Raw genomic sequence first — 51,109 nt, 5'->3', positions numbered from 1 at the left:
CAAAATGTTCTGTGGACAGATGAAACCAAAGTTGAGTTGTTTGGAAGAAACACACAACTCTATGTGTGGAGAAAAATAGGCACAGCACACAAACATCAAAACCTCATCCCAACTGTGAAGTATGGTGGTGGGGGCATCATGGTTTGGGGCTGCTTTGCTGCGTCAGGGCCTGGACGGAATGCTATCATCAAAGGAAAAATTAATCCCCAAGTTTATCAAGACATTTTGCAGGAGAACTTAAAGGGAACCTGTCACCCGGATTTTGTGTATAGAGCTGAGGACATGGGTTGCTAGATGGCCGCTAGCACATCCGCAATACCCAGTCCCCATAGCTCTGTGTGCTTTTATTGTGTAAGAAAACCGATTTGATACATATGCAAATTAACCTGAGATGAGTCCTGTATGTGAGATGAGTCAGGGATAGGACTCATCTCAGGGTAATTTGCATATGTATCAAATCGGTTTTCTTACACAATAAAAGCACACAGAGCTATGGGGACTGGGTATTGCGGATGTGCTAGCGGCCATCTAGCAACCCATATCCTCAGCTCTATACCCAAAATCCAGGTGACAGGTTCCCTTTAAGGCCATCTGTCCACCAGCTGAAGCTCAACAGAAGATGGGTGTTGCAACAGGACAACGACCCAAAGCATTGAAGTAAATCAACAACATAATGGCTTAAACAGAAGAAAATGCGCCTTCTGGAGTGGCCTAGTCAGAGTCCTGACCTCAACCTGATGGAGATGCTGTGGCATGACCTCAAGAAAGCGATTCACACCAGACATCCCAAGAATATTGCTGAACTGAAACAGTTCTGTAAAGAGGAATGGTCAAGAATTACTCCTGACCGTTGTGCACGTCTGATCTGCAACTACAGGAAACGTTTGGTTGAAGTTATTGCCGCCAAAGGAGGTTCAACCAGTTATTAAATCCAAGGGTTCACATACTTTTCCCACCTGCACTGTGAATGTTTACATGGTGTGTTCAATAAATACATGGTGACATTTAATTCTTTGTGTTATTAGTTTAAGCCGACTGTGATTGTCTATTGTTGTGACTTAGATGAAGATCAGATCACATTTTATGACCAATTTGTGCAGAAATCCAGATCATTCCAAAGGGTTCACATACTTTTTCTTGCAACTGTAGATGAGATAGTGTGTAACAGAGAATGACTGTTCCTCATATCTCTGTATGTAACAATCCCTGTGCCTCACTCCTCTGTATGTAACAATCCCTGTGCCTCACTCCTCTGTATGTAACAGACATTCCCTGTGCCTCACTCCTCTGTATGTAACAATCTCTGTGCCTTACGCCTCTGTATGTAACAGACAATCCCTGTGCCTCATGTCTGTGTATGGTTAACCACCAAGTTCTGTGCCTTAGGCTCTGTGCCTCTTATCTGTGTGTAACCACCATGCTCTGTGCTTTATGTCTGTGTATGGGAAACCAAGAAACTCTGTGCTTCTTGTCTGTGTGTGTAACCACCAAGCTCTGTGCCTCTTATCTATGTGTGTAACTACCATGCTCTTTGCGTCACATCTGTGTATGGGGAACAAAGAAACTGTCCTTCATGTCTGTGTGTGTAACCACCAAGCTCCCTGTGCCTCGTGTCTGTGTGTGTGTAACCACAAAGCCCTGTGCCTCATGTCTGTGTAATGATAACCACCAAGCTCTGTGCCTCATGTCTGTGTAATGATAACCACCAAGCTCTGTGTCTCATGTCTGTGTAATGATAACCACCAAGCTCTGTGTCTCATGTCTGTGTAATGATAACCACCAAGCTCTGTGTCTCATGTCTGTGTATTGATAACCACCAAGCTCCGTGTCTCATGTCTGTGTAATGATAACCACCAAGCTCTGTGCCTCATGTCTGTGTATGGGTAACCACTAAGTTCTGTGCCTCACCTTTGTGCTTAATCAGCAAGCTCTGTGCCACAATACTGCTTATAACCATCAAGTTCATGTCCTCTGTGAGAGACCTAACCATATATTTGTTGCCTCAATGCTGCTCAGTTTAACCTTGCTGAGTCCATGTGAATCACCGTGTCTCGAGTGCGATAATGGTCATAGACCACATGCATAGTTTTCTGACCATCTTACATGTAGGCTCTTTTCACCATCTGGTTGTCATCTTCAGTGTCACCTAAAAAGGGCCACCAGGGCTCTTCTGAGCTCATCCCTGTTAGGCTGTACCTAAAAAAGTTCCAAGATTGTCATACTGATGACCTGTCCTCAGGACCTGTCAATCAGCTGTTAGAGCAGGCATTGGCGCTCCTGTGAGCACCACGGCCTTCTCTTTGCTCACCAAGCACAGCACCGTACATTGTATAGCGGCTGTGTGGTTATCGCTGTCAGCCTCATGTACTTCTATGGGGCTGAGCTTCTCCAAGGCCACGTGACCAATGAACGTGTTGTTACTGGACTAGTGAAAGCTGAGAGAAGGCCGCGGTGCTACTGTGAACGTTGGTGCCTTCTCAAACAGCTGATCGGTAGGGGTCCCAAGTGTCGGACCCCAACTTATCAGGTACGGATGACCTATCTTGAAGATAGATCATCAGCTCGAAAAAAAACCTTTAATGCTCTACTGCAGCTTACAGCAAGATGAAGATCCATACGAGCCACATACTTTAAAGTCTTTGACAACCTAATTGAAGTTTCAGGGTTCATGATCCATGATATTGCTTTCAGAGTCTGGAACTGTTAATTTCAAAAGTCCTGTGTAGAACCATGGAGGGTTAGTGGGCTCCATTTGGCAGTAAACCACACGTTTGACGTGTGTGGACAGAAGTTTGTGAACTTCTTAATGATACATGTAGATTGTCTTCTTGACACCCTTCCACTCTTGTAACACTTAATCATGAGAAGTGTGTCCTAGACATGAAAGTGTGGAGGGGAGGAGATCCTCACTGGTGGTTAGATGATGGTTGAAATTCTGCATGAGGTTGATCAATTTTCTTTTGATTAAAGAAAATGAAAGTGACTGCAGTAAAGATTATAAAATACAGAAAAAAAGGGCTGGCCTTAGATGTTCAGGCGCCCTGTGCGAGCTAATCTTGTGGTGACCCCCCCCCCCCCCCCCCCCCCCGGGTTCACCTAAACATACACAAAGAGGAAAACAATCTTTGTAACATTTTTTTTTTTTATTACAGATAATTTAAGTGCAAGTGCAAACAAGTACAATCATACCCAGTGTCACCCATAGCCAGTCCCCTGCCCCCTTAATCATGCCTGGTCACCTTTACCCAGTCCTCTGCCCTTCTTAATCATACCCAGTGTCACCCTTACCCAGTCCCCTGCCCCCTCAATTAGACCCTGCCCCCCTTAAATTAAAGGTGACAGACACTTGGTATGATTAAGGGGGCAGGGGACTAGATAAGGGTGACACTGGGTATGATTAAGGGGGGCAGGAGACTGGCTATGAGTGACACTGGGTATGATTAAGGGTCTTAATCATACCCAGTGTCATCCATGGCCAGTCTCCTGCCCCCCTTAATCATACCCAGTGTCAACCAAAGCCAGTCCCCTGCCCCTTAATCATATCCAGTGTCTGTCACCCTTATCCAGTCCACTGCCCCCTTAATCATACCCAGTGTTTGTCACCCTTATCCAGTCCCCTGCCCCCATTTAATAAAAAATATTTGGTAAAAAAAACAAAAAAAACCCCAATAAGAACAGGTACTCGCTATTTGAAGTCTTCTGCTCCCTCCCTGTCTGCAGAGCACCGGTCGCCGCCCTCACACATTGAGTGGATCCTCTGCGCCTGCGCCCCTAAGCTCCTCCTCCACACTCTGGAATCTGACCTGGCAGCTGCAGCGGCTCAGCTCGCTAAGCTCGCCTCACACAATCTCGGGCCGGCCTGCTGTAGGAGACCGACTGTGAGCTGTGTCGGCCGCTGGGCTCCCGCAGAGCTCGCACACCCTAAAGGCCGGCCCTGGCTACCATGTACGGTGACCGCTGGAGCATCGGTGCTACCGCCACGATCAAACATGCAGAAAAGATTATCCATCTTGTGAATGTATGTAGTCATATGAGTGTAGGTCCTTGTCTACTCTAGTCTTTTTGACTTTTATGATCTCCATCTGTGGTGAGATTGAAGAAGTCTAGATTGTCATCTCCATTTCCCCTGTAACTTTGTTTGGAATAATCTATGGTACAAGACCTTGTAACTCTCTGTTTACCCAGCATTCCTCCCCCATGTATATACCTCACATGGATACAGCTACACACACTTTTGGGCACACTCCTGAGCCACTGTTGTGTATACAGAGGACATTGCTTTACTGTGTATATAGTGACACAGAACATGGGGTGAACACAGCACTCATTGTGCTTATATGTTAAATGTTATGTAAATTTAAGACATCAAAGCTGTAAAAACCTTCACGAATATTAATTTGATCTCACACTTTGTCTACTCTTTTCTCATTGGGCAATAGTCGTCACCAACATGGAAGCCATCAGAGATTGTAACAGATCTTATAGGGGTTCTTGATATGGGACTCAATTATAGGGTTGTAAAAGTAAAAGTTGCATCTGGGCCCTGGTGCCTGAAGGTTGAGAAAAGAAGACACCAGTATTACAAATGATGCATGGTGTAGGGGCAGGGAGTATTACAGATTTTGTGTTTTAAGTCACAACGTTGTTTTTGGTGAATTTCGCAAAAGGAGAAAAGTTGCACGAAAACATCTCAACACAATGTTAATATATCCAACCTATGTCTCACATCTGCCCATTCTTGTACCACCATCATAGATCTCGTAGGTCTCTCATGAGAGTTGAAGAAATCTTACTCCTTATCATATGCACAAGTATACATCGACCTTCATCAAAGATCATACTGTTTTTTGGCAACATTAAGCCAACAGTCGTAGAAGAAATTTTGTTTGGTGGCAAACATCCACTGAGGGTCCAAGTGACCCATTCAGGAATCACCTTAGGACTTTATGAAGAATCCCATGATATATTTTTCATAAAATGATATGAACACAATAACACAAATAAGCAAACTTTAAGATTTAATAATAACCAAATGGGCCACTGACCAACACTAAGTCAACTCTTATCATAAAGCTCAGGCTGCACGTGTGGTGAGACCTGACAATTTACTTATTTCTGATCTATCACATAATTGTTTGGTGTGACTGGAGAAAAAGATCAGTGATTATAGTGAGTGTTGTGTTCATATTCCTTAAATACCTAGGAAAATAACCAACCAGATGGCCCAATTGTACCCTGACCCTAGGACATTGATGCCTCTAGCTGGTCTAGTAGTTGATTCCCTGAATAATGGCTAGCTGGTGTAGAATCAATCCCAAAGGGAGTAGTTGAAGATAGAATTGCTATGGAAAACAACTAAAACAAAAGATCCATTAAATGCACCAGAATATATCGCCCCGAGATAGAACAGGAGCAAGGTTAGGAAGTCCAGAAGTCAAGAATGGGTGTCAGATGGATACAGATTGATACCAGGGATGAGGTGTAAACTTAATCAGCAAAGCCATGGGTCGGGTAACAGTACTCAAGTATAATTGGGTATTTACTACTGTAGAGAGTAGTTTAGGAGAATAGACAAGCAAATACTTTAGTAACAGTGGTCAGTGCAGAGACTATTATGGTACAACAGGCGGCCATGATGAATCCAACAAGCTAGGTGAAATTTAGAGTCATAATGCATTTCACAATTAGCACCCAACTCTGTCCAGGGGATATGTACCTTTAACTATAGTCAAGGCCCGGGTGCAACCGTTACCCCTGCCCACCCTACAGTTATGTCTTTTAACCTAACATGTTGAAAGATATTTTTATCTATTCCAAAATAATATTTACAGTCAACAACTTTGCTTTTTCTTGGCTCTTCTTAATATTTCCCTCCATGCTCCACAGAGGTGAAGGACCCCCCTTAAAGGTAGACTTTAACTCCTTGAAAGGAACCTATGAGAAATTATTCCCCTCCCCCAAACCACAACCAGTCTCTGAGAGTTCTGCTGATCAAGTCTCCGAAAACGTTCTCATTAACTCAAAAAGTTTGCTTAATTATGATAAAAATAATAACTTCACAAACAGTATGTAAGTTGGGTCTTTGAATTCAAAGAAGTGGAAACAAAGTGAAGCTCTCCACTAACAAATCCTGCCCCTTATGGTTTGTTTGAAATCCGTGAGGACAGGGAACATCATTATAAGCCAGGATGACATGACCAACAGTGATGAATGAGATTGGATTTCAGCTGTTACTTGGCCTCCGAGACCTCAATCAAGCCTATAGAACTGGATTTTGGTATGCAGGCCTAGACTTCCAGATGTTTTTCAATATGACATCCATTTGTCCCTGTAGGACAATGACCACTAGAGACAAGTGAAGTCAACTGTCTCTAATGTTTCTTTTTCTGTAGACCAGTAAGTCCAACAATACAAGGGTAAAATGTGTCACCTCATCCTCAAGGCTTCTTCCTGTTTCTCCAGACCTCCCATTGCACAGGTGTCAGACAGAAGTGTGGCTCCATTAACACCTGGACACACTTCCTCGACACACTTCTCTCTCTTTTAATCTAATTTACAGAGCTATAGACACCCAGAGGGACATCAGATGTTTTCTAATGGGATTTTTACTTTCCTTCACACAGAGTTTTTTTTTTTTTTGCTTAAAACCATGTTTTTTTTTTTTGTATTTTGCTTGCAGTGTTTCTTAACAGCTTTTTTTATTGGAACAATTTAAACTTTTTTTATTTGCCATTTTCCACCTTCTATAGAGAAGCTCATGGGACATATTCTAGAACAGTACACTGGTGATCATTTATGCCGGTACTATGTTCCCTCCCCCACGCTGCCGGAAGAAGCGCCTAATTTATGACGAGCCGTGGTCCTTGTCATAAAAGACGCACCTCCGGCAGTTTATGCGTCCACGGTAAAAACTACTACATGGCTTGACTGGAGTAGTTTTTGCCTACATTTAAATCTTTGTAATTTTGCCGGGGCAGATATCCAGGCCCCAGTACGGCCTCCACCACTCCCTTGGCACAAAAATGCACGTGGGACAAAATATTGGGCATGATTTTTATTTATTTTTTTATAACAAAACTTCAGACCTTCAGACTTTTTTTTACACCAAAAAAGTAAATGATTTCTGCTATATCTACGGCATGGTGCATTTCTGAAAAATTGTCAAAAATAAAAAAGACCCCGCAAGGCAATGCAAAAAACAGCAGGAAAAAAAAGCTTTGTCTGTAGTGCATTTCACAAGGCAATATGGACTAACTGGACATCTGTCACCAGAGCGCGCTCTCTCCTTGCTGCAGGAAGAGAAAGTCTAGGAGTCTGTCTCGCTCCCATCTCGTGCAGTTAAGTGAGCGCTAGAGAACGGTAGGGCCCCTGGTCAGCACTCAGACCAGGGGCGTAACTACCATAGTGGCAGTACATGCGACTGCTATGGGGCCCAGGGAAAGAAGGGGCCCAGTTGGGATGATCTCCTCTTCTACAGGGGGTGAAAACTTGTTGAGGACTCCACCCTCTAAAGCAGGGATGGCCAACCTGGAACTCTCCAGCTGTTGTAAAACTACAACTCCCAACATGCCCTGCTGTAGACTGATAGCTGTAGGCAGTGGGGTCATGCTGGGAGTTGTAGTTTTGCAAGAGCTGGAGAGCCTCTTGGCCATCCCTGCTCTAAAGGAACAACTTTTAGCAAATGAGGCAGTGGAAAAAATGGCCCAAGGTTCAATGAAAGGGGTTTGATCCTTACTATAGGGCCCTTACTTCTCTATGTACTCCACTGACCCAGACCCCCCACGATCTAAACTTTTGATTAGTGAACATCTACTGAAGTTACAGAGCCACTTTAGGCCTCAACCAACAGTATCTAAATACGAATGAAGACCAAAGAAAAGGAATCTGTATAAGGACCTTTTACACCGGCCAATAATCAGGAACATTCGTAGGATTGCTCATTTGGCTGATGATCGTCCCGTCTAAACACCCCAATGATCAGATCTTTAATGAGAGCGTAAATATGGTCGCTCTTTAGCAGCACATGTCCTTGTGTAAACAAGGACATGTAAAGTGTACGGGGGATGAATGATCGTAACAACATTTATTCATCAAGCCTACAGTTTCACTCGGCCCTTGTAAAGGCTGCTTTTTCGTCATTTGGTGCTCATTATGACCTTGCAAAGGGCGATGTAAAAGGACTCTTAAAGCAGTATTACATTAAAAGATTTCACATTCGATTGTCGGGAGGGAAGCGTTCCTTCCCGGCAATCGCCTGCTCGCCAGAGGAGACCACTGCTATTACAGGCAGCGATCTCCTCTATAGTATGGAGAAGAGCGATCAATATGCCATTGCGCGTCCCCATACTGACTAGTTTGCTTTCTGCAGATCGTGATTAGACACCACAATCAGCCGCCGGCAACCAATGACGCAAGCAGTGGTGGCCGTGCTTGCGTAATATAGGAAAAAGCACCAGCCCATGTCTGCTCCCGCAGTCCCAGCCACCAGAGAGACCGGCGCATTTTTTCTATTGTAGGCAAGCACGACCACCACTGTTGGATTGCAGGGTGGTCGTAGGCTTGGAAACGAGCAGTGTATAATGTGGTGTAAAAAAATAAATAAATCCAGTAAAGGAGGCAACATGGACAATCACAATCTATTAGTAAGTGCCTTGTAGTCACTTCCTCTACATGATAAATGTCACTTACTGAAGTGAGAAGACTCCTTCAAGGCTAATAACTTTATCAATGTATCTATCTAGTTAGCAGCGGAGTCAGAGAGGCTGGTCCTCTGCTCTCCCGTCACTGCCATGGCACCCACTGCTCTATGCTTCCAGCTCTCATTGCTCAGGAAATGCTTCTACGACTGGGTTCAGATGAGATGAGACCCCACTGGATGCCAGAATAATCCCTAATTTGCCACAGGTTCCAGACTGTGCCTAGGAGACTGAAAGGAGTAGCTTTCTGGCATGTCCCCTGCTGCTTCATTCAAAGTCTAGGACTCAAAGATACCTCACTACCACTTCATTCAAGTTTCTCTTAGCCACACTTCTGTAATTGGAGGGAAATGGCTAACTGGAGGAGGCACTCTGCTGATTAGTGGAAGAGGCTAACCGGAGGAGGCACTCTGCTGATTGGTGGAAGAGGCTAACCGGAGGAGGCACTCTGCTGATTGGTGGAAGAGGCTAACCGGAGGAGGCACTCTGCTGATTAGTGGAAGAGGCTAACCGGAGGAGGCACTCTGCTGATTGGTGGAAGAGGCTAACCGGAGGAGGCACTCTGCTGATTGGTGGAAGAGGCTAACCGGAGGAGGCACTCTGCTGATTGGTGGAAGAGGCTAACCGGAGGAGGCACTCTGCTGATTGGTGGAAAAAGCTAACTGGAGGAGGCACTCTGCTAATTGGTGGAAGAAGCTAACCGGAGGAGGCACTCTGCTGATTACTGGAAGAGGCTAACCGGAGGAGGCACTCTGTTGATTGGTGGAAGAGGCTAACCGGAGGAGGCACTCTGCTGATTGGTGGAAGAGGCTAACCGGAGAAGGCACTCTGCTGATTGATGGAAGAGGCTAACCGGAGGAGGCACTCTGCTGATTGGTGGAAGAAATTCACAGAAAAAGTATTTTTTGGTCTTACAAAGCAGGAGATGTTCCAAACCCCATATGCTGTAGCACACTTCTATCCGGGGGAGCAAATCCTGCACATGTGATCCGTTGCTAACGGCAATCCCCAGCAAAAATGTATACAAAGGAGGTGGAATAAGCTAACTGGATGAGCCACTCTGCTGATTAGTGGAATAAGCTAACTAGAGGAGCCACTCTGCTGATTGGTGGAAGATAAGTGGCCTAAATGGGAGAAAAAGGTAAAAAAAAAAAAAAAACCCAAACACTGTGGCGTGTTTATAACTGGGGGAGCAATTCCTCCGCATGTGATCTTTTGCTAATGGCAATCCCCAGCAAAAATGCATGCAATGGAGGATGCCGGCAGCGGACCACATGCACCACAAAAACATTCTACACAAGATGGGATAATGTGTGGATGCAAATATAAAAATACATAAATAACTGCGAAAGGTGCACCACAATGATATGCAACTGACAACACTGGCCAATCCCTCAGGCTGATGTTAAGAGCTGAGACTTTAGCCAATGTATTCCTGTAAGGAACACATCGGAACCCTTTTGCACCACCGTCAAGGTATCTCAGTGTGGCATGACTACCACTAGACTAGACTACCTACGGAGGTGATAAAATACAACTTACAGCCAAGCTCCCACATACCTCCATAGTCTCAGTTCCTGACTGAGGAACCTGTCACCAGGATTTTGGGTATAGAGCTGAGGACATGGGTTGCTAGATGGCCATTAGCACATCCGCAATATCCAGTCCCCATAGCACTGTGTAAAAAAAAACAATTTGATACATATGCAAATTAACCTGAGATGAGTCCTGTCCCAGACTCATCTCAAAAAGTTGCCAAAAGGACAATGAACCTGTCACCGAGATTCATGTCATGTGTTGTGGTTGGGTCTCAGGTCCTCCTGGTTAGGAATAGATTTAAGATACAAAAATAATGAAGGACAGAGAGCGCAATTAGTTACTTGATATTGTTGTGTAGATTCCCAGGAAATCAACATTTCAATTCACGGCACAAGCCAGAGTTGCATTATAATGGTTCATCGTCAGCATTGCCCTTGGCCAGCATTGCCCTTGGCTAAGTGAATGGAACCTGATCCTGACCATTGTCTCTATAGTGAGTTATTTTGTTAATTTCATGTTTTACCTCAAACAGCCCAGACCGAAAAGCCTCTTGGGCAACAGATGTTTTTGCTCGGCCAAAAGCCGAATGAACACAAGATGCATTTTGAATATTTAAGTTTTGGAAACAAAATATTAGTCAATCCATCCAATGAGATGGACTGCCCTTAGAGAACATCTTACAGCACAATATATAGCCTGGCTATACCTGGCTATACTTAGAAGAACATATTCAGTGGCTTCAGTTAGACCTCTTGAAGACATGGTGACATCAAAGTCTCATGAAAAGTGAGAACAAAAGGGAGCAGGACTCTTGGAGGCCTACAAGTGTGTCTTTCCCAAGGACACACTTCACGCCACAATAAAGAGATGACACTATCTCCCTAATTTGCGGTTCCTTGTTTTTTTTAAAAAATTACTGTGGGAAATACACACCACTCCAACTCCAAGACACAGGGAGTTCTCATCGGAGATGACATGCACTTGAATGCTGCACACACCATGTCTGATATGAAAATGTAATATAAAGTGAGTAAGCTACATACCTTTTTCAACTTGGAATTGCAAAAATCTAGCGCTGACTAAAGTGAAGAGTGGAGTCTAAGGATTTCCCCTTCATTCACTAAGGATAGCTACGTTGGCTGGATACCCAAGTTACGCTTCTCAGTAGTCCTCAATTGGCAGCGGGACACTGCAGAACTGGTGGAACCGGAGAGTAGTCAGGTGGAGATGTGGGTGAGACCCAGGTCAATCAGAAATGACAAATTCAGAGGATGGAATAGAAGCAAAGTTGAGAATATAGAACAGAAATCTCCCAGAGAGGCTGTTAGGTGGCATCTGGTGCCCGCTGCTGTACCGCTCACCCCAATGAGCACGGCCGCCAGTATTCTTACCTGTTGATCAAGCCAGACCAGTTGGCCTCCCTCTCCTCCTTCCTGGTGAACCTGGCCGCCAGAGTAGCTATCTGGTTGTATAATGCAGTACTTAAAGCGCCTGGCTATCTTGGGGTACGTAAGGCACCTTCCCCTATGGGAAGGTACCTGAGCAATAGGTTCTTGTTTGCTAATGTTCTGCAAAGGTATGCTGTTTCTGACTACTGCTGTGTACTGACTACTGCTAGTTTCCCAGATTTGACCCTTTGCTGCCTGACCTGACCACCAATATGATCCTCAGATCATCTTCAAGATAAATAAATAAAAAAATTAGTCCTCTTCTAAACTTACCAACCATTGATTCTACCGCTGAACGAATAAAAATTAAGCTGCAATAGGTCTGCCTAGAGCAGGCTTCTGTATGAAATACATGGAAAAACCTCATGTTCTGGTGTCAGTGGGGTAGGTTCCTGCAGGTCCTGCAGTGATGGCATCATATAAATCCTTCACTTGACTGCTGCTGCCAATCACTGGCCTCAGTGGTCACGTGTCCATGAATGGCACACGACCGTTGAGACCTGTGGTTGGCAGTAGCATTCGCATAAATGCAGTGCTACCAGCTGGGACTGGAGTAGCTGGGTCCAGAAAATGGTGCTTGATCGGCGGGACATATGAAAGAAGATGAAAGAAGCCTACAGAGGTTTTTCTTTAATTTCTAAAGCAGTCCGCATCATAGAGTACAGAAACGTGAAGACAGAAGATTCCCTCATGAATTTCTGACCTGAGATTCCACTTATACGTTCATAGCATTCCCCAGGACCATTCAGAGCTCTGATCCACCCCCACCCTTTCAGTGGTGTACAAAACATCACAGGGAATTTATGCCAACGTGTCGCACTGAAGCTCCAAGTCATCGGCTCACATTCCACATCTGTACTTGCTGCGCAGTGAATAGGAGTACTATGCTCCTTACTGAGCCAGCATGTATAATACTGACATGTCCAATACTGTCTTCTCAGTGTTGGTGTATTGGAGTAAATCATGTGTAATACTATCTTAGAAAACCACAAAGCACTAAAAAATATATTACACTGCTATAAAAAATAAAATAACGCACCCAGATGGAAATATTGTTATATCTCTGGCGGACATCGGTCACCCCTAGTAGTAATACAAGGGTAACTAACAGCTCAGTGATATGTGCAGGACACGTGTGTTCCTCTCATGGCAGGGCTTCCAACTGGCATTTTCAGCAGGATAATGCTCGAGCACACACAGCAAGGGACATCTCCTCCAGAATGCAACACTTCCTTGGTTGCTCAGTTAAAAGAATTATCACGAAGCAAGACTAGCTGGGGTGCCAGTTTCGGCTACCTAGGAGTGTGCAGCATTTAGAGGCCCAGCTGTAACATCTATGGGAAAATTTGCTGCAGGATACCATACAGAACCTGTATGCCTCCATGTCCTACTGTATCTCATCCTTTATCCAAGCTACAGGCCATATCTCATCTTGTATCCCGGCTACAGGCCATATATCATCTTCTATCCAGGCTAGAGGCCATATCTCATCTTGTATCCAGGCTGGAAGCTGTATCTCATCTTGTATCCAGGCTACAGGCCATATATCATCTTCTATCCAGGCTAGAGGCAGTATCTCATCCTGTATCTTGGCTAGAGGCCGTATCTCATCCTGTATCTTGGCTAGAGGCCGTATCTCATCTTGTATCCAGGCTAGAGGCCGTATCTCATCCTGTATCCAGGCTGGAGGCCGTATCTCATCTTGTATCCAGGCTAGAGGCCGTATCTCATCTTGTATCCAGGCTATATGCCGTATCTCATCCTGTATTTTGTCTAGAGGCCGTATCTCATCTTGTATCCAAATAAATACCTATAAAGCAATACCAGACCGTTTGCAAATCAAATACAAAACTTTATTACAGAATTAAATACATGATTAAAAGACATCAGTACAGGGAAAGGCGACATCATCTGGAGGAAGACACAGCAGATACAAAGTTCAAAAATTGTCCATATTAAAGAGGACCTTTCACTACAATAAAAAAATCTAAACTAAGCATACAGACATGGGGAGCGGCGCCCAGGGATCTCCCTGCACTTACTATTATCCCTGGGTGCCGCTCCATTCTCCCAGGCTGTAGCGCTGGCCAATCGCAGCGCTCAGCTCATAGCCTGAGAGTTTTTTTTTCTCTCTCAGGCTATGAGCTGAGCGCCGCGATTGGCCAGCACTCCAGCCTGGGAGAAGGAGGCGCCGGCAGGCTCCTCCCAGTTGAGCCGAAAATCTGAAGATACCGGAGCCTATACCGGGAAAACGGAGCGGCACCCAGGGATAATAGTAAGTGCAGGGAGATCCCTGAGTCAAGACTATCATTGGTGGATAGGGTTGCTATCCAGTCTCTGGGGAGAAGGCTTTTTTTGGTGACTGAGAACGATTGGAGGAGCAGTACTTTCGGTGGGAATCCGGGCTATAAATGCTGGCACTCACCATTGTGGAGGTCCGTCAGGCCTGAGGATCCCAAGGAAGAAGATTGCGTTCCGCCCGCCCTTCCTAATGAGTTTGCTTGTTTTTTGTTGCAGTCTTTGTTAGAAGGGGGTTAGTCGCGCAGCTTTGCTGGTTGGACATGGTCAGAGATGATTCTGAGAATTCATTATTTATTATTGGTGATCAATATTTATTTGTTCTATTTGGTTAACCCCTTAATAAAGACCCGTAACGAGGAGCGGACTGGGAACTTAAAGTGGCCCTGGGGAAAACCCCCCCACTAAAAGTGGCCCCATTTTGTAGTCAGGTCCAAACTGACTACAGGGCCAACACAAGTAGATGGGGCCAGCAATACCATATTGTGGCACATAATCCCACCCTAGTAGAGCCAAATACCACAGTGCACCACACAATACTCCCCAGCTGCATAAAATACCTCGCCAACAACTGTGACTGGCTGGCCGTGAGGATGGCTCAGGCAACCCCCTGGGCATCAGCCCACCGGGAAGTTTCCCTGTAGAGTCTATGGCCAGTCCTCCCCTGCTCGCGGCCTATTTTATCCAAGCTAAGTGGTTATGTCTTTATTTCCCACTAAAGGTTATTGGTAAGGCTATTAGCTTAAGGTAAGAGTTGGTTAAAGTGTGAGTAGTGGCAAGTGTGGCACCATGGTAGGTACAACGCTGGCTTCTATGACTATGTGGTTCTAGGCCATTTGTAGTATAGTAGCCTTGCTTCGAGAATCCACCACCACAGAGGTAGACCTACTCTGAGGTTTTATTGACTTACTAGTATGGAAATTGATTTTTGATAGGCTTTCCTACAGGATGTTTATAGTGGCTTTGGGATTTCTGGCTGTCTATAGCGTGAACAAGTGCAACCAGGGATGTATTAAACTATGGAAAACTCTCCATTATAATTCCTCAAGAGTTAAATTAAGATATCTGTTGGGGGTTCCTTTGGATCTAAAATCTTCCCTGCCTTATTGTTTTGGTAGAAACAGACTCGATATAATGTTGTTCCCTTAGTGTTGGGCATTCTGGAGACCTTCTTGTAGGATATCTTATATCCACAAATTAGTCTGGGCTGGTCCTAGCATGTAGGTTTCTTTCAGGCCAATAGACAGAAATCCAAAACTTCCTTTTTGTTGACAAGTTTCCTGCTCTTCATATCTCTGTGTCCCATAAACATCTCAGCATCAGAAGGCTGGTCCTGTCAATGGTCATTCTCCTGACGTTGGAGATGTAAAAGGTACAGAGCTCATCTACATATCAATAGAATATTTATTGGATGTTTTGGGTACATGGACTGAGCAGGAAGGACCATTTAAGTCACATATTTAAGAAGGTGAGAACCTTATTGTAAGTGGATTGAAGCATAATTCACTTACAGGATTCCGTAGGTGATGGGTTCCGTGTAGACATGGGCAAATTTATACGAATGGATTCGGTCATCAAACAGACTTCTTAAGCAGTGGGGGGAAAGTGTAGCAGCAGCAGAGCTTCTGGACTATCCCCTCACTGCTCAATAAATTTGATAAATGAATTCATTTGCTCATCTCTAGTTCCTTGTTTTCCTAACATTGAGTCACCTAAGTTGTAAGTTATTGGCTCTTGAATCAGATCCAAATGGGATTGTCTCCTGCTGGACCTCTGGGGTTGATTATTGTTCTTAGACCCATTTGAGGAACCTCTAATCCTGGATCCTGGACTTCTGTCATACCTCATTCACAGGTACAATAATTAGGTTCAGGACATTAATGTGTAGATTGCCAGGGAATCAACATTTCAATTCCAAGTCTCAAGCAAGAGTTACATTAAAATGGCTCATCGTCAACATTTCTTGTTGCTCATTGAAAAGAACCCCCCCCCCACCAAAAAACAAAACAAAAAACCTCCCCCCTAAGGGAAATTGTCTCTAAAGATATTCAATTTATTCTGTTTTTGTTTTGCCTTAAGCTGTCCAGACGGAAGGGTGTATTAGATAAGCAGATAGTCTGCTGGATCATCGCTAACGAGTGTTCGTAGTAACGCTCGTTAGCGATGATCTGGCAGTGTAATACTGCCACTGATTACCTGATGAACGAGCAAATACTCTTTTATCGGGCAATCAAAATCTTTCAACAGGATTCTAAATTATTGTTTGCCAGCAGTGGATTGTGCCGTCTAATCGCAGTCTGCTGCCTGCAAACAACTAGTGAGTATGGGGACGAGCGATGGCACAATGATCGCTCCTCCCCATACTCTGGAGGAGATCGCTGCGTGTAATAGCAGTGGTCTCCTCCGCTATCGAGTAGGTGATTGTCGGTAAGTAAAGCTTTTTTTTGTAACTTTCGTAAGTGATCATCTGGCAGTGTAATACTGCCACTGATTACCCGACAAACGAGCAAACGCTTTTTTTCGATGGGAAATCCAAATCTTTCAACAGGATTAAAAATTATTGTTTGCCGGCGGCAGATAGTAATGTCTATTGCCAGGAAGTGAATGCTGTATTAGACAGGTAGATATTCTGCCAGATCATCGCTAAGTGTCTGTAGTAACACTCGGTAGCGTTCTCTGGCAGTGTAAGGGTCCATTCACACGTCCGTTGTTTCTTTCCTGATCTGTTCAGTTTTTTCAGGAACAGATCTGGACCAGATCTGGACCCATTCATTTTCAATGGGTCCTGAAAAAAATCTGACATTGTGCTGTCCGTTTTTTTTCAGGACCCATTGAAAATAAATGGGTCCAGATCTGGTCCAGATCTGTTCCTGAAAAAACGGAACAGATCAGGAAAGAAAAAACGGACGTGTGAATGGACCCTAATACTGCTGCCTATTGCCCGATAAACAAGCAAACGGTCGTTCATCGGGCAATGCCAGTCTTTCAACAGGTTTAAAGATCATTGTTTGCCAGCGGCAGATAGTGGTGCCTCATCACAATCTGCTGCCGGAAAACAATAATTCATAGGGACAAGCTGTGGCATTAGCGATCGGTTGTCCCCATACTGAGAGAAGGAGATCGCTGCATGTAATAGCATACTTAAGCATACTCAAAAATCAGGTCTTGCCGGAGGCAGATTGTGCTGTCTAATAGCGATCTGCCGCCGGCAAACTGCTAGACAGTATGGAAAAGAGAGATGGTATAGCGATCACTCCTTCCCATGCTGCGGAGGAGACCGCTGCTGTTAAATGCAGCGATTGCCGCGAGGGAACGCTTCCCTCCTGACAATCGCTTGATGATCTGCCTGTCTAATACTGGCTTGAGCGATCTCTATAGTTAATTGATCTTTTTGCTTGGCTGCCAAACTGGATGGACGTGAGACGCATTGAGGATATTCATTGTTTGTGTTACCCAGAAAGAAAAAAGGAATCAATGAGTTGAGAAGACATCCAATGAGATAGAATCACCACAAGCAACTTCAATTGCATGTCTATCCATGATATTTGAGTAGGACACATTGACTTCAGGTAGACCTTAGGAGCACATGGTGACATCAAAGTATCATCAGAGTGTTAAGAGATGCCAAAAGGGTGAATGACTCTTGGAGTTCAAGGCATGTGTCTTTCTCAAGGACACACTTCACATCTCAATAAAGAGGTGACACTATCTCTATAATTTGAGGTTCCTTGCTATTTTCACACAACACCGTGGGAAATCCTCAACTCTCCACTCCCAGGCACAGGGAGACTTCATCTGGGATGACATGAACTGTGGTCACAATAAATTACTACATTTTTTTATTTATTATTTTTGGTAATAATTCTTTGAAAGAAGAATGTGCTCTTTCTTACTGCTGTATTTGAAGTTTGGCTTGGCTGATGTACTGTATATGTTGTCCATCGTAATTAAAAACTCATTGGCTTTAATATTACATATAGACATGGAATCATGAGCCAGTCAATGGTTTTCTGCCATCAATGTGAGGTATATAACACATAAGATTGCTGTGTCATATATGTACGTATATCTATGGATGGACCTTCAAGTTACCTTCTACCCAAGATCAGAAACTAAGTAGCATTTTCTTGAACCATGACTCTCCTGCTGTCCCATCCAAGATGTTACCTCTCCTTTTGCCTTGGTCACACTTGGAGGATGGTATGGAAAGGTGTTAAAAGAATGGAGAGGCGACAACAGGACTTCACAGTTTACGGTTTCTGCCATTTGTCCCTACTACTGAACTGACACACTTCCTAGTTATGCAATAAAAGTCCTGGGACAAGGTTTTGTAGGCCTTTCTTCATGTTTTATTAGATTCTGGTGAACTTCTGACTTGCTTAAAGTCATAGTTTACATTGTGTTCACATCTTGTATGTGTTGTAGCTTTCACCTGTTGCGTATGGAATAGTGTTGATCGAGCACCAAAGCGCTCGGATGCTCGAGTAGAACACTTTAGGATGCTTGGGTGCTCTACCAAGCACAATTTAAAATCAGAGAATCCGAGAACCCGAGCATTAAACCAGGCACCCCCTGCTCTGAAAAGGGGAGGGTGCCTGGTTCATAGGGAAAGGTCAGAAATTGATGGAAACACTACTGAAATGGTTCGGGAACAGCACGGGGAGGATGTCTGGATGCATTTTAGACTCCCAGATTTCTGCTGGGAACAATGTTGTCCGAGTAGTACGCCACTACAGACTGACAATAATACCACCAAACTAAAGATAAAATCGATTTTAGAGGGAAAATTGTTAGGAAACATTCTTTCCTGTATATAAAGTGCAAGTGCTGCCAAAAATTCCAAGGAAGAGTCACTCCGATACAACCAGTATATCACATAAAGGAGGAACTCATTCACATTGTGGTACAATTGTTCAGGTGGTGGGACTCCTACACTCATAAAGCCTATGCACTAAGGGAAAGAGCTGCAAAAAATTATAAGAAACCGGCACTTCAATACACCCTTTATTACACATAGAGGAGGGCATTGTGGAAGACAGGGTAGTGCTTAACCGACTGGAAGCATTATCTTCTGCAATCCAACCGACCACCTGGTCGCACTGGTCTGACTCAGAAAGTGGTTTCCTGTGCCACCCTGCAAACTGGGACATGAAGCTAGGTATCGTGGATGTCACAGATGTTTAGGATGTGCAAATGTTATACAGGAGATGTAGCGCACCAGCGGCCAAACAATTGCATGCAATTTAGCCTACGTTGCGCTAATATATTTTGCAGGCAGATAAAACAATAGTCCTTAAAAGGACTGTTGGGTCTCTAACACCTTTCAACCAGGGGTCGAGTCCAGGGGGAACGCGTGGGAACGGCGTTCCTGCACTTTTTTCATGGCAGGAACGCCGTTCCCTTTCATCTGTGTGCGGCGGGGCAGGCAGTGTGCGGCGGCGGGGCAGGCACTGAGATGAGCGCTTCCATTGTGGAAGTGAAGCGCTCATCTCCATGGTGATCTGTTTCTGTTTATATCGCTGTCCTCAGGACAACAATACAAACAGAAGGGTAGTGTCTAAACTCCAGACACCAAACGGACGTTCTGACGTCACACTATCACGTGACATTTCTAGGTCACGTGGGTCGGCAGCCAGCGCGCGCTTCAAAAGTTCTATTACAGCAGGAAGGTCAGGCATGGCTGCTCTGCGCACCAGCGTCTTTAGCACTGACAGGGGAGAGTGTCTGCCTGAGAGGGACATGTGAAGCCTGTGGAGGGGGCTGACAATTCTGTGAGGTGTGCCATGTGGGATGGGGGGACTATGGTGTGGGATTGTATGGGGGGGGGGCGCTGCTGTGTGGGATTGTATGATGGGGGGGACTATGGTGTGGGATTGTATGATGGGGGGGACTATGGTGTGGGATTGTATGATGGGGGGACTATGGTGTGGGATTGTATGATGGGGGGGACTATGGTGTGGGATTGTATGATGGGGGACTATGGTGTGGGATTGTATGATGGGGGGGACTATGGTGTGGGATTGTATGATGGGGGGGACTATGGTGTGGGATTGTATGATGGGGGGGACTATGGTGTGGGATTGTATGATGGGGGGACTATGGTGTGGGATTGTATGGGGGGGGCGCTGCTGTGTGGGATTGTATGATGGGGGGACTATGGTGTGGGATTGTATGATGGGGGGGACTATGGTGTGGGATTGTATGATGGGGGGGACTATGGTGTGGGATTGTATGCGGGGGGGGGGGGGGGCGCTGCTGTGTGGGATTGTAGGGGGGAGCACTGCTGTGTGGGATTGTATGCGGGGGGGCGCTGCTGTGTGGGATTGTATGGGGGGGGCGCTGCTGTGTGGGATTGTAGGGGGGAGCACTGCTGTGTGGGATTGTATGCGGGGGGGCGCTGCTGTGTGGGATTGTATGGGGGGGGGCGCTGCTGTGTGGGATTGTATGCGGGGGGGCGCTGCTGTGTGGAATTGTATGGGGGGGCGCTGCTGTGTGGGATTGTATGCGGGGGGGGCGCTGCTGTGTGGGATTTAATGAGGGGGCGCTGCTGTGTGGGATTGTATGGGGGGGCGCTGCTGTGTGGGATTGTGTGGGGGGGCGCTGCTGTGTGGGATTGTATGGGGGGGCGCTGCTGTGTGGGATTGTATGGGGGGGGGGCGCTGCTGTGTGGGATTGTATGCGGGGGGGGCGCTGCTGTGTGGGATTGTAGGGGGGAGCACTGCTGTGTGGGATTGTATGCGGGGGAGGCGCTGCTGTGTGGGATTGTATGGGGGGGCGCTGCTGTGTGGGATTGTATGTGGGGGGTGCTGCTGTGTGGGATTGTATGGGGGGGCGCTGCTGTGTGGGATTGTATGGGGGGGCGCTGCGGTGTGGGATTGTATGGGGGGGCGCTGCTGTGTGGGATTGTATGGGGGGGCGCTGCTGTGTGGGATTGTATGGGGGGGCGCTGCTGTGTGGGATTGTATGCGGGGGGGGCATTGCATCTTGGGTGAGTTCCCACACTTTTTTTCCCAGGACTTGACCCCTGCTTTCAACACTCAAAACTCCCTAAAAAAAACCCACACAATTCCTCTCCCTGCACTATCTGTCCCTTCTGCTGCAGCTCTCCCTGACTAAGTCTGAGCCAAACCACGTGTCATCGGGTGCTATATAGCACCCGATGACGCGTTTCGGCCAGCCAATCACTGTAAAGCCAGTAACCAACATGGCTACAGCATTACAGTGAGTGGCAGTACTTTCCCGCACGTTTATTGGCTGCGTAGCAGCCAACAAATGTGCGGGGAGGAGACTTGAACATCGCGCTCGGGCACACGCGGTGTTTGGCTCGAGTGTAGAAGGTGTTCGGCCGAGCATGCTCGCCCAACACTAGTATGGAAGTTTGGACAAAGGGTATAGGTATCAAAATATATAATTGCCATGAATGGGTAAACACAGCCTCAGTATACTGCCATCAGCGTAACCATTTTCAACAATTAAGAAGAACCATTTCTAATCATACTCCTGATGGACAGGTAATAGTTAGGCCAGTTCCACGTGGTTCTGTTTCATTATTTATCCCATTATTAAGTCCATTTTACTGACTACCCAACTAGATATATATTATTTCCTCAGTTCTAGAAAGGTGACGGTGTCACCTCATGTCTATGTCTTCTCCCGGTGACTTCAGACTTCTGGCTTTGGAGACAGGAGTACGACTACGTAACGGCTTTGTCATCACCTGGATACTTCTCTTTCTTTTTGTCTTCTAGAGGGATATAAAAAGACTATTTCAATCGAAATATATTTAGTTTTTACTTTTATTATAAAAATTGTTATAAAACCAAAAAGGTGATGAGAAACTTAAAAATATTATGCTTTTTAAAAACAACTTTTGTTATCGAATCCACTGTTCCACTGATCGGTTCCACTGATTATCATGTGAAATCCAAATTAGTAGAAAGTTACCGAGCTCGGATCGGAGAATAATTTGAGACACGAGCAGTATGTGTCCAACAAGATCATTCCACTTTAAAGAAACGGTGTGTATGATTATATAATACAGATAAGGTGACGGATACATGCCAACCTTGTATAGAAGAGGGATGATCCCTTGTACTCCCCTTATGCTGATCTACGTTGTCTCCATATTCACTCTTTGTCTGCAAGCCCAGATCTGGCGCTCTTCCCAGAGAAATGACTAGATAGTCTGCAGACTATCTCAAGGCCAAAGAAAACAGATGAAAAAATTCTAGAAGGACACAACATATAATATAATGCACTTTTAACATTGTTACAATTATTTACTGCCCAATGCATCTGTAGACCTGACTTGTTGCATTTGTGTTCCCCATAGGCCTGACTTGTCCAGGTACCGTACAAATACAGCAGGGGACCCAAACAAGAATCAAGGAGAGGTTAGAAAAGGAAATTCCTCAAAACTACATTGCAGCACGGTCAACCCAACTAAACCAGACATACCATCTGACGGGGTTGATCCTGCTGAACAAAATGATACCTGTCTTGGGAAAGTTTGTTGCAGCGTTCCAGAGAAGAAGAAAAAACACTTAGGGACACATTTATTAAGACTGGTGTTTTAGACTTTTTTTTCACAAGATAGGTATCATCTTAATCAACAGAATCAACCCTACCAGGCAGGCAGTTTCCTTGGTCAAATACAGTTGATCCTGCTAACAGGCGTCATTTAAACAGAGCTCAGCTACAGTACCGGACGCAGCCTATTGACAACGGTGCACTTTCTGCCATAATAATAACCTAGGGAATTTTACTGAAGGAATGGAGGTTGGTTGAAATTAGCAGATAAAAGACCAGGACCAGGAGGACAGCTGACCCGGATGTATTATGAACATGCACCCTTTAGATTTAGACGTGCTACTTGATGTGTCATGAGGTCCTCCGCTTGTTTCTTTCATTGAGTAATTCCTTGTCCGATAGGTAAATGTTAAACAATTTCTATGTTGATGTGTCCATAGAAGAATGACTTATCTAGAGGATCATCTTCAGTTCCTCTTCATGTGTCTACTAGCCTCTGACCCCAAAACAATGATATAGAAGTTTGGCCTGCTCACTGTTGGATTGTCACCTGGACACACTTCCCCGACACACTTCTCTCCTCAGCAAAATCATTTGATCCTATCACTCAGAACTCTCTTTAACACATAGTCACACAGACTTTTGAATCCTACCTGACAAGTGGTCCTAATATCCATGGAATCTCCATGTTACTAAGAACAGTCATATTTACTATCAAGGCAAAATATAGATAGGGTTGTGGACAAGCTCGGACTGGCCCACCGGGGAGTCGGGGGATTCCACAGTAGGCCCCTTATCTCCTGCGCCCGGGCTGCTGGCTGTGAAGTAGGAGAGAACATGTCTGGCCATCCTCCTGCCCTCCCTGCTGTCAGAAAACTGTGGTTGCTGGAGAGAAGGACTCCTCTGCGGTGCTGGGCTGATTTCTCAGGTGTGTGACAGTATAAAAAGTGTGCTGCTCTCTGCAGAGTTCAGAGTGGCATTGGGGGGACTCCCCTATGCCTCTGCTTTAGGTGCACCCCCATAAGTGCCCCAGCTCCAGATACCCCAACTCTAAATGCACCACTAATATTGCCTCTTCTCCAGCATTCCCACTATTACCCTGCCACAGGTGACCCTAATGTCTCTGCTTCAGTTATGACCCTCCGTTTGTGCCCTTTGCTTATGTTGCTCCTCTAGTGACTTTGCTTGGGCTTTGTTAAAGGTTTTGACCTCCAAAGAGGGTTAGACTTATGCCCGAAAAATTCTGCACACGTATGGTTTAAATGACGGCAGTGATGATATTCTGTATTTACAGGCATTACTGCTGCCATGTAAAGAGATACTGGTGGTGGAGGATTTAAAGGGGTTGTCCAGGTTTTCAAGTTATCCTCTCACACCATAGGGCATAACTATATGATTAGTGGGGTCCGATTCTGCAACCTCCACTGATCCCAGGAACAGGTCCTGTTCCCCCTTTTTATGGTGTGGCAGGCCACACATATGCCCTGCTGCTCTATTCATTCTCTTTGGGACCATTGGAAATAGCCAGCGCTGGACTCCGCCATCTCCATCGACCCCATAGAGCAGGCATCCTCAAACTGCGGCCCTCCAGCTGTTGTAAAACTACAACTCCCACAATGCCCTGCTGTAGGCTGATACCTGTAGGCTGTTCGGGCATGCTGGGAGTTGAAGTTTTGCAACAGCTGGAGAGCCGCAGTTTGAGGATGCCTGCCATAGAGAATGGATGGAGAGGCAGGGCATATCCTCGACCTGCCACTCAGTCAAGAAGGGGGATCAGTGGGGGCTCCAGCGTTCAGACCCCCACGGATCACTTAGTTATCCCCGATCCTGTGGATAGAGGATAACTAGAAGAGTGGACACAAGCCCTTTAACAGGGAAGCATTTCTATTTTATTTTGACACATATTTTGGGCCAGACTTTTAATTTTTATTTTATTTATTATTTTTACACCCAAAGAAAACCTTTAAAGAGGACCTTTCACCCCCAAAAAATAATTAAACTAAACTAAAGACATAGCGTTACTTACATGCCCCCGGTATTGCTTCATCATGAATTCATTTTTCTTTCTGTGCCCCAGTTTGTCCGTGCTGCCCCCCGGAATATTTCCCGCCGTCTATGCTAATGAGCTCGGCTCAACTGGGCTGGCGTTAAAAGTTCTCCCGGGCGTGCCATCATTCTTCTCCCTGGCACGGAGCGCATCCGATCAGCGCGCTCCGCTCTTAGCCAGGGAGAAGACGCTCCAGTTCTCGCTAGATTCTCAAGTACTGGAGTGATTTCATCTATCCGGAGAATCTCGCGAGAACTAGAACATCTTCTCCCTGGCTAAGAGCGGAGCGCGCTGATTGGATGCGCTCCGTGCCAGGCAGAAGATTGACACGCCCGCCAGTTGAGCCGAATGGCTCATTAGCATAAAAGGCAGAAAATATTCCGGGGGGCAGCGCAGACAAACGGGGGCAGAGAAAAAAAAAATGAATTCATGATTAAGCAATAACGGGGGCATGTAAGTAACGCTATGTCTTTAGTTAATTTTTTTTTTTGGGTGAAAGGTCCTCTTTAAGGATAGGGAATGTGAAAAGGTGAAACAGCTATGACAGAACAGGTGATAAGTGTCTGATTGATGGGGTCTGACTGCTGGGACCCCCATGATCAAGAGAACGTGGTCTTAAAGGGGTTGTCTCACTTCAGTAAGTCGGATTTATCATGTAGAGAAAGTTAATACAAGCCACTTACTAATATATTGTTATTATCAATATTGCTTCCTTTTCTGGCTGGATTCATTTTTCCATCACATTATACACTGCTCGTTTCCATGGTTACGACCTCCCTGCAAACTACGACTGGTGGTCGTGGTCGAGAAGTATTATAGTAGTTATATTCTTGTACATAGGAGCAGTATTATAGTAGTTATATTCTTGTACATAGGAGCAGTATTATAGTAGTTATATTCTTGTACATAGGAGGCAGTATTATAGTAGTTATATTCTTGTACATAGGAGACAGTATTATAGTAGTTATATTCTTGTACATAGGAGCAGTATTATAGTAGTTATATTCTTGTACATAGGAGCAGTATTATAGTAGTTATATTCTTGTACATAGGAGCAGTATTATAGTAGTTCTATTCTTGTACATAGGAGTAGTATTATAGTAGTTATATTCTTGTACATAGGAGGCAGTATTATAGTAGTTATATTCTTGTACATAGGAGCAGTATTATAGTAGTTATATTCTTGTACATAGGAGGCAGTATTATAGTAGTTATATTCTTGTACATAGGAGCAGTATTATAGTAGTTATATTCTTGTACATAGGGGGCAGTATTATAGTAGTTATATTCTTGTACATAGGAGGCAGTATTATAGTAGTTATATTCCTGTACATAGGAGCAGTATTATAGTAGTTATTTTCTTGTACATAGGAGCAGTATTATAGTAGTTATATTATTGTACATAGGAGCAGTATTATAGTAGTTATATTCTTGTACATAGGAGTAGTATTATAGTAGTTATATTCTTGTACATAGGAGCAGTATTATAGCAGTTATATTCTTGTACATAGGAGGCAGTATTATAGTAGTAGTATTCTTGTACATAGGAGGCAGTATTATAGTAGTTATATTCTTGTACATAGGAGCAGTATTATAGTAGTTATATTCTTGTACATAGGAGCAGTATTATAGTAGTTATATTATTGTACATAGGAGCAGTATTATAGTAGTTATATTCTTGTACATAGGAGCAGTATTATAGTAGTTATATTCTTGTACATAGGAGCAGTATTATAGCAGTTATATTCTTGTACATAGGAGGCAGTATTATAGTAGTTATATTCTTGTACATAGGAGCAGTATTATAGTAGTTATATTCTTGTACATAGGAGGCAGTATTATAGTAGTTATATTCTTGTACATGGGAGCAGTATTATAGTAGTTATATTCTTGTACATAGGAGACAGTATTATAGTAGTTATATTCTTGTACATAGGATGCAGTATTATAGTAGTTATATTCTTGTACATAGGAGGCAGTATTATAGTAGTTATATTCTTGTACATAGGAGTAGTATTATAGCAGTTATATTCTTGTACATAGGAGCAGTATTATAGTAGTTATATTCTTGTACATAGGAGCAGTATTATAGTAGTTATATTGTTGTACATAGGAGCAGTATTATAGTAGTTATATTCTTGTACATAAGAGCAGTATTATAGCAGTTATATTCTTGTACATAGGAGGCAGTATTATAGTAGTTATATTCTTGTACATAGGAGCAGTATTATAGTAGTTATATTCTTGTACATAGGAGGCAGTATTATAGTAGTTATATTCTTGTACATAGGAGGCAGTATTATAGTAGTTATATTCTTATACATAGGAGCAGTATTATAGTAGTTATATTCTTGTACATAGGAGCAGTATTATAGTAGTTATATTCCTGTACATAGGAGGCAGTATTATAGTAGTTATATTCTTAACCAAATTTATTTTTATTCAAAGAGTAAGGCATATCAATCGATCACAAACCATCGTAGCATCACTGGTAAGGCATAGTCACAAATCAGCCATGGACGTGACCACAAATGCATGTCAGTGCAACACATGTTGTACAAAATGATACATCAAATGTGACAGACAATAAAAATCAAATATAACACAAATAAGAAGAAAAGAGAGGGGAAGGAAGGGAAAGGAAGGGGGGGGGGGTAGGGGAGTTTTTCCCAACTCCGTCAGGGGAACTTCCTATATGTCTTCCAGGGCGACCAGATTTTCAGAAAGCGGGAACGCATGCCAGATTCCCAATGGGCCAGCTCTTCAAACCTGTAGATCTGATCCACCTTATCCCTCCACATCGAAACAGTGGGAGGTTCAGTATCCTTCCAAAGCAGCGGGATAAGCAGTCTCGCCGCCGTGATGAGCATAGTAGGAAGATCAGATCTACAGGGGGAAAGCGAGTCATTAGGGCACCAAAGCAGGATCAGTTTAGGATCCAGCTTAACCTGCTTAGCACACACCTCATTTATCAGAGCTTCTATACTGGTCCAGAACGCTTTAATCTTTTCACAGTGCCACCAAATGTGTGACAGAGAGCCTACGTCTTTTCTACGCCTCCAGCACTCACTTGGGAAATCTGCGTTAAGCCTATGCAAAAACTCTGGGGACTTGTACCATCTCGTAAGCAGCTTATACGAGTTTTCTTGCACCTTAATACAGCGGCTAAAGCCGTGAGAGTGTGCAAGGACAAAAGCCCTTTCCGGGTCTGTAAGGTGGATGGACAATTCCCTTTCCCATTAAGAAAGGAAATGTAGCTCAGGAGCGGAGGCTGAGAGTAACTCCTTATATATGGTAGACAGCGGTTTAGGGATCCTACGGGCGTCTGATAGTCTCCTAGACAGCCAAGAGGGGGTTCCAGAGGTGGTGGGGGGTGGTAGCTTAATCATCTTAATCTCCTTCTGCAGGGCAAAACTCTGTAGGAAGGAAGCTTTTTTGACTTTAGGGTCATTCAAGACCGTGGACCAATCCAGGGACCCATCCGGGGACCGGATCTCACTTAAAGGGATCTCGGCCAAAAGAGGCCAGATACCTGAGGGCTTCTCAGCTTCCTGATGGACATAAAACTGTAAAGAGGAAAGCGGAGTACCCGGTATGGGAAACTCAAGTGTTCTATCCTTAAACTGCTTGGCCCACTCAACAAACATACCCTTCCATAGGAGTGGCAAAGAGGAACTACCCGGAGAACAAGGGGACAGCCCCCAGAGAATCCGCTTCATTCTAGTGGAGAGCAGGGAGCGCTCAAGACACACATATGGTGCACTATAAGTGCTATTGAGGAGGGATAGACCTCTAAATAGTTGAAAGGCCACATAGTAGGAACGTATGTCGGGCAGACCAAAGCCGCCAAACCTCCTCTCTCTGGTCAGCACCGAATAAGCAATTCTGGAGGGTTTACTTCCCCACAAAAAGAGGGAGAAAACTCTGCGGATGTCTACAAAAAATGAGTGCGGCAGCCAGATAGGCAACACCTGCAGAAGGTACAAAAATTTAGGAGCTATAAAGGTCTTGAGGTAGTTCCTCTTGCCACACCAAGAAATAAACGGCAGTTTAATAGAGTGCAGCTGCTTCCTAACTGAGGACAATAAGGGGGCATAATTCAGAGCAAATAAGTCCTTCGCCTGAGCCGGGACATGCACACCCAAAAATACTATGTCTTTTGTAGCCCAGTGAAAGGGGGTAGTATCCTGGGGGGCCTCTTTAACCGATTCTGGACAAGTAACGTTTAGGGCCATGGACTTGCCATAGTTAATTTTAAAGTTTGACACATAACCAAACTCCTCAAAAAGAGACAAAAGCCTAGGGAAGGATGTTTCGGGATTGGAAGTCATAATAAGTAGGTCATCTGCAAATGCGGCTGTCAAGTGGGTCTGAGAATCAATGGTCAAGCCCCTAACAGCAGGATCCTGCCGGATCTTACACTGCAAAGTCTCCATCACTATGACAAACAGAGATGGGGAGAGGGGACACCCTTGCCTTGTCCCATTGGATATGGAAAAGGAGGGAGAAAGCGTACCATTTATTTTGAGTCTGGCAGACGGGGCTGAATACAGAGTGAAGATCGCAGATATAAACGAATCTGGGAAACCAAACCTCGACAGGGCCCGTGACATATAATGCCAACCGACCCTGTCGAAGGCCTTCTCCGCGTCCGTGCTCAGCAAAGCCAGAGGCGTGGAGGAGCTTCTAGCCCAATCCATAAGATGGAGCAAACGTATCGTGTTTTCACAGCCCTGTCTGCCACGTACAAACCCCACTTGCTCGCTATCAAAAAGATCCGGCAGGATCAGCTGTATTCGCTGCGCCAGTATCTTGGCCCACCACTTGACGTCCGCATTTAGCAGTGAAATCGGGCGATAACTGCCACAGTGGAGGGGGTCTTTGTTTTCTTTATGGATTATAGTTATGTGGGCCTCTAACGTTTGGGGGGGGTAGAGAACCTCCAGTCAGGAGGAAATTACAAAGTGCCTGAAAGTGAGGGGTCAAAACGTCTTTGAAGGTCTTGTAATACGATATAGGGAGTCCATCCGGGCCTGGACTTTTTCCTGAAGGAATGGAGGAAAGGACCTTGCCAATTTCCTCTCTTGATACAGGGGCGACTAGTTGGGAAGCTTGCAGGGGACTAATAGAGGGCAGCTTCAGAGTGGACAGGAACTCATCTGTGGCTTGCTTAATAGAGGCTGAACCAGGACGGTCTGGAGTGGGGAGGTTATATAGAGCCGCATAAAAAGCACTAAACGCTTTCGCTATATCGTGAGTCGACTTGTGCTTATTGCCTTTCGCATCTAGAATAGCAGGGATAAATGAATCCACGTGACGTTGCTTAGCCATGGCAGACATCAGTTTATTACCTTTGTTCCCATGGGCATAAGCTTTAAACCTGGAGCGGAATATAAGTTTCGCTGATTTGGCGTTGAGCAAGTTTTTCAGTCCCGTCCTGGCCTCCGCTAATTCAGCAGCCACAGCCTGAGCCTGGGTTTGCTTATGGGTCAGTTCAAGACTCGCTATGCGGGACAGCAGGTCATCTACAGCCTTGGAGCGCAACTTTTTAACATGCGAGCCCAGGGAAATTAATTCTCCTCTAACCACCGCCTTATGAGACTCCCACAAGATGGAGGGGGAGGGAGGAGGGTCGCCCACTGCATTAAGAGAGAAGAATTCAGACATAATCCGGGAGATTCTAGCTGCATTGGTAGGGTCGGAGATCAATGTGTCATTAAGACGCCATATTCTCTCTCGTTTAGGAAGAGCTGTCATAGACACTCGGAGAAATACTGGGGCGTGATCAGAAAGCGTAATGTTCCCAATCCTCGTGTCTACCACCTGAGAAATATGGGGGGAGGATAAAAACAAGTAGTCCAACCTATGGAAGGATTTTTTAGCGTTTGAATAAAATGTATAATCCCTACCAGAGGGATGCATAGTGCGCCACACATCAATAACCCGCAGCTTCTTCAGAGCAGTCTTCAGACCTCTGAGAGGACGAGTCAAGGCCTGGCTCCATAGTCACATTAAAGTCACCTCCTAGTATAAGCATGCCCTCACTAAAAGCCTGTAATTGCTCAAGAGTCCGAACGAGCCAGGGGATCTGACCCCTATTTGGGGCATATAAATTAGCCAGGGTAACAGGCGCGTCAGCGATGTGCCCCTTAACGAATAAGAAGCGACCATCAGTGTCCGCAAGGACAGCGGAGTGTTTGAAGGGTAGGCGCTTGTGGACGGCCACGCTGACGCCCCTGCTAGCCGAGGCAAAAGAGCTATGAAACCATTGTGGGAATGCGTTTTGGGACAATTTCAGGATCTTCCCTGATTTAAAATGAGTTTCTTGGAGGAATACAACGGAGGCCTCATCTTTCAGTAACAAAGAGAGCACCTGAGACCGCTTACATGGCTCGTTCAGACCCCTGGCATTCAGTGAGGCAACTACAACAGAGGCCATAGTGAAGACAGAGGAGGCCTGTCGGCCCAGAGCAAGAGGACATCCAGTCTAGAAAGCAACGGACGGAGTAAGAGAAAGAAAGGGAGGAAAGAGGAGGAGAAAGGGAAAGTCAAAAGAAAAAACATAACAAATGAGACAGTAACACAACCCAAATTACAAAGAATGTCTCCCCATGGACAGGGAGCACGTGACCCCACCCAGCATCTGACACATTGGAGATCCTTTTTCATAGCGGCAAACAGCCGGGATCTGTCAGAGGGGGGCTCCTGTGGGGCCACCGGGGGTGGAAAGGAAGGGGGTGAGGGAGAGGACATAATCAGTAACATAACTGACAACAGGGCAGACATATAACCCCCGCATAACTAACAGTGCAGTCAGTGCGCTAACATACAGCTCGTAACCTGCGTCTCATGCAGGCAAGGTAGTAAAGCATATGGTCAGGCCCAAAACCCATGGGAACGGGGCAGTGGGCCAAGACCTAAAATAAGTCCAAATGGACAAACGATGAAACTTCAGCTCAGGCAGAGCCAGACAGAGTTCCTACGTCTTGGGACCCAGCAAAGTCACAGAACATTGAACTCAGTGGAGAGTGAACAAAAGCGCCTTCAGCGCCTCCCGGAACAAAGTCAGGTAACAGGTGCTTGTGACCGGCCTTTTCCTTGTTTCCCAGCTCTGGAAGGTGAAACTTGCTGCCACTAATCTATACCCGGAGGGGTAGGCAGGGGGTCCCCTTGATCAGCCGGCATCCACGAGGGAACTGTGATGGGTTCAATCCCAAGAGGGCCCCATATTGCTTTCAGGTCTCCCGGGGTCCGCACCGTATACTGCCTCCCGTTTTTCAAGATGGCCAGACCGAAGGGATAGAGCCATCGGAATGGCGTAGCTGTGGCTTTAAGGGCCTCTAGGAGCGGCTTCACGATGCGCCTCTTGGCTAAGGTGGAGGGGGCCAGGTCCTGGAAGAAAAGGACTGGGGTCTCACCGTACATGATGCGGTCGGCCTCCCTTCCCGCCTTGAGCAGTGCAGCAGTGTCCACATAGCTTAGGATGCCGCATACTACATCCCGTGGTGGCTCACCAGGTTTTGGCTTGGGCCTTAAGGCCCTGTGGATGCGCTCAATCACAATCGGAGCTGCTCTCTCAGCTCCCAGCAGCGGGCAAAAGTCTATTTATTTCAGTAATGCAAATTAAAGGAATTACATTAATGCAGCTTATAGCACAACTATAATACTGCTCCTATGTACAAGAATATAACTACTATAATACTGCTCCTATGTACAAGAATATAACTACTATAATACTGCCTCCTATGTACAAGAATATAACTACTATAATACTGCTCGTATGTACAAGAATATAACTACTATAATACTGCTCCTATGTACAAGAATATAACTACTATAATACTGCTCCTGTGTACAAGAATATAACTACTATAATACTGCTCCTATGTACAAGAATATAACTACTATAATACTGCTCCTATGTACAAGAATATAACTACTATAATACTGCTCCTATGTACAAGAATATAACTACTATAATACTGCCTCCTATGTACAAGAATATAACTACTATAATACTGCTCGTATGTACAAGAATATAACTACTATAATACTGCTCCTATGTACAAGAATATAACTACTATAATACTGCTCCTGTGTACAAGAATATAACTACTATAATACTGCTCCTATGTACAAGAATATAACTACTATAATACTGCTCCTATGTACAAGAATATAACTACTATAATACTGCTCCTATGTACAAGAATATAACTACTATAATACTGCCCCTATGTACAAAAATATAACTACTATAATACTGCTCCTATGTACAAGAATATAACTACTATAATACTGCATCCTATGTACAAGAATATAACTACTATAATACAGCTCCTATGTACAAGAATCTAACTACTATAATACTGCTCCTATATACAAGAATATAACTACTATAATACTGCCTCCTATGTACAAGAATATAACTACTATAATACTGCTCCTATGTACAAGAATATAACTAACTACTATAATACTGCTCCTATGTACAAGAATATAACTACTATAATACTGCTCCTATGTACAAGAATATAACTACTATAATACTGCTCCTATGTACAAGAATATAACTACTATAATACTGCCTCCTATGTACAAGAATATAACTACTATAATACTGCTCCTATGTACAAGGATATAACTACTATAATACTGCTCCTATGTACAAGAATATAACTACTATAATGCTGCTCCTATGTACAAGAATATAACTACTACAATACTACTCCTATGTACAAGAATATAACTACTATAATACTACTCCTATGTACAAGAATATAACTACTATAATACTGCCCGTATGTACAAGAATATAACTACTATAATACTGCTTCTATGTACAAGAACATAACTACTATAATACTGCCTCCTATGTACAAGAATATAACTACTATAATACTGCTCCTATGTACAAGAATATAACTGCTATAATACTGCTCCTATGTACAAGAATATAACTACTATAATACTGCCTCCTATGTACAAGAATATAACTACTATAATACTGCTCCTATGTACAAGAATATAACTACTATAATACTACTCCTATGTACAAGAATATAACTACTATAATACTACTCCTATGTACAAGAATATAACTACTATAATACTGCCCGTATGTACAAGAATATAACTACTATAATACTGCTCCTATGTACAAGAATATAACTGCTATAATACTGCTCCTATGTACAAGAATATAACTACTATAATACTGCCTCCTATGTACAAGAATATAACTACTATAATACTGCTCCTATGTACAAGAATATAACTACTATAATACTACTCCTATGTACAAGAATATAACTACTATAATACTACTCCTATGTACAAGAATATAACTACTATAATACTGCCCGTATGTACAAGAATATAACTACTATAATACTGCTTCTATGTACAAGAACATAACCACTATAATACTGCTCCTATGTACAAGAATATAACTACTGTAACACGGAGCCCACTGTATGTAGAATAACATACAAATAACACAGTTATTAGGATATGTACCTTGAGGGGATGGCAGGGATCATAGAGAGCACGTCATGCAGTTTTGAAACTTCGAGATCTTTTCTGTGCACATTTTGTTCTGTAGCAGGAGGCGAATTTCTGAAATTCCCTAAACGAGCAATAAACATACATTCAGGGCATTGGTGGTTCAGTGGTAGAATTCTCGCCTGCCACGCGGGAGGCCCGGGTTCGATTCCCGGCCAATGCAATGAAATTACTTTTTAGGTCTCACAAAGCATTTCACATAATTGTGCAAACAGAAATTAAGAATACAAGAAGACAATTTACATCTTTTTTCTTGCTGTTTGCTCTGTTTTACTGAAAATTTACTGATGGAACTTTCAAATAGTACAAACCTTAAGTCGTATCAGTGCTCTGTCCTGGAACAGTGGATGAAGGATTCACAGGTTGATGTAATATACATCAGACTGCAGAACTTGGATTTAGATTATGTCAGATCTTCTCCTATGTACAAGAATATAACTACTATAATACTGCTCCTATGTACAGGAATATAACTACTATAATACTGCCTCCTAAGTACAAGACTATAACTACTATAATACTGCCTCCTATGTACAAGAATATAACTACTATAATACTGCTCCTATGTACAAGAATATAACTACTATAATACTGCCTCCTATGTACAAGAATATAACTACTATAATACTGCTCCTATGTACAAGAATATAACTACTATAATACTGCTCCTATGTACAAGAATATAACTACTATAATACTGCTCCTATGTACAAGAATATAACTACTATAATACTGCTCCTATGTACAAGAATATAACTACTATAATACTGCTCCTATGTACAAGAATATAACTACTATAATACTGCTCCTATGTACAAGAATATATCTACTATAATACTGCCTCCTATTTACAAGAATATAACTACTATAGTTCTGTCTCCAATGTACAAGAATATAACTACTATAATACTGCTCCTATGTACAAGAATATAACTACTATAATATTGATCCTATGTACAGGAATATAACTACTATAATACTGCCTCCTATGTACAAGAATATAACTACTATAATACTGCTCCTATGTACAAGAATATAACTACTATAATACTGCCTCCTATGTACAAGAATATAACTACTATAATACTGCTCCTATGTACAAGAATATAACTACTATAATACTGCTCCTATGTACAAGAAAATAACTGCTATAATACTGCTCCTATGTACAAGAATTTAACTACTATAACACAGAGCCCACAGTATGTAAAATACCATATAAAGAACACAGTTATTACGGTATATCTTAAGGGGCTGGCAGGGGACATAAGGAGCACATCATGTACATTTGAACCTCAAGGTCCGTCCTATGCTATGAAGAGCACATATCGTTTGTGCTGTAACATCTTACTAATGTCCTGAACTCCTTAAAGGAGAAGAGAACATTCATTCAGGGCATTGGTGGTTCAGTGGTAGAATTCTCGCCTGCCACGCGGGAGGCCCGGGTTCGATTCCCGGCCAATGCAATGGAACAACTTTTTAAACCCCACTACGCAGTTCGCATAATTGTGCAAACATAAAGACAATTTATATCTTGTGTTTTTCTTGCCATTTGCTCTGATTTACTGGCAATGTACTCCTGGAGCAAACCCTAAGACGTGTCAGTGATCTGTCCTGGAACAGTGGATGAAGGATTCACAGGCTGATGTAATATACATCAGACTGCAGAAATAGGATTTAGATTATTTCAGATCTTCTCCTATGTACAAGAAAATAACTGTTATAATACTGCTCCTATGTACAATAATATAACTACTATAATACTGCCCCTGTGTACAAGAATATAACTACTATAATACTGCTCCTATGTACAATAATATAACTACTATAATACTGCCCCTATGTACAAGAATATAACTACTATAATACTGCTCCTATGTACAAGAATATAACTACTATAATACTGCATCCTATGTACAAGAATATAACTACTATAATACAGCTCCTATGTACAAGAATCTAACTACTATAATACTGCTCCTATATACAAGAATATAACTACTATAATACTGCCTCCTATGTACAAGAATATAACTACTATAATACTGCCTCCTATGTACAAGAATATAACTACTATAATACTGCTCCTATGTACAAGAATATAACTACTATAATACTGCATCCTATGTACAAGAATATAACTACTATAATACTGCTCCTATGTACAAGAATATAACTACTATAATACTGCCCCTATGTACAATAATATAACTACTATAATACTGCTCCTATGTACAAGAATATAACTACTATAATACTGCATCCTATGTACAAGAATATAACTACTATAATACAGCTCCTATGTACAATAATCTAACTACTATAATACTGCTCCTATATACAAGAATATAACTACTATAGACCTTGAAGCTGAATGGCAGCAGCTTCCTGAGCTCCTCACTTCTGCTGGTGATTAAACCCCTTTATATGCTATAAAAGTGCTCACTAATGGGGAAAACAGGCAAAGACCGACCCAGGGAACATCTGGAGCTGACACCTGCTCGTTCGAAGCAGCCTGATATGGAGCAGTACCTCACAAAGCAGGCGAAACTGCGTCCCGCCGAAAGCTCCAAAATGGCGCCACGAGCGCCGCAGCCATCAGACGCTGAAGACCCGTCTGAAGCGGGAAGCGCATCGGAGGCATCGGTATGCAGACTGCCGCGGAGGCGTTCAAATTTATCTAAGGAAGTTCTTAAGGAGCTTCTGGACGCGGCTCTGGCTCCCCTGAAAAGGGATCTAGAGGACATTAAAGAGGACCTCCGGGGCCTAGGCCACAGAGTGATGGCGCTGGAAACCTCACAAGAAGCGATCCTTCTGCATGAGGGAAAGACCTACCAGGCTCTACAGGCACACCGAGATATGCTTAACGAGGCCTTACTTCGGATAGAAGGACCAGGAGAAACCGGAGCAGACGCCGGAACCTGAGAATCAGAGGCCTGCCGGAATCCATTGCGCACGAGGCCCTTCGCAAGGTGGCGTCTGAACTTTTCGCCCAGCTACTAGGCCCGGACCGGGCCGCCACAGTGGTGGTGGAACGCATCCACCGCGCTCTACGGCCTAAGCCGAAACCATCGGACCCACCGCGCGATGTGATCTGCGGTCTGCTAAGTTTTGTGGATACTGCGGACATACTCCGATCCGGCAGAGAAGCTGAAGACCTGAGGTATGCAGATTCCGCCATATTGTTCTTCCAAGACCTAGCGCCCACCACGCTGGCTAAGCGGCGCATACTCAAGCCACTATTAGAGGCCTTGAAGGCATCTGCCACACAGTTCCGGTGGCTATACCCATTTGGACTAGCCATTTTGAAGAATGGCAGGCAGCTCACAGTCCGCACACCGGCGGATCTGAAGACCATCTGGGGTCCGCTGGGCCTGACGCCTATTGATGTCCCGTCCTGGATGCCCGCTGACCAGGGGGATCCCTTACCTGCCCCTCCAAGCGTTGAGACCTGGTCAGAAGTCTCCCCAGGGAAAGCGGAGAGAAGCAAGAAAAGCCGCCAAGTTACCTGATCTGCAAGCCTTAACCTCTTGCTATCCGCATGAGGTTTTTCATATCCCCTCGTACAGCAGATGCAGCTGTGCAGCATGATATTGGGCTGTGTGCCCTTGTCTCCAGCTCCTTTGCCCGTTTTTGACTGGAGAAGTTTTGCTCTGAGTTATGGACGCTGTCCTGCCCTGCGGTGCAAAGTGGCCGAGCTCGCTGGCTGAAGATCACAGCTGACTGTGTGGCCTTTCGTCCACTTGTATCCGTACAGCCATGCCCTGGCTCGGACGGGTGTTTGAGGCTATGTTTTGTTCTACCCCAGTTAGTTCAGTTATGGGGTTTCTCCGGCTCCTCACCACATGAGGTTCATCCCCCTCCTGACAGCCTCTCAGCGGCTTTCAGTTGTCCCATGGAAGCCCCCCTCTGATGTTAGATCCCGGCTTATTGTCGCACTGAAAAAGGGTCTAGCCAGCATCAGATGTCTCATGGGACTCCCACAATGTGAGCTTGATTGCTCGGTTCAATTGCTTGTCTATTTGTCTTTAATTTGCTTTATCACCTGTTTGTTGTCTCCCCCAGTCTGTCCGTTTGTCTCCTTTCCTTTTGTCCTCCTTCCATGCTCTACCGCGTGTTATTGTGCATTTGCATTATGTGATTCTCAGGTGGCATATGCTTTTTCTTCATTCTATATCAGGTTGTCATGACTACCTTTGTCGTATCCTCACTGAATGCCCGGGGTCTGAACGAGCCATGTAAGAGATCTCAGGTACTGTCGCTTTTGCAAAAAGATAAAACTTCTATAGCTTACTTGCAGGAAACACATTTTAAAACCGGGAAGGTCCCAAAATTGTCTACTGCAAAATTCTCTCAGTGGTTTCACAGCACCCATTCGTCGGCTAGCAGGGGGGTCAGCATTGCAGTGCACAAGAGTCTTCCGTTCCAGCTTACTGCGAACTCCACGGATCCTGAGGGGCGTTTTTTGTTCCTCAAGGGCCTGATTGCTGGCACCTCTGTTACTTTGGCGAATGTTTATGCCCCTAATAGGGGTCAGGTCCCATGGCTCGTTCAGACCCTTAAGCAGTTGAGTGCCTTTAAAGAGGGAATGCTTATTTTAGGGGGGGATTTTAATGTGGCCCTTGAACCGTCTCTAGACTCATCCGCAGGCAGGTCATCCATTACGCACAGACTCTTGAGGCGTCTCAAGATTTCTTTGAGGAGGCTGGGAGTAATGGATGTGTGGCGCACATTGAATCCCTCCGGAAGGGATTATTCCTTTTATTCTCCTGCCAAAACATCGTACCATAGGATTGACTACCTTTTTCTCTCATCAGTTAATGCCTCACTTGTTTCTGGTGCTAAAATTGGGAACATTGTATTGTCTGATCATGCTCCAATCTCCTTGACCTTATATCTGACCGACCTCCCAAAGAAAGACTGGACATGGCGACTGAATGATACACTTATTCAGGACCCTGACAGTGTCTCCAAATTGTCAGCTTTACTGGCAGAGTTTTTTAAGATAAATGCATCCGGCCCGTCTGCCCCAATTATTCCCATTATTTGGGAGACGCACAAAGCTGTGATTAGGGGGGAGCTGATTGCACTTGGCTCTCATATCAGGAAGAAGCGTTCCCAGGCCCAAAACCTGTTAGTGTCCCGTATTTCGGCCCTTGAACTCTCACACAAGCAGTCTCAGGCCTCCCAAGTAGCTGCTGAATTATGTGAAGCTAGAAATGATTTAAAGAATCTTTTAAATGTCACCTCTGCAAAATTACTGTTCAGAGCGAAGTTTAAAGCCTACGCCCATGATGACAAAGGAAACAAGCTAATGACAGCGCTCAGTAAGAAGCAGCAGGCAGACTCCTTTATTCCTGCCATTAATGACGCAGCGGGTATCAAACGTAAAACCACACCTGAAATAGCAAAAGCTTTTTGCGCCTTTTACTCCGGTTTATATAACTTACCCCCTCCGAACCAGGCTACTCCTGATATGATTGCCAAGGCATCAGACGCTTTTCTTAACTCAATTAATCTCCCATCACTGAACCCCTCTCAAGTCTCCCAACTCACCTCCCCGATTACAGATGAAGAGATATTGAAAGTGTTATCTTCTATCCCATCTGGTAAAAGCCCCGGCCCCGATGGCCTAAACATTGCATACTATAAGACCTTTAAAGACACACTCCTTCCCTACTTTAACTCCTTATGCAACTATCTACTACAGGGTGGTTCTTTACCCTCACAATCCCTGATGGCCCATGTAACCATTCTCCCTAAAGAGAATAAAGATCCCCTTGAATGCGGCAGCTACAGGCCCATCTCACTATTGAATGTAGATGTCAAATGGTGGGCGAAAATATTGGCCCAACGTCTTCAACAGATACTCCCAGATATAATCTATGGTGAGCAGGTTGGCTTTGTCCCTGGCAGACGGGGCACGGAGAACACCATCCGTCTATTGCATCTGATGTCTTGGGCGAGAGCTAAGGCGGTGCCGGTAGCGTTATTGAGCACTGATGCGGAAAAAGCTTTTGACAGGGTGAGCTGGCCCTTCATGTCTAAAACAATGGCTAAGTTTGGAATACCGGAGCAATTTATTTCGGCTGTGTTCTCACTATATTTGGCCCCCTCTGCCAGGGTCAAAGTCAACGGGACCCTTTCCCCATCATTTGGCATCACAAATGGCACACGCCAGGGATGCCCACTCTCTCCAGCACTATTTGTAATGGTGATGGAGACACTTTTAAGCAAAATTCGCCAATCATCTGAGATTGAGGGAATTACCATAGGATCTCAGAGACACCTGACTGCTGCCTTTGCGGACGATCTACTGGTGATGACCTCAAACCCTAAGACGTCTTTCCCCAAATTGCTTGCTATTTTTGAAGAGTTTGGTTTTGTTTCCAATTTTAAGATTAATTACTCCAAATCCATGGCCCTTAATATTTCCTGCCCTTCTAATGTGGTGCAACACCTGGAAAACTCCACCCCCTTCAAGTGGGCCCCGAAAGAAATACCATTTCTTGGCATTCGTGTCACAGCGGATCCCAAAGAGCTGTTCCCGTCTAATTACCTGCATTTACTGAAGTCTGTCAGGACACAATTACAATCCTTAAACATGCCATTTATCTCCTGGATAGGAAGAAAAAATTACTTAAAAACTTATATAATTCCTAGGTTTTTGTACCTTATACAGACATTACCTATATGGATTCCGCAGTCCTACTTCATAGAGGTTCGCCGGATGTTGTCCCTCTTTCTTTGGAGAGGTCGGTCCCCTAGAATAGCCTATACCATTCTGACTAGGGAGAGGAGGTTTGGGGGATTTGGACTACCTGATGTTCATGGGTATTATAAAGCAAATCTTATGTGCAGAGGCTTGGATCTTCTTTCAGACCGCTCTGGAAGTATTTGTTCGCGTTTGGAACGAGCTTTACTTACAGACCGTGAAAGGGTGATACTGTGGGGTGTTCGTTCCTGTCCCCCCACGGCTTCTAAATTGCCATTGTTGTGGAGAGGGGTACTACTCACCTGGTCTATGCTATATGGCTCCAAGACGCTTAACTTCCCTAGCCCCGACCTTCCGCTACATCTCCTGCAGTCCTTTATCAATCCTAAAGTATCGAATGCTACGGGAGTATGGGCTTTGCTCAGAAATCATACTTTACAGGAGGTGGTGTCCACAGGGGGAGGGCTGGATTGGGAGGGGATACTCGGATTGCCTAGGGTTAAATTGATAGCATTTCTACATCTCCTTAGCTTTCAGAGAGATATTAAACTTTTGAAGCTGCAGACCTCTCACCTTGCTTCTCCCACCTGGTTAGAACAGAGGCTGAGGGCCGCTCGACCCTCCAGCAGACCCTTCTCAGTGATGTATAAAGAATTACTATCTTCTACGTACTCTGAACCCCACTTTATAGGCTCCTGGGAAAAAGAGTTATCCCTTACACTGTCTGACCCAGAGAAAGCCTTTATATTGACCCACTCACACGGCTTTAGCCGATGCATCAAAATTCAGGAGAACTCGTATAAATTGCTAACCCGCTGGTATAAAACACCTGAGTTCCTTCATAAACTTAATCCGGAGATTCCTGAGGTCTGCTGGAGGTGTGGAGCGGGCATCGGCTCTCTCTCGCACATATGGTGGAGTTGCCCTATTATTCGCCCCTATTGGAGGCAGATAGAAATTGATTTGAACAAGATCTGTTCCACCTCCATTGTCTTGGATCACAAGTTGATTTTACTCTGGTGCCCAAACGCGTCGATCACCCCAGCTAAGTCAGATTTACCTACTATACTTATTACAGCGGCCAAGCTCTTAATCCCCCTTCTATGGCGACAAACCGAACCTCCTACTGTTATGAGGTGGATAGGAAAAATAGATCAGTTGTACAGGTTTGAGGAACTGGCCCATTGGGAGTCACATACCCGTGCTAAATTTCTGAAAACATGGAGCCCCTGGGAAAACTTTAAACATCCTGCCGGATAGAGCATTCCATCCCTTCCCCCCCCCTCTTCCCTTTTGTCTGTCTTCCAGTCCTTTTCATTTTCATTTGTTTTATCTTATGTCTAATGTGTTACACTCTTTGAGGGTGTTTTTGTTCATCTTTGCCATGTGCAGCTTGCTGAAAGTGCCTGAAAAGATGTATTTTACCTCTGCTGTTTTTGAAGCTCCCTGTATGTGTATTGATGTAAAAGGGTTCTTGTATCAGTACATTTCTGTTTGCACATGATTTGACCAATAAAAAGAGATTTGGTTAAGAATATAACTACTATAATACTGCCTCCTATGTACAAGAATATAACTACTATAATACTGCCTCCTATGTACAAGAATATAACTACTATAATACTGCTCCTATGTACAAGAATATAACTACTATAATACTGCATCCTATGTACAAGAAAATAACTACTATAATATTGCTTTAATTATTTTTATTTTATTTTAATTTTATTTTTTTCCCCCTCTTTGCAATGGCAGACCTGGTTCTGTGCAGGTTGTGCTTTTATTTCAGGTTCCACTCTTCAGAGGTTTGGATACTGTCTGATCTGTAGACAGCTCTCCATAATGCAACAGGAAATTACCTTTTTGAAATATGAGATTTGTAAATTAACCATTAAGTAAACTCAGACTGAGAACATTGCAATGCCACTGCCACAGAGGCCCCCTAGAAATGGAAGATGAGTTACTGTAGGTTCTGGTAGACTGAGAGTTGTGGATAGAAGACATGTCCCACAGTCTGTGGCTCTCCATAATTTATTTGCAGCACTTTCAGAGTGCAAGAGCAACATGGTGGATGTCTCAAGCACAGTGGGTGAGAAACAATCATCTCCCATGCCTAAAGTATGCAAGACTGCAGCCAAAGAGAAAAAGGAGTAGGTGAGGACTGATAGTAAGCAACTGTTGTTGGGCCAATTCCATCATAAGAGGTGTGAAGTTTGAGGAGAATTGTGTCGTAAGATGTCTCCCTGGTGCTACCGCTAGCAGGGATAGACGACGGATCCTTAATATTGTTAGGCAAGCAAAACAGGAAAGGGAAGTAGATGTTATTGTCCTTCTTGGGACAAACGATCTGGCTTGCAATGAGGTTTCAAAGGTGAAAGAAGCTTTTCACTTACTTGGAAAGGATGCATCAACTGTTTCATTCTCTGCAGTTTTGCCTGTGCAGAACCTTCAGCATGACAGGAAGATGCGCATTAAGGGATTCAATGTATGGCTTGGTGAATGGTGTCGGAAACAAGGATTTGGCTTTGTGTCTCATGTTAGCTCTTGTTGGAATGGAAAAGAACTGTACAAGAAAGATGGTTTGCATCTTTCTCTCAAAGGAACGAATGTCCTCGGTGAACAGTTCCAAGTATTTGCTAAGGAGCACTTAAACTAGGAAAGGGGGGCAAAAGAGTGATAATCCAGCAGTCCGACTGCCCCCCGGAACAATGCCAGAAGATGCCAGTAGCACAAAGGTTAAGAAATAACAAGCTCAGATTTTTATCTACAAATGCTCGCAGTCTAGGGAATAAGATCAATGAACTTGAGGCTATAATGGCATCTGAGAATATAGATGTAGTGGCTGTTACTGAGACGAGGTTCAAGGGGAGGAATGACTGGGATATATCAATACCAGGGTTCTCGCTATACAGGAAAGACAGAGAAGGAAAAGAAGGGGGAGGGGTGGCCCTGTATGTGAAAGACAGCATAAAATCTAATTTGATACAAGTTAGCGAGAACAATTTAGAGTCAGCTTGGGTTACCTTGCAGCTTGATAATCATAAGGTAACTCGTGTAGGTGTGATATATAGACCTCCTAGCCAAGTCAAAGAATTAGATGATCTACTAGTTGAGGAAATAGCTAAAATGACATTGAAGGGGGAAGTTATCATTATGGGAGACTTCAATTTTCCTGATGTAAACTGGAAAACCAAAATAGCTAGTTCTGCCAGGAGTACAGATATTCTAAATTCCCTACTGGGATTATCTCTGCAACAAGTAGTTGAGGAGCCAACCTGGAAGGAGGCCATTTTAGATTTAGTATTCACAAATGGGAATTTGGTATCTGATATTACTGTAGGGGAAAGCTTGGGATCTAGTGATCACCAGTCAGTGTGGTTTACTATAAGTACAGTGACTGAGTCACACCACACAAAAACAAAAGTTTTAGATTTTAGAAAAACTGACTTTTCTAAAATTAGATTAGTGGTATACGAGTCCCTATCAGACTGGAACAGTTTCATTGGAGTCCAGGAGAAATGAGACTACTTAAAAGTGGCACTATTGAAGGCAACAGAAAATTGCATTAGGCTTGTCAGTAAAAGCAAAAAAAGGAAAAGACCACTGTGGTACTCAGCAGAAGTGGCCAAAATCATTAAAAACAAAAAGATAGCATTTAGGAATTATAAAAAAAAAAAAACGAGGATGACAGGCTAATTTACAAGATTAGGCAGAGAGAGGCCAAACAAGTTATAAGAGCTTCTAAAGCACAGGCAGAAGAGAAATTAGCTCAGTCAGGGAAAAAAGGCGATAAGACATTCTTCAGATACATAAATGAAAAAAGGAAACTAAAATAAGGAATTACAAAATTAAAAACAAAAGAAGGAAGGTATATGGAAGAAGATAAAGAACTAGCTGACTGCCTCAATGAATACTTCTGTTCAGTCTTTATGAAGGAAAATGAAGGAAAAGGACCTTAGTTAGGAAAGAAGACTAATGAATCTTTTGATGCATGTGTCTTTACAGAAGAAGTGGTTCGAAGTCAGCTGTCTAAAATCAATACAAATAAGTCACAGGGGCCTGATGGGATACACCCAAAGCTATTAAAAGAGCTCAGCGGCGAACTAGCAAAACCATTAACAGATTTATTTAACCAATCACTGGCAACAGGAGTCGTCCCAGAAGATTGGAAATTAGCAAATGTTGTGCCGATTCACAGGAAAGGTAGTAGGGAGGAATCGGGCAACTATAGGCCAGTAAGCCTGACATCAATAGTGGGGAAATTAATGGAAACCATACTTAAGGAGAGAATTGTGGAACATCTAAAATCCCATGGATTGAAAGATAAAAAAACAGCATGGGTTTACTTCAGGGAGATCATGTCAAACTAGTCTTATTGATTTTTTTGATTGGGTGACTAAAACAATAGATGGCGGAGGTGCAGTAGACATCGCTTATCTAGACTTCAGTAAGGCTTTCGATACTGTCCCACACAGAAGGCTTATCAATAAACTGCAGTCTTTGGGCTTGGACTCCCATATTGTTGAATGGATTAGGCAGTGGCTGAGGGACAGGCAACAGAGGGTTGTAGTCAATGGAGTATATTCAGACCAAGGTCTTGTTACCAGTGGGGTACCTCAGGGATCTGTTCTGGGACCCATATTGTTTAATATCTTTATCAGCGAAATTGCAGAAGGCCTCGATGGTAAGGTGTGTCTTTTTGCTGATGACACAAAGATTTGTAACAGGGTTGATGTTCCTGGAGGGATACACCAAATGGAAAAGGATTTAGGAAAACTAGAGGAATGGTCAAAAATCTGGCAACTAAAATTTAATGTGGATAAGTGCAAAATAATGCACCTGGGACGTAAAAACCCAAGAGCAGAATATAAAATCAGTGATACAGTCCTAACCTCAGTATCTGAGGAAAGGGATTTAGGGGTCATTATTTCAGAAGACTTAAAGGTAGGCAGACAATGTCATAGAGCAGCAGGAAATGCTAGCAGAATGCTTGGGTGTATAGGGAGAGGCATTACCAGTAGACAGAGGGAGGTGTTCATGCCGCTCTACAGAGCACTAGTGAGACCTCATCTGGAGTATTGTGCGCAGTACTGGAGACCATATCTCCAGAAGGATACTGATACTTTGGAGAGAGTTCAGAGAAGAGCTACTAAACTGGAACATGGATTGCAGGATAAAACTTACCAGGAAAGATTAAAGGACCTTAACATGTATAGCTTGGAAGAAAGACGAGACAGAGGGGATATGATAGAAACTGCTAAATACATAAAGGGAATCAACAAGGTAAAAGAGGAGAGAATATTTAAAAGAAGAAAAACTGCTACAAGAGGACATAGTTTTAAATTAGCGGGGCAAAGGTTTAAAAGTAATATCAGGAAGTATTACTTTACTGAGAGAGTAGTGGATGCATGGAATAGCCTTCCTGCAGAAGTGGTAGCTGCAAATACAGTGAAGGAGTTTAAGCATGCATGGGATAGGCATAAGGCCATCCTTCATATAAGATAAGGCCAAGGGCTATTCACAGTATTCAGTATATTGGGCAGACTAGATGGGCCAAATGGTTCTTATCTGCCGACACATTCTATGTTTCTATGCTCCTATTTACAACAATATAACTACTATAATACTGCCTCCTATGTACAAGAATATAACTACTATAATACTGCATTCTATGTACAAGAATATAACTACCATAATACTGCTCCTATGTACAAGAATATAGTACTATAATACTGCCTCCTATGTACAAGAATATAACTACTATAATACTGCTCCTATGTACAAGTAAAATAACTACTATAGTATTGCTCCTATGTACAACAATATAACTACTATAATACTGCCTCCTATGTACAAGAATATAACTACTATAATACTGCCTCCTATGTACAAGAATATAACTACTATAATACTGCTCCTATGTAGAAGAATATAACTACTATAATACTGCCTCCTATTTACAACAATATAACTACTATAATACTGCCTCCTATGTACAAGAATATAACTACTATAATGCAGCTCCTATGTACAAGAATATAACTACTATAATACTGCTCCTATGTACAAGAATATAACTACTATAATACTGCCTCCTATGTACAAGAATATAACTACTATAATACTGCTCGTATGTACAAGTAAAATAACTACTATAGTATTGCTCCTATGTACAAGAATATAACTACTATAATACTGCCTCCTATGTACAAGAATATAACTACTATAATACTGCCTCCTATGTACAAGAATATAACTACTATAATACTGCTCCTATGTACAAGAATATAACTACTATAATAATGCCTCCTATGTACAAGAATATAACTACTATAATACTGCTCCTATGTACAAGAATATAACTACTATAATACTGCTCCTATGTACAAGAATATAACTACTATAATACTGCCTCATATGTACAAGGATATAACTACTATAATACTTCTCCTATGTACAAGAATATAACTACTATAATACTGCTACTATGTACAAGAATATAACTACTATAATACTGCTCCTATGTACAAGGATATAGCTACTATAATACTGCTCTTTTGTACAAGAATATAACTACTATAACACAGAGCCCACAGTATGTAAAATACCATGTAAAGAACACAGTTATTACGGTATATCTTAAGGGGCTGACAGGGGACATAAGGAGCACATAATGTACATTTGAACCTCAAGGTCCGTCCTATGCTATGAAGAGCACATATTGTTTGTGCTGTAACATCTTACTAATGTCCTGAACTCCTTAAAGGAGAAGAGAACATTCATTCAGGGCATTGGTGGTTCAGTGGTAGAATTCTCGCCTGCCACGCGGGAGGCCCGGGTTCGATTCCCGGCCAATGCAATGGAACAACTTTTTAAACCCCACTACGCAGTTCGCATAATTGTGCAAACATAAAGACAACTTATATCTTGTGTTTTTCTTGCCTAAGACGTGTCAGTGATCTGTCCTGGAACAGTGGATGAAGGATTCACAGGCTGATGTAATATTGCAGGATGACAGGCCGAACTGGATGGACAAATGTATTTTTTCGGCCTTATGTACAATGTTACTATGTTACTGCAGAACTAGGATTTAGATTATTTCAGATCTTCTCCTATGTACAAGAAAATAACTGCTATAATACTGCTCCTATGTACAAGAATATACCTACTATAATACTGCTCCTATGTACAAGAATATAACTACTATAATACTGCTCCTATGTACAAGAATATAACTACTATAATACTGCTCCTATGTACAAGAATATAACTACTATAATACTGCTCCTATATACAAGAATATAACTACTATAATACTGCCCCTATGTACAAGAAAATAACTGCTATAAAACTGTTCCTATGTACAAGAATATAACTACTATAATACTGCTCCTATGTACAATAATATAACTACTATAATACTGCCCCTATGTACAAGAATATAACTACTATAATACTGCTCCTATGTACAAGAATATAACTACTATAATACTGCTCCTTTGTACAAGAATATAACTACTATAATACTGCCTCCTATGTACAAGAATATAACTACTATGGGGGGCGGAGCTTGACTGCCGACCAAGCCAGACGCATGTGAGAGAGCTCCTCTCCATGTGAGCCAGCAAACTGGTTAATTTTGCTACCTAGCCTCAAAAGAATGGGCAAAGTGGGACGATACATCCCCAGAGACAAGCCAGAACCTAACAGACTGGACCGATACATTTATAAATAAGAGGCCTTTGGCCGCGAGCGCCGCCAAGATGGCGCTGCCTGAGCACGAGGACTGGCTGCAGGATGCGGAGGGAGCGGACGGCGTCCCTTCAGATACAGACGCCGGGTTCCGAGCAAACTCCTTAGCACCCATTTTGCGCCAGTTCATACAACAAGCCCTGACCTCAGCGTTGGCTCCGGTGATACAAGACCTCACTGAAATCAAGAGCGACCTGAAACACATCGGGCATCGTGTTGAGAAGCTGGAGCACACACAGGCGGCCATACTAACTTTTGCCCACACGTTAGGCGACAACAGCGCCGCACTTGCCTCTTCTCTGGATAATGCCTATGCTCTGATAGAAGACCAGGAGAACCGTAGCCGACGGAAAAATATCCGGCTGCGAGGTCTCCCAGAGCTGGTACCGCATGACGCACTACCTGAGGCGGCAACCTCCATATTTTCCGGCCTACTAGGAGCTGAACGGGCTGCCGAGATCTGTGTGGAACGTAGACACAGAGCACTTAGGCCGAAACCGAATGACACTGACCCATCGAGGGATGTGGTCTGCTTCCTGCTGGGGTATGTGGACACGGCGGCAATCTTTAAAGCTGCCAGAGAACAGAAGGAACCGCTCTACGAAGGGGCCAAGATCCTCTTGTTTCAGGACCTAGCACCCTCAACTTTGAACAAGCGGAGAATCCTGAGACCGCTCACCGACCATCTGAGGGCCATTGAAATGCCCTACAAGTGGCTTTTTCCATTCGGCCTAACCTTCTCCTCCGACAGTAAGAGATGCACGATCCGTACACCAGCGGACTTACCAGCAGCGTGGACTCTGCTCCAGACGACCCCTCTGAACATACCATCATGGCTCCCATCTGCTGATACGGGAGTCCCGCTTCCTGACTTGCCCGCAGAGCAGAGGTGGATTAAAGCGGTGGCGAAAAGAAAGTCCAACAACAGGCCTTGAGGCTGCATGCCTTGCTTGACAGCTTTTACCGGAGATGTCGGGCTACCCCACATTATGGACGTTCTCTGTGTTCCAGCGTGCAAGTATAAGCTGAAATTATATGTGCCTATTTTGTTTGCTACCTATTAGGAGACGCTCAGCTGCTACCTCGCGACCCGGGGCCCAGGTTGGGATACCTCGAGTTTTTGGGCTGCGGACGGGCTGCTCCTGGGTGGGCCGACCCGGCCGGACGGTCCGCAAAATGCTGCTGTGATATATCCTTTCCATTGGTGTGGACGGGGTGCACAGCCATGTTCTATATGTTTGCCTTACATGTCTGATTTGTACGTTTATTTTGTATGTTAGACTGACCCATAGTAAGGGAAATGCGGCATAGGGTGTCTTTTCCAATGAGTTGCCTCTGGGCCGGTCAGGCCATATGTTTATTGGCTAGGTTGATAGGATGTTTGTCTTATTTGATTCTGTTTGCCATGACTCGCGGGACAGGCTGGCTTACTCCCCCCGTATAGCCGCTTGCCTACGGACCTACATGGCACTCACCAGGGATCTATTGGCGCAATCATGGTGCAAGCGCCTCAAAACAGGCTGGCTTGGGCCATTCGCGCTTTGCCTTCTCCTGATAGGCTGCGCGTTAGGCACAAGTCACCCGATACCCAAGTTGGAGACTTACTCCATTTCCTGGTTGTTCTAACTGTTCCTTATTTTAATGTGTTTCCCTGGTCACATGCATGAATCCAAACCACTGCTTGCTCTATGGTTTCCACTTAGACTATACCATGGCATTGATTAAATGTACTTCCTTTATTGTTAGAGGATTTAACACCCCACAGAAGAGGTCACAGGTTATATGTATGCTGAAAAAGTTGCACACTGACATCTGTTTCCTGCAAGAATTGCACTTTAAGTCAGCGCACGTACCCATCCTCCCCAGAACATACTTCCAGCATTGGTTTACTAGCGCGTTCAGTAAGGCAGCTAGAGGGGTTGGCATTGCTATATCAAAGAGAGTCCCTTTCCAATTGACCTGTATACAAGATGACCCGGAAGGGAGCTACGTATTTGTGAAAGGCTCAATAGGTACCCAGGTAGTGACCCTTGCCAGTCTATACAGCCCTAACCGGGGTCAAACAAAATGGCTTGTCAGTACTTTGAAGACGTTTGCCTCCTTCGCCGAAGGAATCAGATTAATAGGAGGTGATCTTAATTTGACCACCTAAATGCATGTTATGCGAAAACATACCAATACTCACAATTTCGCTTTTACTCCCATGGGGACAAGGGTACGAAGCTATTGTCCTCTCTCCTGAAGCAAAAAAAGGACTCAATGTATATAGCGGGGATTAATACGAAAGATGGCACCACCTTACATAAAACGTCAGATATAGCCAGTGAGTTCCAAACATTTTATCGAGACCTATACGGACTCCCTGATGGGGTTACGGGGTCTATTGCGGACAGGGATACCCTGATAGATAATTTCTTACGGCATCTGCATCTTCCCACCTCAACCGAGGGAGAGGGTCAAACTCTACTATCCCCCGAAACGGAGAAAGAGGTTACAAACATCTTAGGCTCCATGCCAATGG

At 43.9% G+C, this 51,109-nt stretch overlaps 3 non-coding genes across 3 annotated transcripts; all 3 read left to right on the top strand.

Moving 5' to 3' along the window:
* Nucleotides 1-34,213: 34,213 nt before the first annotated feature.
* TRNAG-GCC lies at nucleotides 34,214-34,284 on the top strand. Its single transcript has one exon. It is a non-coding gene; the product is annotated as a tRNA-Gly (tRNA).
* Nucleotides 34,285-35,516: 1,232 nt separating this feature from the next.
* TRNAG-GCC lies at nucleotides 35,517-35,587 on the top strand. Its single transcript has one exon. It is a non-coding gene; the product is annotated as a tRNA-Gly (tRNA).
* A 12,037-nt stretch (nucleotides 35,588-47,624) lies between these two features.
* Nucleotides 47,625-47,695, top strand: TRNAG-GCC. Its single transcript has one exon. It is a non-coding gene; the product is annotated as a tRNA-Gly (tRNA).
* Nucleotides 47,696-51,109: the final 3,414 nt, after the last annotated feature.

The sequence above is a fragment of the Bufo gargarizans genome, chromosome 2, assembly GCF_014858855.1.
Source record: "Bufo gargarizans isolate SCDJY-AF-19 chromosome 2, ASM1485885v1, whole genome shotgun sequence".
NCBI lineage: Eukaryota > Metazoa > Chordata > Amphibia > Anura > Bufonidae > Bufo > Bufo gargarizans.
Note: the sequence above shows the minus strand (reverse complement) of the source record. Positions and strands in the feature narration are given on the sequence as shown.